General features: G+C 42.4%; 3 protein-coding genes across 11 annotated transcripts in view; 1 reads left to right on the top strand and 2 right to left on the bottom strand.

The window, feature by feature from the left end:
* Positions 1-8419, bottom strand: part of LOC114593364 (left-right determination factor 2) — a 9950-nt gene extending 1531 nt beyond the window's left edge. The window contains exons 1-5 of one of the 2 annotated variants that reach the window (XM_077925621.1): positions 8281-8419; positions 6388-6609; positions 4426-4669; positions 3527-3766; positions 1-2030 (exon numbers count right to left, since the gene is read on the bottom strand). The exon at positions 1-2030 is cut by the window's left edge and continues 1531 nt beyond it. In XM_077925621.1, the coding sequence (XP_077781747.1) occupies positions 1691-2030; positions 3527-3766; positions 4426-4669; positions 6388-6609; positions 8281-8287 (1053 nt within the window). In that variant the 5' untranslated portion in view covers positions 8288-8419 and the 3' untranslated portion in view covers positions 1-1690. Of the gene's footprint in view, positions 2031-3526; positions 3767-4425; positions 4670-6387; positions 7933-8280 lie in introns of those variants that run through there. The other variant, XM_028721719.2, reaches the window with a different exon arrangement.
* Positions 8420-14330: 5911 nt separating this feature from the next.
* Positions 14331-53223, top strand: TMEM63A (transmembrane protein 63A). 4 transcript variants are annotated; one of them, XM_028724517.2, is made up of 24 exons: positions 20385-20518; positions 21494-21564; positions 23053-23238; positions 24399-24478; positions 32364-32418; positions 32834-32871; positions 34408-34550; positions 36569-36620; positions 37224-37332; positions 37699-37769; positions 38694-38774; positions 39554-39677; positions 39868-40001; positions 40615-40752; positions 41302-41455; positions 41970-42076; positions 44249-44335; positions 45049-45108; positions 46782-46944; positions 47840-47945; positions 50048-50215; positions 51052-51167; positions 51614-51676; positions 52187-53223. In XM_028724517.2, the coding sequence occupies exons 3-24, from the start codon at positions 23062-23064 to the stop codon at positions 52346-52348; spliced, it is 2388 nt and encodes a 795-aa protein (XP_028580350.1). In that variant the 5' UTR covers positions 20385-20518; positions 21494-21564; positions 23053-23061; the 3' UTR covers positions 52349-53223. The 4 variants fall into 4 exon arrangements, with proteins under 4 accessions (XP_028580353.1, XP_028580350.1, XP_077781746.1 ...); XM_028724520.2 differs by lacking the exons at positions 20385-20518; positions 21494-21564 and adding an exon at positions 14331-14349; XM_077925620.1 differs by lacking the exon at positions 44249-44335.
* Positions 53224-60727: 7504 nt separating this feature from the next.
* The window catches only part of EPHX1 (epoxide hydrolase 1), a 20335-nt gene continuing 9824 nt past the window's right edge, over positions 60728-71238 (bottom strand). For all 5 annotated transcript variants that reach the window (XM_028724523.2, XM_028724521.2, XM_028724522.2 and 2 more), the window contains exons 3-9: positions 70013-70193; positions 68471-68698; positions 66974-67103; positions 66320-66534; positions 63884-63992; positions 62037-62162; positions 60728-61034 (exon numbers count right to left, since the gene is read on the bottom strand). In XM_028724523.2, coding sequence (XP_028580356.2) covers positions 60800-61034; positions 62037-62162; positions 63884-63992; positions 66320-66534; positions 66974-67103; positions 68471-68698; positions 70013-70193 — 1224 coding nt within the window. In that variant the 3' untranslated portion in view covers positions 60728-60799. The remainder of the gene's footprint in view (positions 61035-62036; positions 62163-63883; positions 63993-66319; positions 66535-66973; positions 67104-68470; positions 68699-70012; positions 70194-71238) is intronic.

Here is a 71238-nt window from a genome sequence, read left to right as displayed (position 1 = left end):
TCTGCCAACCTCAGTTCACTATCTATAGATGGCCACAATCCAGTCAAAACTGACCACTTTTAAAGACCCATTGATTTCAACTGGAGATATTTAACTACACACTGTACTCGCCCACTAAAATCAGTGCAGCTGGGAAATAATGGGTGTGATCCAGGAAAGGTGACACACTTTGAAAACTCTTTTGGTTTCAGTGGGCAAGTGGGCTAACACAGCTGTTTATTGCAGCAGCCCTGGCTACAAGCTCCCCAGGGAAATGGTGCCTCTGGGGCTGGCCAGGGGGTGCTGGCTGCTAGGAGCTGAGGTGGCTCAGAGGCTGGGGTGGCTGCGGCAGCTGCCTGGAGGACTCCCAAGGAGAGGCGAGAGGAGAGGAGGCTGAGGGAACATTGCAAAAGGGAGGGTGTTTGAAAAAGGGTGAGAGGCTTTCAGCTTGGCAGGCAAGGGTGACATAACTGGGCTCCTGAGCCCCACAGGGGTGCTGCAGAAAGAATGGTATTGGTCAAGGGAGCCATGCACTCAAAAAGCTTGAAAACCTCTACCCTCAATACATCCCTTTACTTTTTCTCCACAGGAGTGAATTGCAGCCATTCACTGCCATGGGAGAAAGTTACACTGCACACTGTCGCAAGTGAAAGTAAACCTGCCCTCCATCCCTGAGACCAAGGGCTTAGTCTTTACCCACAGGGATCCTGCAAGAGGTGCTGTAGGACTCTGCTTGGAGACACATACAATTCATCCCAAAGTGCTCCTTGTAGGATGCTGTCCTCTCATCATACAGATGCCTATCCCTTGTTTTGATGGGTGTTTTGTTAGTAAGAACAGAAGAAGAAGAAGAAGAGGAGGAGGAGTTTGGATTTGATATCCCGCTTTATCACTACCCGAAGGAGTCTCAAAGCGGCTAACATTCTCCTTTCCCTTCCTCCCCCACAACAAACACTCTGTGAGGTGAGTGGGGCTGAGAGACTTCAGAGAAGTGTGACTGGCCCAAGGTCACCCAGCAGCTGCATGTGGAGGAGCGGAGATGCGAACCCGGTTCACCAGATTAAGAGTCTACTCGCTCTTAACCACTACACCACATGACAGAAGAACTGTCATGAAGGACCAGTGAAAAATCCATCTACTCCAGCAATCTTTCTCTGGTGCTGACAGCTTTTAACAAACTGCTATCGCTCACTGAATTTGGGATTATATCCTACTTTGCTGCTCTGCCATGGAAAATGAAAGCCCAGCAACAAACAAACAAACTCTCAGTAAATAGAATATAAGAACCCAGTAAGACCAAAGGCCAATTTAGTCCCACATCCTGTTCTCACAGTGGTCAACCAGATACCTATGAGAAGCCCACAAGCAGGACTCTTCCCACTTGAGATTCCCAGCAACCTCTTGTACAAAGGCATCCTATCTGCAACAGTGGAGGTAGAGCACAGCCATCATGGCCATGAAAGGCAGATATACAAGTTATACGCTGCAAAATTCTATCCAGATTGGAAGAACCTGCATTTGCGACTACAAAATTGTATACCTATGACAGGAGAGGAACCAAATTATTGTTCAAATGTATGAAGAAGACCAGCAACCGAATTCAGTGTGCCACGGGTGATATGTGGTTAGAATTAGGAGAACTAAACAAGGAAAAGAGCACCCTGTAACAGGCTACCTCTTGCCTTTCTGCCATTCTGTGTTTGGTGTGTGGCTAGACGGCTGCTATATGGTCCATGATGCAGCCACATTTTTCTACAATCATATTAGGGAACTCTGCCACCTCAATTTCAGTGTAGTTTCCCTTCTTGACAAGATACATCATGGGGAGCGGAGAGCTCTCCACCACAGCACAGGTTCTCTCTCCGTAGCCGAAATGCCGCAGCAAGTTCTTGGGTTGCCGGCAGCCACCCACACAGTGGTAAGCCTGGTAGCCGGCCGGCTCAATAATCCAATACTGTGTCCAGGTCAGCTCTCGGAAATTGATGTAATGTTCCTGGCGACAGCAGGCAGTCTTCTCAGTCAGGGTTCCTCCTTCACAGTCTCCAGGTCCCCTGCCGAAAAGCAGATAGTTTTATGTCTGAGATGTGGAAAGACCTGAGCTAGAGACAATCTGGAGCTTACAAATGTTAGAACTGGCCCAAACATGCTTATTCTTCTAGTGTTTAAGTGTTGGTATGTATTTGATTGTCTACTACCCTTTTGAGGCACACGTGGTATCTTCCCACATGGCTTCATACATACGTATCTTCACAACAACTATGTGAAGTGGGTTAGAAGGGCAGAGAAATCCAATCACCTCTCCTTATGCCAAACGTGGGGAAGAAGGGTTGGGTTAGGTGGAGGGGACTCTTCTTCCAACTAAACCGACCTCCCACCGGCCAGTGCTGATGTTGTCAACTTTCCCCTTCTGCCCTCCAAATGTGTGGGTGGGCAGTAGGCCTAACCAGAGGGAGACAGTAGAAAGCCATGAAATTGAGTGTTCTGAGGGCAGAGAGGAGGCAGGGCTGAGCCATGAACTGGACTCACTGCTGTCACATAACAACATTAGACCCCACCGTCCTGTCCCTCACCTGCACCCCTTGGTTGCCCTGAGCAGCAGGGGCGTGAATGTCCTGCTACTCCACAAAGCCCTGATGCTGACGGTTTGGTTAGTACCCTAAGATGAGAGTGGGGAACCTGTGGCCGTCTGGATGTAGCCGGACTGCAACTCCCATCATCCTTAACCATACTAGCTGGGTCTGATGGGAGTTGGAGTCCAACAACAACTTGAGGGCCCCAGGTACCTCAACTCTGGACCAAAAGATGGCAACTGATCCAGACTCACCCAGTGGTCTCCAGGTGAGCAGGGATTTGAACCCTGGACTCCCTGGTCCACTCTATCCACTGCATCACACAGTTTAGCAATGGTAAAATCTATATTTCTCCCTAATAAAACATTGGGCACTGTTTTAATGAACCAAACATAATTTGTTTCACCTATTCTGTGTGTGTGTGTGTGTGTGTGTGTGTGTGTGTGAGAGAGAGAGAGAGAGAGAGAGAGAGAGAGAGAGAGATTCACTTGCAACACAATCCTAACCGTGTCTACTCCAAGGTAAGTCCTATTGAATTCAATGCAGCTTACTCCCAAATGGGTTAGGATTTTCTCTCTCTCATAATGGTTTGTGTAATTGTTTGTCTCCAGTATACTGCAAGAATGTAGCAGTAATCAGCAGCTTTTGGAAGAAATTAGTTGAATGTCAGGATTTATGTGTACCATGGTATAGATAGCTGTATATCCAATGCAACCATTGCATCTTTTAAAAGCAATGCGAGGTGGATGATATCTCAAGATCAGTTCCAAAAGTACACATTGTGAAACCCAATTCTCCCACTAAACACAGCAAGGAAAGTAAACATGCCTATTGTCATGCTATAGGACTGCAATACTGAGCAAAATCAACTGAGCTTACTTTTGAGAAAACATGGTTTGGATTGGGTTTAAGGGCTATCTAAACTGTGCCTGAGTTTGTCTCCCCGGTCACCAATATGATTAAAGTTTGAAACTTACCCATAGTCTTCCATGTTAAGGGTATAAAGCACCAACTCAGGCTTGCCCAGTGCTTTGTCTGAAGGATCCTGAGAAGTAAAGCGCACACTTTTGGCCATTTCAGAGGCATAGCTGCCTAATCTTTCTCCTTCAATCCAGATCTCCAGGAGCATCGGCCCCTGCATCTTGGTCTTTAGCCAAAAATGCACTGCCTGGGTGACATCGAAATTCCTCCAGCCAGACTCCATAAGTGGAACTAACCTAAATGGACAAAAATGGGTTAATAGTGGAGAGAGAACCTAGAATAAAAACACATATACGGGGAGATATCTACTAGCTTCTTTATTCCAGAATAACAGACTGAAATTGAAAGAAAAACACTGGAATGAGTGAGTATACAATATTAGTTTTCAAACAAGGAACCGAACTAATAGGACTTTTGCCTGATCTCAGAACCTATTCACATATTGCATTCTGCACTTGGGTGGAAAAGGCACCTCAGTTTAAAAGGCAAAATAAAATTCACTTAGGTTAGAAATGCTGTAAAAGCCTAGACTGCAGACTCTTGATCTGAACTTCTGCATAAAGGTTTCCCTTATAAGTAACAATTCTTTATACACCCCTCCCCCAGGGTGCATTAAGATGTATGCCTGACAATGAGGTAAACAGGTAAACCCTGCTTTTGTAATTGCAGAGCAACAGATTAGGCAGACAAGCTCTTCAAGAAAATAACAATTATGATGATCATCTTAATAAATGATCTGATCTGGGAAATACTGTAAGGAAATGAAGACATTTTGAAAACCATGCTTATATCTGAGAGAAGGCTTGCCCCCTCTGCCCTTGAAACAGCCCTGCTGAGTGTGGTTCTATTCAAGTGCACCTCTCCTGGGCCATTAGATTAGACTCCTCCTTCATACCTGGAATCAATCAAAGAGGTCCGGTTGGTGCCATTCTCTTGGGGCTGCACCCAGTACACGCTCACCCTGGCATTCATGACTGGCCGATGAGATGGCTTGATGGGCAGGTGTTTCCTCTCCAGGGGCTTTTTGAAAAGCTTCAGCTCAGCCATGGTGACTTCGCTGTTTGCTGGTATCCTGCCTTCCATGTCGAAGATAAGTTTTTGACGGGTGGTGTCTGAATAGAGAATGTCTCCAGGAATATCTGTTATGCATTTGGAAAAAACCGAAACACTTACATTCATCATTGTTTTCATCTGTCACTTAAAACAAAGACTTTCCTTTTATGTTACATCAGAATAGGGAGAGGAATCATCTGACCCGCCGGATATTATTGGACACCAATTCCTTTCAGCCCCAGCCAACTGGTCCAGTGGTCAGTCCAACAACATCCGACTGGTCACAAGTTCCTCATTCCTGTGACAGATCAATCATATCTTCTTCATGTGCACCCCAGTGGATAAAGAGAAAGACAGTTTAATAGGTTGTTTTTCCCAGTTTGGGACATTTTGTCTTTTGGTTCTGTATAAATGCAGGCTGTTATTTTAAAATAACAGAAAAAAAAGGTTTTAAATTATGCATCAGGAAAATCTTCTTAAGAATAGCTTAGCACTGGAAGGAGTTGTCTACAAAAGCTATGAAGTCACGTTGCAGTTACATTATTTACTGGACATCAGTTCTGAAGATATGGCAGATTGGTACTCAGTGCGAATCTACTCTCCACTGTTCCTCTGTTCCTCTGCAACTTCATCCCACACTGTTCCTCTCTCCCACCCTCTGGGTGATGGAAATATGCGCTAGTATGGACTGTGTCAACTACACAGCAAGAATCAGTGAGAAAGGCAACAGTTACCCCCCCCCCCAATTTTTTTACTCCAATTGCAATACTTTCTGCATTGCGAGCTTAGTACATAAAACACAAACAGAGATCATATAAAGGTGCCTCTGGTGCCTTTCTTCATTAAAAAAAGAGAGATAATTGTGCTAGATAATACACTAAGTAACTATGTGCTACACGGTCACTAGCATAGTGAGTTGAATTGTGTCACACACTCCCTTGGTTGTTGAGAAATAGTACAACTCACCGTGTGGATGGAACCCATAAATAAGAGGTTCCCTATGTACTTAGAGCCATCATGAGTTAATGGTTAAACCAGCTACCATACAGTATATAGTCATTTTTTCCACCTAATGACTATTTTAAACCTTCAGTCTCCCCCCGAATGTACATTGCTAAAGCAAGCATGTCTGGTCTGGTCAATGCCTGGATGGGTGTCATGTAGCCTGAAAGCTACATGTACAGTGCCTTCAGTTCCATCATGGAAGAAAGATGGAATATACATGTAAGAAATTAGATAAAGGAAGTACAGATACAGTAAGCAGGCTAAGGAGTGGGCAATCCTACACCCACTTCCCTTGCAAGCCTCATTGAACTCAGTATGGCTTATTTCTTCGTAGGTATGGATACGATTGCATTGTTACTTGAGAATATGTCCTTTTGACTCAGCAAATCTTAAGATTGTGCTGCCCTTCAGGAAAGGGATGCAAATTAATCCAGTGAATTTCTAATAGCAGATTAACTGTATGAATACCACTTGCAATATAATCCATAATAACATGAAGCATGAGAAACTTATTCAAGAGGTATACATTCCCTGAAATCAATCCTGTTTAATTGTTAAACAAGTCTATTGCACCACCTTATCACATTTAGGACAAATGTATTGTATATACAGAGAGACTTAAGCTGAAAAATTAATCTTTGGGTATAAATTTAGGTCTGCATTTCTGAGAGATACTGTTACAGTGATTTGCATAATAGTTATTACACAGCCTGAATCTATAAAATTCTAGACCTGATGCCGATTTCAGTTTAGGACTGACTTGCTTTTAGTTCCTTGTGACGATAACAGCAAAGTTTACCTGCGTTGCCAGGAATTCCTCGAAGGATTCCAGCCAGACTTGGCATCGCTCTCCGCTTCTCTCGGCGGCGCTTCAGCATAGACATGTATTTATTCCTTGTATTTTCCGGAATGACCAGATTTTCCACGTCTGTCCTCTGAAGAGCAGGGACCTCAGGAAGCCCTAATTTATCCAGCAATATCTGTTTGAGTCCTTTCTGGGTAAATCCATTCGCGGTGGCAGCTATGATGAGAGCACAGGTTACCAAGAATCTGAGATTCACAGCCATCCTTTGCCTAGCTATCGGTGGGGAGAAGAGCCCCTAAATCTCTCTCTCTCTTTCTCTCTCCTCAGCACAAGCTGTTCTTGGCGAAGAAGAGACAGCTCTGCAAGGTTTCAAGCTGCCTGAATGGGAAAGGGATCTAATGTGGTGGGTTTATATAGCAAGTCTGATCCCACTGGCATTACAAATTCCACAAGCGGAAGTGAGGCAGGGGGCTTGGAAGTGTTACATCCCCTTTGATACATCCAAGCTATAGTAACACCTTCCAGTGCATTTGAACTTAAAACAGAAATATTTAGAAGACTCTCTACACGTTCCCAAAGCTCTCTGTGGCCCCAAACAACTCAGGTTTCCTCCAGTCATTCTGTTGTTGTCTGCCGAATCTCCATGAAGGAAAAGACATGGCAACATTATGAAGTGCGCTGTGACACCTTTTTTGTGCAGTGAATACATAAACTGGGCAGGGCGGGAGGGTTGGGACTAATTCTCGGACCACTTAGCATTTGTAAATCACATCAATTACTGTTATTAATAAGATTAATATTAGGTCCTGCTTCATAATCCAGAAAACCTCATGCAAAGTCTTGTGGATATCAGTGGAGATATATGCCAGTGTTGAGAGCAACTAAACTGCCTTTCTGCCGGGTGCAGATCTGTGGTGTTCACATAGATAGCCAACGTGCTCAATGCTACATGGATCATACAGAATTCCTTAAATTTGATCATAAAGATGGAACACACTATAACTTGTAACATATTAATTCTCCTAACAATAGCTACATTTAAAAAAAAAGTCCAGAACAATCTCTCTAGTTCAAGTACTTTCTTTTGCCAAGTTAATGAATTACTACAGTTACACTGTTGTTGTTGTTGTTGCTGCTGCTGCTGCTGTTTAATAGTCATTAATCATAACACTTCAGTAGTTTATCTCCTTGAACCAGGCAAGGTTGAATGTTAGATTTCTGAAACATACAGGTTGGGCATTTAAGGCAGTATTCAACTACCACATTGTTTTTCAGGAGAAAAACCTGGTAAAATCCCATTACTGCAGTAACACCACTTATTACAGAAGACAACCATCTTTGAGAGGGAACAAAGCAACAATGAACTCCTTTCCTCGGGGGTTATTATCCTTCTAATATGGGGAACGTTTGCCTTGTTAATCTCTGTGACATTTCCATTCATAGCAAAAAAAGCATAGTTACTGAAAAATTAAGCACATATGGAGAGCTCTGCTTGATCATACTGTATATACACTATCATGCATGGGCGTTGCCAAGGGGGGGCAGCTGCCCCCCAATCAATAAAAATAAATAAAAATACACAGCAAACTGAGGTTCTGCCCCCGCAACAAAATGCCTGCCCCCCCCCGAAAAATCCTGGCTATGCCCATGCTATCATGTCCAACATCCTGTTCCCCACAATATTCAGCCAGTTGCTTATAGGAAGCCCACAAACAGAGCATAAGAGCAGCTGTTCTTCCTTCCTTAATAATAATACTTTTATTATTTATATGCTGCCCATCTGACTGGGTTGCCCCAGCCACTCTGTGCTCCACAGCAACTGGTATTCAGAGGCATGCTGCCTCTCATCCTGTAGATAGCAAATACAGGTTCACAGCTTAGCTTTACCTTCCATTAATTTGTCTAATCCCTTCTGGAATCACTTGGTGGCCATCGTGACATCTTGGGAAAGCAAATTCCATAACTATGCTCTGTATGTCGAAGTGCTTCAGTTTGTCCTGAATCTTCCACTACTCCGCTTCATTGGAAAATCCTAGTATTATGAAAGAGGAAGGCCAACTTATGTACTTTTTCCACACCAACCATGGTTTTGAAAACCCTCTATCATGTTTCCTCCTTATTTCACTTGTTGCTAAACTGAATACCTTTCCTCATAGTTGCTTCAGCTTCCTGTTTGTTATTATTATACTGTTCTCTCTTTCCTTATTATATCATTACATTATATAAGGTTACCAGATTTTTTTCAATGAATCAGGGGACACTTTTCAACTTCAATGGGAAATGGGGACGTCTAGTAACCTTACCTTACAACCCTGTGAACTAGGTTAGGCTAGACCAGTGTTTCCCAACCACTGTTCCGCGGCACACTAGTGTGCCACGAGATTTTGCCTGGTGTGCCGTGGGGAAAATTCGAAAGATTTTTTTTTTTTGTAAAAGTCAAATTAGGTCCTAATCTATCCCTCGAGCGCCTCTTGTCCGTTATTGTGACGCATGAAGCGTGTTCCCGCCCACTCCCCGCCCTCCCTTGCTTCTCTCTCTCTCTCTGTGGCGTTCTCCGCCGCTTCCTGCTGGGCATGCGCAGCTCGCCTCGCGCTTCCATTCCGGCCCCTCCTTCCCCCGACTACCCCGCCGCTCCGTTCCTTTCTCTTTCTCGCGTGTCAGAGAGCGGCGGCGCGAGCGCGGCGGTTCCCTCAGGGCTGACGGAGGGCTCGAGGAGGAGGAGGCAGGACGTGGAGGCGGAGAAAGCGGCGGCGGCCACCCCCCACCTCCGGCTCGAGGCCCACGTAGAAAGCTGAGGGGGAGAGATAGATAGAGGTGGGCGGCGGCGACGACGACCACGACCAACCGCCACAGTAGTTGTAGCGGTGGCGACGGCGAGCAGGGACTCCCGCTCTCTCTCCGTCGTGTGTCTCTCTCTCTCTCTCTCTCTCTCCCGGGCCCGTCCGTTGAGTCTCCCGCGCGCCTCGGCTACAAGATGAGCATCGAGATCCCGCCGGGTCTGACTGAGCTGCTGCAGGGCTACACGGTGGAGGTGCTGTGGCACCGGCCGCCGGACCTGCTGGCCTTCGCCGCCGAGTACTTCGCCAAGCCGCACTCTCCTTCCTGCCTCGCTTTGCTGCCTCCTCCCCCCCACCCCCAAAGCTTGGAGGTTCCCCGGTGCCGACCCGCAGGTTTGACCCCCTTCTCACACCTGTTCGCGCTCCTTGCACGGAATGGGGCGGATGGGGAGGAACAGGGCTCGCCGCTGCCTCCGCTCGCCCTCCCCCCCTCCGCCGGCGGTCCTGCGATTCTTGGCTTTTTGGCGGTTGGCACAGAAGGAAGGCAAGGGGGAGGGGAAAAAATTGAATCTTACACTTTCGTGCGTCCCTCCCGGCATGACGCTGCGCGCTGACGTCACGGGGCTGTAGTGGTGGTGTGCCTCGAGATTTTTTTCATGAAACAAGTGTGCCTTTGCCCAAAAAAGGTTGGGAAACACTGGGCTAGACCACAACAGTGTATATGTGAAGTTAGGTTCACCCCCTTCCCCGATGTGCAATACTTTACACTTGTTTACATTGAACTGAATTTGCCCTTTCATCTAGTTTGGAAAGATCCTTTCAGAGCTCTTTTCAATACCTTTTAACACTCTAAATAATATGGTGTTTTCTATAGATTTGGCTACTTCACTATTCTCCCCAAACTCCAGGTCATTTATGAACAAGTTAGAAAGTTTCAGTTCAAATAAGGATCCTTCGAGGGACTTCACTTCTTACATCCTTTCAATATGAGAACTGTCAATTTATTACTACTCTCTGCTTCCTGCTCTTTAGTCAGTTACTGACCCAAAATAATCTGTATTCTTATCCCATTATGTTTACTCAGGAGCATTTGAGCATCCAAGTGTACACTGTCAACCTGATCACCCCTATCCACACATGCTTGTTGACACTCTAAAAGGTTTTAGAGAGGCAGGACTTGCTTTTGCAGGCCATGCTGATTTTCTATCACCAACACTTGTTCTTCCACACTCTCATGTACCCTGCATCAAGTGTGCTCCCATCACTGGTTTGAGAAGCAGAGCACACACACTAGCCACAATCCTGTTGCTTCTTATGCAATACTCTGTCTTGATACATTTCTCCCGTACTGTTATGTGTAATGTGTTCACAGCATAAGTGTTTGATGCTTTTATACTCAGCAATGCTTTCTATGAAAAATAAATTTCAGTTCATTGGAATGGTAGGTTTTCAATGAGCTTTTAATAAAAAGGAATGTACAATTCCAAACAAATGTAATATATATTTTTTTAAAAAAAATACACCATAATTGTAAAACATCATTGGTCATGACCTACTGTAGTCCTAGAGAGATCCCTTACATGGCAATTGTGTACTCACAAGAATCCCCACCACCACCTGACCATAATTATCACCTGTTTGCAGGAGCTTTGCTAGAGTCTTAAAGGACTCAGAACACAGACTCACAAACTCATAAATGTAGACAGTGACTCTGGGCAAAATAAGATGGCAGGTGGCTTCAGTCACACCAGCACTGCATTTTGTAGCATGCCCAGCTGCCCTGTAAGCAAATAATTTAAGTTTTTAAAAGGGAGGGAAGGTGTCTTCCATGAGAGAATTTTGTACTGTGTGAAAGTAGCAGGATTTATTTGGATAGCCCAAACAGCATGATTGAAATGCAAACTTGAAATCTTTAACTGCACCTGTGTTAGACGTCTCAAACCCTGTGAAATAAACCCCCTGAGTATTATTTTCTTTTAACCAATCTAATGCAGGATGAAATACCCAATCCTTAGGCATGGATACAAAAAGACCTTCATAGCCCATTTTCCAGGGAAGAGATCATAAAGCATTTTTGTGTATTCTGAAGGAATAGAAACAGAGTTATCTAATACAGCTATCCACTTTTGGAATCAGGACTTACAAAGCAAGCATGAACTTTGACTATTGCTGTCACCACAGAAGTACTCTACCCAAAAGTGTGAACGAAGTTCTGAATCACCTGCTCATTATTTTCATGGATTTAAGCGGTATGTGTTAAGGTCTGTTAAGCATTAATGATAAATACCATCTTCTGGTGGTGTACTGCAGTGAGGGACCCTAGATTAGAAAGTGCTTTCTTTCATGTCTGATGTCCAGTCTAATAGAAAGAAAACCCTTTAATGCCAAATGTGTATTGGAAGCAGATTTATGAGCTCAACAGGTAACGTAAAATTATTAGGCAAACAGTTGAAGCTCAGTTAGAAAGAAAAAAATGTGGATTGAACTCTTTTTCACACAGTGGTGATTATCTCCTCCAATTGCTGGATTTACTATTCCCTTTTTGTCATGCAAACAAGAAAAGGCAGGCATTTTATAGGAGCTCCTTCTGTGTGATGTGTATTGGAATCTACATGGTGGATTTAAAATGTCAGACAAGGGATTTAAAGTGTCTGCAAAGAATGAAATATAAGAGACCAGCCAAAGACTACATGTAAAGTTTATAGTGGTCATTTCAGCAAATGTAAAACTAGTTTTTGCTATCTAACCATACCATAAGGATCACCTGCTTTGTTGCAGGTGTGTATTTGCATAATGACCACATTCTCTTTCATCAATAAATCCTATGTGTTAAGTGGGAAGTGTGATAGGCTCAAACCTAATTGTAAAGATAAGCATTTCAAACACATCTGCAAGAGAAAGTATGACAGCATATTTGCTAGAGGTGGCTAGTGCCTCAGTTTATTTAATCTGATGTTTATTCTTATGCTTTCCATAGTTGCCAATGGGCCATGTTACAAGATAGGCTATACCAAAGTTTACTGTATTTGCAGGAATGAGATGCAACCAAGCCAGACTTGCAGCAAAATGAATAATCCTTCAATACTGGAAAGCACAGACCACACCAAGCGAAGAAAACTGGATACAGGAACTCCTGCAACTACTATACAAGATTATATTCTATATACATAAAATCAAGCTTCTGGGAGATTGGAAGTGCATTTTTGGACCTCTTCACTGAGTAATACCCATAACTAGAAACAGTGGGAGGCAAAGGGCAGTGAGGGAAACCTGCCTGACTTAATGGATGTTAATCTAGGACTACGGCAGAGCATTGCTGACATTCATTCATCCTAACCTTTATCTAGGCATGCAAACCTGAATACTGTATAGCAGGCATAGGCAAACCTGGCTCCCCAGATGTTTTGGGACTATAACTCCCATGATCCCTAGCTAACAGGACCAGTGGTCAGCGATGGTGGGAATTGTAGTCCCAAAACATCTGGAGAGCTGTTTGCCTATGCCTGCTGTATAGCATGCTAGATAACTGAATGTCAGAGATGAAAATGCTGTATCCAGGCAACGCAAAGTGACTTAGAAAAGAAAGAGAAAAGAGGAAGCAAGAACGAGGTCAGGTGGAGGGAGACTAAGGGTCTGTACTGTTACATTACAGTGGTACCTCGGGTTAAGAACTTAATTCGTTCTGGAGGTCTGTTTTTAACCTGAAACTATTCTTAACCTGAGGTACCACTTTACCTAATGGGACCTCCTGCTGCTACTGCGCCGCTGCCACACGATTTCTGTTCTCATCCTGAAGCAAAGTTCTTAACCTGAGGTACTATTTCTGGGTTAGTGGAGTCTGTAACCTGAAGTGTCTGTAACCCGAGGTACCACTGTAAATAAACCACGGACTAAAAACAAACACTAACTATAGCATTTAAACTTTCAAGCTTCAAAAACCACTGTTTGAAGTTGGTTTGTTTTAAATGAGACACAGGTTGTCAGGCATGACAAAGCAAACCGCAGTAAGTACGTATGCAAAAACGGAAGAGAAAGTTTTTGAACTCTTCCTCACACCATGTAGGGAGAGGAGGGAGCACAGGAGTCTCAATGTGGTCTATGAGGCTGTTTTCCTCAAACCATGTCCACCTGTGCGACACCTGACATCATTAGGGGAGCTAGAGATGTGGCTGGATCAGTGGCCTGACTGAGCTCCCTGCAGGGAACTTGCCGACTTCCCAAACACCCAATAGTCAACTCTGAATACTGGAAAGGCCTGCTTTCCCCCATAGAAATTACTCTGATTGTCAAGATTCTGAAACCCTTCTCAGAGTTTTCTTGCTTGCAGAGGTTAGATGATGATTGGGGAGGTGGCCTTTTCACAGGAGGCATCATGTGTTTAGAATATCCTCCCTAGGCAGATCTGCAAGATAACATTATCATCTTACAGACAACAGGTTAAGATACTTTTTCTCTCTAAGGTTTTTATAATGGATGATCAGCAGTGGTTCTGCTCTTTTCATCCGATTTTTTAAAAATTTATTTTAAAACTGCTCTGCTCACCCTGGCAGCAACTTCTTTGGTGGTCTTAGGTGTATGTAGGTTTGATTCAACTGTATAATTTTTATTGTAAGCCACTTTGTTTTTATTTAAAATATTTATATGCTGCTTTTCTATTTAAAAATCCAAACATTTTCATAGAGAATCAAGGGAGGGTATTATTTGCTACAACCCGTAAATTTAAGAAGAATTTGCATTATTTGTCCTCAGGGATTATATTTCTCCAACATGGAAAGCACGTGTTCAATACATAAAATGTGGCACATTTCAAGTCACTGTTACTGCAGTCCGAGTTTTTTCTTCAAGTAGGCTATATGAGATGGTGCATGTTATTGTACGAGTTAGTGGACATTATACCCCATCCGACTGCACTCTGCAGCAGAAAATCATGGGTCGGTTTTAAATTATTTGCACTTAATTATGCTTTGAATTATATTGAATTATAGTGAATTATATTGCAGTGTGCCAGGGTTTTCTGCATAAAAGACCTTTCTATGGCACTTTTTAGAAAAGGGAACAAGGAGCACAACAGCTTAATTACTTTCCTCCAGCTAGCTATTGCTCACTTCCTCTTTCCTCAGAAGTTGAATTTTGTTTTGCTGGTTGGAGACAAGACGAAAGTTCAGCATACCAAGACCTGGTAAGCATTGCCTGCCTGACTTATGTATACAAACATAGTTTACCAGAGCAATGAAAAACAGCCAGATTATTGCATGTATATTGTTGGACTGCTTTTTATTATTGCTGTTTTATTATTGCTATTTTATGATTGTTAAATTACATCTTGTTCTATCAGTGATATATGCTTCCAGAGGTTGCATTCCTTTAACAGGGATCTATGTTATATGCCATTTTAAAACGGCATGTAACATAGCTGAAGATCTATACAATTAGAAAATGATGTAGAATGGTGCAATGAGAGAGGCTTGCTATGGATTTCAGCAGGTGGTGGATTACACCTATAATTCATTGGAATGCAAGTAGGTTTTCTGAATGCGACTAATTTGACTAAGCTCTTGGTTTCCTCTTACATCTTGTGGCTTCAATTTGCACAGGTTAATTATGCATTGCATAAGAAAAGTTCTTCCTATAATTAGAATTCTGTTGACTTTTAATTTCTCCATGTGTCTCTTGTTCCAACAAAGGAAAAAGTAAATGCTGCTCCATTCATTCCCACCCCTTTTAAAGGTCCTTCTGCAAATAACAGCAACTTCTACTAGGTGTTATTTGGATACATTAATAAAGACCTTCAAAGGCAGAGCCTGTCACAAACCTCATGCAAATAAAATACAGGGTGATTTGCATTTCTAAATTTCCTAGAAGGTGCTGGCTCCATCACCTCAGCCAAAATACATATTAAAGACCAATCTAAATAAGAATTGTGGAGAAAGTCTCCTGCTAAAGACCTGCGAGATGGTTAGTGCAAAGAGCTTTAATTCTCCAACTGTAAATTAGGAAAGAGGTGGCACTTTGCTAGATCTTGGCCAAAAAATTACAGAGACTGCTGTAACATTTCCATATATGGTATGAATAGTACATACGCTGACTGTTACACATTATTAACAATAATATCATTTGAGATTCTGGAACAGTTGCTTGAGTTAAGTGACAGAACCTTCCATACTCAGAGGATTTTAAAAAACATTTACACAAAGTATGTAGTACTTTGGTGTTCACAAAAAGTATAACTTCTGTTTCTCTCTCTTAGCATTTGTGTGGCAGGGCCTAAATATATACACAACTATCTTTCCTTTTACACTGGCTCAGTTCCTACATGAACTCTAGAACTCAAGATCCAGCAATAGTATGAAACTTCTGTGTGTGACATAATGAAAAAGTCTTAAAGGCTTTAAAAATGTCCAGGGGTCACAATAAAGCTCTTTGAGAAATTAACATATATTAACTTCCCATTTATTAAAGCTGGGGCTCACCCAGTGGGAATTGCTTTACTCAGGATTTTCCTGTACATGTTTGTTGTATTTATGACACATTATTCTTTAAAAAATGACTTTCCTATATTTTAAAAAAGTCATATTTAATACATATAGTTAAATCAGCTATGATAAAATTATAATAATTAAAAAGAAGGCAAAACTAAGTACAGGTGTGTGTATGCAGGTGGTAGCTTGAGGGTCATTATTTCTAGGAACCATCTCTTCAAGCCATTTAGGGCCAAACTATGTGAGATTACGGAGCTCTCACATGTTCAAAGGGATTTAACCTCTTTTACCTCTTCACTAAGATCTTACAATATGGAGATCACACATGTTCAAAGGGACTTTACCCCTCAAGCTCATATATACTCTTTTTAACCTGGGATGGGGAAGCTGTGCTTGACTACAACTCCCATAATATCTGAACATTAGCCTAGCTGGCTGGGACTGATGGGACATGGAATCCAAAGACATCTGAAGGGCCACAGCCAGTTGTCTTAAACAGACAATCTGAATTAAACACATTTTGAGCAATGACAATTTCCATTACCAGTTCCCAATAAAAAAATGACCTTGCAACACACTGTAAATGCATCCAAGAAAGCCATGCAGAGCTATCCTGTTGTTGCTTATACTTTCCCCGTGCTGCATTAATTTACAAAATACTAGTCACATGCTTAGTTGCAAGACAGAAGATTGATGAGATGTGACTGCTGTTTGATAAAGGATGACTCAACAAATATGTTACCCATGTGCTAGGAGAATGCACACTCTCTATATGTGATAAAGGCGGTGGCAAGGGCTCGGAGCATTGCAGAGAAAGAAAGAACTTCTAAGAATGCAGGACTGCTTGGTGGAAGCAGCAGCAGCAGCAGCAACCACCCTATAGAAATGAAGTATAAAGCAAATTCAGGGAGGCAAAGTAACCAACACAAAGATGTAACAATGAAAGAAACTAAAATTGTGCAGAGTCGGGTAAGAATGTGGGGTGGGGAAAGAGGGGATTCATGGGTGAGAATTTTTGTGCCAGCTCTTTCATTTTGTGCTTTCAGTTACTACAAATCTGGAATTATTTTATCATACTATTCTGAACTATAGCCAGCGCCATTCGGAACACGCCTGAATGAAGAGAATCCAAGAGACATTTTCTGCAGAGAGTATATGGGATTTTAGTGGAATTCTTCTGTGGTCTGGTTTGGTTCTGTTTTACTAATGTAGGGGTGTGGGGACTTGTGGGCCCCCAGATGTTGCTGAATCACATCTGCCATCACATTTCCCAATCAGCCATGCTAGATGAAGCCAATGGGAGTTGGAAGTTAAACCCCACCTGGTGGGCCACAGATTCCCCACTCCTGTGCTAAAGTCATTCCTTTGGGGGGATGGAAGCAGGCACCTCTCTATCTTATTAAAATAATGTAATCGTACATTTCCCTTTCACATCCCTTTGCTGCCTCTAGCTACACTGCATATGTCACACCAACAAGAGCTCCCTGCCTACCTCAAAGAGCAGCACTATCTTGTGTTCACCGCATTGGGTATGTTCTGTGAGATTATCAGTGGGAACTCATGCTGCCTTCCTAAAGTGCAAAGGAGGTGTGAATTAAATTACTGTCACTGCAGAGCTGTTAACAACACGAGCATCTGTACTATTAAAATTAGAACTGTACAAATGGAAGCTCACAACAAAATGCTCCCCTTCAAAGTTCTAAGCAGCTTGAAGAAGAAAAGAGTATTGTAGGGTTGTGTGTGGATCAGGTAGCTGGGGTCAGATAGCAGCAGAGGTTTCAGAATAGAGAGCATGTTTCCCTGTCGTGCACACATTAAACCTTTTAATGTTGCCATGTGATTAAAGAATTTGCATACAGGGTTGGCTTCCAGGCCTGAGCTGCTGTTGTTGGCATCTGTCTGTCTTGGGAGACAATGAAGTGTGCCTTGGGAGTAGAGTGAAACCGTTTGAGAGTTACAGCACCTGCTGTGGTTGTAGAGACTGATAAGGGAGAAGCTGCTGGGGCAGATGAAGGCATCCAATTGTGCTGCTGCAGGTGTACCATGGCGTTTCTTCTTTCTGCGCTCCTCCCAGCAGCGGTCATTCGTCCTCTGGCCATTGCTGTGGATGCATGACGTAACTGTCTCAGGCACTGCAAGGGATTCCCACACAGTGGGGTTAATGTTGCCAGTCACGTTTGCAGATGTCTTTATAAGAGAGTTGGTCTCACAACAGGCCTTGTGCTTGAAGCCAGCTCCCCAGAGAGCACGTCCTGGGGGATGCTGCCATCTTCATTTCTGTAAATATGACCAAGCCAGTGCAGGCGTCGCTGAGACAGGAGTGTGAATATGCTGGGAATGTGGGCTTGATCATATTCACATATTTGTTTGAGACTCTGTCCTGCCATGCAATGCCCAAAATCTTCCTGATGTAGTGCATGTGGAAGGCATTGAGATGTTGCTCCTGGTGAGTGTAATTTGCCCATGACTTACTACCATAAAGCAGTGTACTCAACATGCAAGCCTGGTAGACCTTTGTCTTGGTATTGGTAGATCTGGGCAAAAACATTTTGTACAGCATGTTTTGAATGTCAAGTTAATTCAAATGCTAAATAATAGTAGCAAAATCCAATAGATAATTATACAGGTGCCTTCTGAGCTGGCTCAAACTGGTCTGGGCTACAGCCTAATGTTCATGTAACAGGAAAGACTGGCTTGCATCTGCTCAGTATTACAGATGAGTGCAAAAATCTGATTTATACGGTACTTGTGTAATATTCTCACTTTATGTTATGAAGGTACATGTAAAGCATCAATGGTTTACCTCTAAGAAGCATAATGTGTGACGAAAACTTCAAAAGGATCTGGAAGTAAAGTGTCAAGAAAATGAATTAGATCTATTAATTAGGGTTTCAACAGGAAAGCATTTAACAGCTAATCTGGCCACAGTTCAACATTCACCACTCAGAAAAAACAAAATGCCTGTGTAGTGGAAATGTTGTGACCACAGGGAGCAGTTATGTAAGTGGTAACTCCTCGTACCACCTGCTGCCCAAAATGTTGAGGATATGTACACCCTACAGGGGCGCTGACCTACAGAGGAAAATCCTGCTGGGAAGGATAAATGGAAAGGTGAGATTTATCTGAAATTAGTATGTACGGGTGTCCAGTAATCTAAGCCACATATGAAGAAAGTCACACAAATGCACTTGCATATTTAGTTTCCTTCGGTGTTAAATAGCGGTTCAGGGGATATGTGGTATCTTCAAAATAAAATTGTTAGAAGGATTTAAGAGAATCTTGACCCATGTCACAGACACTACGTTTTCATTTATTCCCAGAAATGAAAAGTGCTTGCTAACTAGTGAGCAAATGTGGCTTTTGCCACCAGAAAAACAGTGCCAAACAAAAGCAATTCTGTTCACAAATCGAGGAACAGATGGGCTTACAGTGATTAGTTGTAACCTTGTGTTTGTGCTGTGGGGTGCAGCAGGGCGCTATTCTGTCTCCAATGCTATTTAACATCTATGTGATGCTGTTGGGAGCTATCATTAGGGGATTTGGAGTGAGGTGTCATCACTATGCTGATGACATTCAGCTCTATTTCTCTGTAACATCTGACTCAGGAGAGGCTGTGCAAGACCTGGATCAGCGCATAGGTGGGCTGGATGAGGACCCATAAACTAAGCTTGAAACTTGGCAAGACTCAGACAAAGAACATTTACCAGGTCTCAGAGACCGACCAGTTACTTGCTCTGAATCAACTTGTACTCCCTCTAAAGTTTTACTAGCATTAGCTAGTAAGAAACACAGCTGATGAGACAATTTTTTAGTTTGTCTTGAATTTTCCAGCATTCAGCTTCCTTGAATGGTCCTGAGTTTTAGGATCATGGGAGAGGGGAAAAAACTTCCTCTTATACAATTATGCATGTTGTGGAGAAAATGGATATCTCTCTTCCCACCTTAATCAAAATACACCACAATCCTAACCATGTTTACTCAGAAGTAAGCCATACTGAATTAAGTGGGTATTATATCCAGATAAATGAAGTTAGGAGTGCTTTTGAGCATGTGTAGGTTGTTTCCCCCACACCACTAGGTAGAACCACCAAATCCAATTCCAATGAATTTGAAGGGATGTGACCTTAAATAAAGTCACAGAGCTTCTCCTTTCAGGTAGGTAGGCGTGTTGGTCTGACGCAGTCAAAATTATATATATTGTCCAGGAGCACCTTAGAGACCAACCAAGTTTGTTCTTGGTATAAGCTTTCGTGCACATGCACATTTAGGTATCTGAAGAAGTGTGCAAGCACACAAAAGCTTATACCAAGAACAAACTTAGTTGGTCTCTAAGGTGCTACTGGACAATTTTTTATTTTTATTTATATATTTCGAGAGCTTCTCCCGTTAGAATACACAACCTGTGAAGGGGCCACGAAATACTCGCATCTTCGTACAGCCTGCAAACGGCAGCAGGCAGACCTATACTTGAAAACGAGGCTTGCGTGTGTGTTACCAGTTACCAGCGAAGCAGCAGCTGCCTTGTTTCCTCCCGCCGCACCTGCGAAGATTTTACAAACGCAACGACCCTGACAGCCTCGTTGTCACCTTACAGAAAGCGGGCGGAAGCACGTCGGCGCGCGGCCTGCCGGTGGTGCCCAAGGGCGTGTCCGCCAGGGAAGGCCGTTCTCCCGAGGCCACAACAAGGCTCGTCGCAGGTGGAGGGAGAAGACTCACACCGAGGAGCGGTGGGCCGGGCCGGGCAGGGCCTGGTCCACATAACGGGGGCGCATGCGCGGCTCGGGCAAGTCATCTGTTGCATTCGCGACGGGGGCGGGGCGGGGTCACCTGCGCCCTGGTCGTTCCCACTTAGCAGAGCTGGTGGCTCAGGTAACGGAGGACGAGGCCATTTCTGGCCAAGGGGTTGTGCGCGGCGGTAACCGGGCGGGCTTTCCTCCTCGAATTAAAGCAGAGGCGCCACCCGTGGCCAGGAGGTGGGGGTGGGGTGGGGGTCCTTTGCCCCTGGCCAGCAGGGAGAGCAGCAGCTCCTCTTCGGCTGCTTCCCAGCCACTTCCTGCTCTTTTAAAGTGTGTGTGAGTTGTGCCTAAGGTGTGTGTTTTTTGTGTGTGTGTCCCCGGCACCCACCTAAGCCTCCCTCCCGGCTCCTCTTCCCGGCCCCTGCGACTTCAGGCAAGTCCCCTCCGTCCTCTCTTCACCTGCCTTCCATTTTCTCTTTATTAAGTGGAGGCGACTTCCCTGGTCAATTGTGCGTCTCTGAAACAACTTACTTGCACTCTTTCGCCACCTCTAGTTCTAATCTCGAATGGGCCCGTTATTTTATGGCCACGTTTTGTTTTACAACTGTTTTTTTAATGGCTCCAGAGGCCCCGAGTCTATAACAGCTGTATGAGTTGGCAGAAATCCAGCCGCTTTCCTGGTGCGGGGGGTGGTGGGGAGAAGCTGCCCAGTTAAATTTCAGCAGGTTCTGTGGGTGCTAAAGCGCAGGCCCCCTGCCAGGGGGAAGGGGAGGGTGGCAGCCCTAAACTTCTGGGGACGAGGGAGGGGCAATTTTAGACCCTTCATCCCTACTTATCGTATGGTAGACGCCCACATTTTCTTAATATATCAGAAGTTAAGTTGGGCTGTGATCTAATTTCTGAGGCTCTCCCAAGCACCTGCAGTGGGCAGGCTATTGCTGGTTGACATTTGTTAATAAATAAAATACCTTATTCTTCTGTTGAGGAAAGTTTGGGCAGGCTTGATAATTGCTGAGATGATGTGTAATTATCAACCGCCTAGTGATAGATCTGGGATGGCTCTCTTCTGCCCTCTGCAGGTTGCAGGTTGAAATTATTTTTGTTGCAGGCAAATCAGAATTTCAGAAACAGAAGGGCATTCATTGTCCTGTGTTACCTCTCTTGTGGAGCTGTGATTTGGTGGGTAAAATAAGTGCTGCTTTCTGGTTCATTCCCTTGAAATTAAATTAATATGTAGGATGACAAGACGCGAACAAGCTTCATCTCTAAACCAGTGTTGCCCAAACTTGGGTCTCCAGCTGGTTTTGGACTACAACTCCCATCATCCCTAGCTGCCAGGACAAGTAGTCAGGGATGATGGGTACTGTAGCCCAAAAACTGCTGGAGACCCAAGTTTGGGAGGCATTGATCTAAACAGATAATCCACCCATCAACTTGCCTTTTAACCATGAACTGCATCTGTTTTAGAATGAGGTCTAACGTCATAGAATTTTGTAAAGAACATATTGGATGTCTTCATTTGGATGGTTTCTTGTGTACACTGTAAAATTACAGCTGTGAAAACTTAAAGTTCCTTCATAAGAATGTAAAATCTGATTTTACATCAGATATTGCTTTGCCACTTGCTGTGAGCTCTTAAATAATTTTCTCTTTGCATTCATCTTTAGATGATTTGCCTGTACATGTACAACTTCATGATGGCTGGTTGTCACCTACAATTTAAAAGACTATTCAGTTGTTTATAGCAGCTGGATGGGGCTGAACCAGTTAAAGCATGAAATTATGAATATGTCTAAAACAGTTTAAGGTATTGGATAGCTTTGATACTTGGCTTTGCCCTGCAAAACCTCTGGAACAGGTCTTCCCTTTTGGGGCTGATTGGCAGTTTTGAGAGTGTGCCATGGGCATCACCCCACCTGCTTGTCACAGTCCTCTAGGTCACTGCTTCACCCCATCAATTGAAGCATAAACACTGGGACGCTTTGCTTTCCCATGTGGTTTGGATCAAGGTTGGCTCCGGTTGAATTAAAACTTACTGTCTTGAAATTACAAGATTTTTTACATGCAGTCCTCCAGAACTACTATAAAATTAATACTTGTGTTGATCAACTACATTCCACAGTAAAAATCTGGTGCCTGCCAGTGCCAACCACAAAAGCATACTTGAGGGCCTTTATTATTTTTACATAGTATGTGGACACAGAGGTGACCTATTATTTGGCGGTGGTGAATTTCAGTCTCTGTTTCTCTCCACCCCTCTGTGATATATATGAATGAGAGAGAATGATAGGGGAGATTCTATGGGGGCATTTTTTGTGTCATAGCTGAGCTAGAAAATGACAGATCTGTGGTGTTTACAGTTCCATCCTGCTGCAGGCTTTTCCCAATTCAATCCTTTCATACTAATTCCTTCATGACTTGGGCCTTGATGGTATAGAACATAGAGGTAGGACTATTGTGACAAAGTACATACTGGCAATAAAAGCTTATGTTTTGATTGTTCCATGGAACTGTTCCAAAGCTATTTAAGTAATGGGGAATAGTTGTTGTTATTAATATAGATTTTGCTTCAGCCATTCTTTTCTGATTTTCGTTGCTCTATATATTATCTATATATATAATGCTTTCCTGCCTGTTGTAACTTGCCCTATAATTTTGTTTTCTAAGTGAAACAACATGATTCCATTCTTTGGAGATTTGTGGCTGGCTCACTCATGGAATGGGACTAAAACAGATTACCGTGGTGGCAATGGATCCTACTGCTACAGCAGAGCACGGGGAAGTACTGTGCTTCAAGGTGTAAGCTTTGGTGGAGTCCCTATTGTCCTTCTGCTCGATGTTACTTGCTTTTTGGTAAGTTAATTTTAGAAGTCTCAGTTTTGGCAGATAACTTCCTCTTATACAATCTCCAAGTTCCCAAAGCAAGGTCTGAGAAAGGGCCTAGTGGGGCAATGGCTCAAGAAGTATGGTCAGTGTGCCACGTCAATTGAGCATGTGTGTTAAGACAAGTCCCAGAATCCTCTGCAAAAAAGAGAAGCTCTATGGCGGATATGTAGAAAGTGTTCCCTGTAAATAAGCTGGACTTATTGTCCAACCCAATAGGGCTTGTGTTCTTAAGGGTGAATCATAATGTAATTTAAAGGTAAAGGGACCCCTGACCATTAGGTCCAGTTGTGGACGACTCTGGGGTTGTGACGCTCATCTTGCTTTATTGGTTGAGGGAGCTGGCGTACAGCTTCTGGGTCATATGGCCAGCATGACTACGCCACTTTTGGCGAACCAGAGCAGCGCACGGAAACGCCATTTACCTTCCTGCCGGAGCGGTACTATTTATCTACTTGCACTTTGACGTGCTTTCAAACTGCTAGGTTGGCAGGAGCAGGGACCGAGCAACGGGAGCTCACCCCTTCGCAGGGATTCGAACCACCAACCTTCTGATTGGCAAGCCCTAGGCTCTGTGTTTTAACCCACAGCGCCACCCGCGTCATGTAATTTACCTTGCTGAAATAGATGCATCCTTTGTCTTGCACAAATGTTTTATTTCCCTTCAGACAGACTGTGCTGCATGGTCTGGCTTGTCCTGACCAAAGAAATATATATGGAGGGGATGCAAAATAAGTGTGTGGTCATCTTTGGATAATAGGATTTGCAGCACTTTCCTTTTTTTTAAAGTCTCTTTAACATGGGAGCATGTGGTAGTTGCCAAACTATATTTCAGAGTACCATGTTAGAATTACCGTAACATGGGTTTGTTTGAATTCTTTCTTGTGAAGCTTAAGACAAGTATTTTGCACCCTTCACAGCACGTTTTATTCTTTTTGCTCTAAAAAAGGCCCTGTCCAATACTAGCCATAATCTACTTTCTGGTGTTACAACAATAAAAATCCAAAGTTTTTGTCAAGTATGAAAAATTTGGTCCTGGCGCTCTTATGGCGCTGTCATATCTGAAGCCAGCTTAACATGAAATAACGAAACCTTATGCCTTTGAATGAATGTTACTTCTTTTCTTTTAGATTTTATTGTTGGTATTTTCTTTTATAAGAAAAAGATTCTGGGATTATGGTCGTATTGCCCTGGTATCGGAAGCATTGAGGTAAATGTTTATTTATTTATATAATGCATTTGCTTATTACATTTATATTCTTCTCCAAGGAACTTGAGGTGGTGAACATACTTCTCCCCTCCCCCACTTTATCTTTGCATCAACCCTGTGAGGCAGGTTAGGCTGAGAGGCAGTGACTGGCCCAAGGTCACCCAGTGAACTTCATGGCCAAGTGGGGATTTGAACCCCAGCCTCTCAGGTCCTAGTCCCAACACTCTAACCGCTACAGCACTTGCTCTCAAGATGTAGAAAACATAAGTGTCAAAATGTTACATTGGCCCCCACAGAACATTGGTAGATACAGAGGGCATAGTGCCATGCTGTTGGTATCCAACAAAAGAGTAGCTATGTTAGTGCAAGGACTTCTGGCTGTTCAATGCAACTTATCATTTCCCTTCTCTCGCCATGTGCCCCTGCCCCCCAAAGCAGACTTGTAGGGAGTGTGTGAGCAGAGAAACTTACTGCCCCATGTAACACTTTGATATACATTGGTACCTCAGATTATCATGGAACTTTGAAGTGTCAGGCATAGCCCTATTGGCTTTAGCCCAAACGTAGCAGAGTTTTCCTGCACAGCGAAGAAGCTAGTTGCGGCAGTAATGACAAGTCAGCTAGACTCAGAATAACTATTTACAGGATTTATTAAAAGGAGAAAATAAAACCAGCAGCAGAGTTTCTGCATACAAAACAAAGCAAAAATAAATCCTCTCTTTCTCTCTCTCTCTCTCATAACCATACACAGCACTTCTACTCCTAACAACACCTCACTTCAAACTGAGCTAGCAATCCCTTGATAACAGAGCAGAGTGCTGGTCGTTAACCAATCAGAGTGAGTAGTTTCTAGGTCAAGCAGACCTGGGCTTTCTGCCAAGAGTAAATTGACACCAGCCTGAGTTAATTGTGTGAAGCTAGAATCTGCAAGTTTCCCACGAGAACCAATTAACAGAAACTGAACACCCCCTCACAGATTCTGCTGAACAATTAACACCAAATACACCTATGTAGGAGATCATTTTTCCAGCAAACCTAAACCCTTGCACATTCGCTTGTTCTTTATCTTTGCCAATGGTTTAGTTAACACATCTGCTACATTTTCTTCACTTGATACATAAGTACATGTGATTACATTGTCTTGTACACAGCAACGTACATTTTGGTATTTTACAGAGATATGTTTGGAACGCGATTTGAAACCCTCTGTTTTACTTAAGGTTATACAAGCTTGATTATCAATGTAAACTTGTACTGGTTCTCCACAATTTACATTTAAATCTGCTAACAAATGCTTGAAATAAATCACCTCGTTGCACAATTCACTCAATGCGGCGTACTCTGATTCCGTTGATGACACACTTACAATGTCTTGCTTGCGAGACCGCCAGCTGATTAAAGCTCCACCGACCATTATGACTAGTCCTGTGACAGATTTTCTATCCGGCAAATTTCCCCAGTCACTATCACAGAAGCAACTCAACATTTCATCCTCTGAAGAATTTAATTGTAACATATAGCCAATTGTCTGTTTGAGATACCTCAGAACTTGTTTTACCCCTTTCCAGGCATTTAGTGTGGGTTTTGAGACCAATCTACTTAATATGCCTACTGCGTAGCTAATATCAGGTCTGGACCACTGTGCTAGATACAATAAACTTCCAATTACAGAATGATATACATCAGGATGTTCAAATTCAGGACTCTCATCTACATGAAGTGTTTTTATGAAACCTGGATCCATAGGCACCACTGCCCCTTTGCAATCCTGCATCCTGTATGAAGTCAGTAGTTGTTTAACTTTGTTCTGCTGACTAATTAGGCAGCTGCCATCTTGGGCCCAGCACACTTCCAACCCTAGATATGTCCTAACCGGGCCTAAGTCTTTCACTTTGAACTTACTGGACAATTGCTTGGCAAACCTTTTAGTTTGTTTATCTGTTTTGCAGGCATACAAAACATCATCTACATAAATCAGACAAAACTCTTGATCACTGCCTGTACCACGTACATAAACACAATTGTCAGCTGTACTCTGCTTGAAACCAAATGACACTAAGGCCTCATGGAAACATTTGTTCCAAGATCTTGCAGCCTGTTTGAGACCATATAGAGCTTTGTTTAATTTTAACACTCTATTGGAACCTGTCTCATAACCAGGCGGTTCGGCTAGATACAGGTCTTCTGATATTGATGCATGTAAATATGCAGTCTGGATATCAAAATGGTTTAACAGGAGTTTTCTCTTTGCTCCAAGCGTTAAAATCAGCCTTACACTGTCCCCCTTAGCAGTAGGGGAAAAAGTCTCGTCATAATCTTTTCCAGGCCTCTGAGAGTATCCTTGAGCCACTAAACGAGCTTTGTATTTGTACTCTCCTGTCACCAGAGGTTTAAGTTTGTACACCCACCTGCAGCCTACAATCTTTGCCCCCTCAGGCGCTGCTACTGGTGTAAAAACCTTGTGCTCATTCAGAGAGGACATCTCTTCCTCCATTGCCTGTTTCCAGCGCTCTGCCTCCTCTTTTGGTAACTTTAACACCTCCTGAAAACTCTTGGGTTCTGCACTTACACTAAACACATTTGCAGTATCTGGAGAAAAACGCACCGGAGGCACTCCTTTGTTTTGTCTTTTAGATCTTCTGGGAGAAAATTTTTCTTCTGACCCACTTTCCTCCTCAGAACTACAACCTCTCTTTTGTTGCTTAGCAACTGGTCTTTGGCTAACTCCACTTTCTTGAGAGCTCTTATCTGAACTTTCCTCCCCCTCAGACTCTGATTCTCTGTGTCTATCTTCAGAGTCATGAAGCTCCTGGGAAGGTTCAAACCAAACCTCAGTATTGGCATGTAGTCTCTCCCAGCCACTATGTTCACAAAAACTGGCATTCCTGGAGATCACAATGCCATTTGTCCCTTCAGCAAAACGGAAACCTTTTCCCAGCTCCTGGTAACCCACAAACACTAACTGTTTGGTCTTAGGATCTCCCTTCTTTCTCATTTGTTTCGGAATTAATACCCAGGCTTTTGATCCAAACACATGCAAATGGTCAATTTTGGGTTTTTTCTGAAACAATTTAAAGTACGGAGTTGTACCTATTGTTTGATGAAAGAGCCTATTTTGGAGATAACACGCGGTGAGCATGCTCTCCCCCCAATAAGACATGGGCAAATCAGCATCATCAAGCATGGCAAACATCATATCTTGTAAAGATCTGTTTTTCCGCTCTGCAACGCCATTCTCCTCTGGGGAAAAAACGTTTGTTTTTCTATGCCCAATGCCACGCTTTTGTAACCAATCTTTAAAGGCATTTGACATAAATTCACCACCTCTGTCCGTCTGAATCCTTTTAAGTTTAATGGACAGAAATCTTTCCACAGATGCCACCCAGCCTTTAAACTTAGTGAACACGTCACCCTTATTTTTCATGGGAAAAACCCAAGAATAACGTGTGGCGTCATCCACAATTGTTAATGAAAAGCGCGATCCACCCCTGCTTACAGCAAATGGACCAATTACGTCCATGTGAACCAGCTGTAGTGGTGACTCACTAACTCTGTCACTTCTGGGGTAAGAGACTCTGTGGGTTTTAACCTTTTTACAAATGTTACAATCAAGGTACTTGTTACAACTCTTTAAATTACCCCCATCAGCCAATTCAGACATTTTTAGTACACTTTTCCAGCAAGCATGCCCCATTTTCCTATGCAATAAGTGCACACAGTTGTCATGTATAGCTTTGTTATTCACTGCAGGCTGAGATTTACTGACTACTGCTGCAACTTGAGATCCTGCTTTAAGCCAAAACAAGCCTCCCTCTGACTTAGCAGTGCCTAAAATCTCACCAGCCTTCTTAATAATGCAACTGTCTCCTTCAAAATACACTTTAAACCCAGCTTTTAGCAAACAATCTACAGACATCAGATTGCTCCTTAAAGACGGCACACAAAGTACATTTTGCAGGCATTCACGAAGACAAGGAACAAAAACTGCACCCCCCGAAATCACTTCGGAAGTACTTCCGTCTGCTAGAGCCACCTGGCTGCGCTGTGCTGAGTTCTTGGAAACAAACAATTCATCTGAATTTACGATGTGGCGAGATGCTCCCGAATCGACCACCCAGACCGCTTGTTTCTCATCAGCAATCTTGACCGCGCCGGTCACCAGCTGAGCCGACTGTTTTCGTTTGAAGAATTTCTTTTTTCGCTGCTGCTGCTGCTGATCTCGTCTCTGCTCCTGCACCGGCAACTGAGACTTGACCAACTCCGGACATTGTCGTTTTAGATGCGCTGAAGACCCACATCGGAAACAACGCCTAACAGCAAACGCTGACTTCTCACCGGTACGCTGCTTTTGCTTCACCTCTGGCACGGCATGAGAACTCCTTCCAAACCGCCCGCCTGTAGAAGCCTCTGCAGCCAACGACCTTTCTTGCCTCTTCTGCCATTCTTCAATCAAACGCCCAGTAACGTAACTGACTGATAAATCACGCTCCTGCATGCCTTCTAGAGACAAAACTAAATTATCCCAGCTTTCCGGGAGAGAACTCAAAATAATAGCCACCTTCCCCTGCTGGTCTAACGCAGTTTCTTTCCTGTAGCGCAGCAAACTTTAACTGTAAACTGTGTAGGTGTTCCTGCATTGTAACCCCAGGCTGTAACATTGCCTTGTACAATGCCTTGCGAATGAACAGCTTGGAAACCGCTGTCTCACGCACATGGAGTTCTTTAAGTGCTTGCCACACACCTCTAGCTGTCTTGATTCCCCTCACATACGGCAACTGGGAATCTTCCAGCCCCAAGACAATTGTGGCCCTTGCTCTTTGGTCTTTATCGAGGTCTTCATCATCAGGCTTCGCAGGAAACTTACTCACCACTTGCCAGAGACGATCCCTCTGCAGCACTGCCTGCATGCGTTCCGACCACAGCAAGTAATTGGAGTCATTCAGACGCTCAAAAGCCATCTGAACTGGTTGTGAGGCCATCTTGAGAGCGATGTCCCTGGAACCCGGAACCAGCTACTCACGACCACCGAGAGAGAAAACAGGAACCACAGCACCCAGCACTCACACGCTGCAGCTGTTGTCCTTGTGTCCGCTGCGTCACCAGCTCACCACAGTCAGGAACCAGCCAGAGTCCATCTGCTGCACCAGCAGGAACAACAACTTCTGGAACTACTGGAACCAACGCCGTTGATGCTGACACCACCGCAACTCAGGCTGGCAGCACAATGCCCATAACCTCATGGAACTTTGAAGTGTCAGGCATAGCCCTATTGGCTTTAGCCCAAACGTAGCAGAGTTTTCCTGCACAGCGAAGAAGCTAGTTGCGGCAGTAATGACAAGTCAGCTAGACTCAGAATAACTATTTACAGGATTTATTAAAAGGAGAAAATAAAACCAGCAGCAGAGTTTCTGCATACAAAACAAAGCAAAAATAAATCCTCTCTTTCTCTCTCTCTCTCTCATAACCATACACAGCACTTCTACTCCTAACAACACGTCACTTCAAACTGAGCTAGCAATCCCTTGATAACAGAGCAGAGTGCTGGTCGTTAACCAATCAGAGTGAGTAGTTTCTAGGTCAAGCAGACCTGGGCTTTCTGCCAAGAGTAAATTGACACCAGCCTGAGTTAATTGTGTGAAGCTAGAATCTGCAAGTTTCCCACGAGAACCAATTAACAGAAACTGAACAGATTAAGTACTTAGGTCCGTTCTTAACCTGAAACTGTTCTTAACCTGAAACACCACTTTGGCTAATGGGGCCTCCTGCTGCCGCCGCGCCACCGGAGCGCGATTTCTGTTCTCATCCTGAAGCAAAGTTCTTAACCCGAGGTACTATTTCTGGGTTAGTGGAGTCTGTAACCTGAAGCGTGTGTAACCCAAGATACCACCGTAATAGGCATTGTCATAGACCACAAACACCAACAGTTCTATGGATTACAAAGAGGAGGAACTGTGACACTAAATACATTGTTAGGAATTGCTTCAGTAGTGGGGTTTTTTTTAATAATAAAAAAGTGCAGCATGTGTGTGTGGCGGGTGTGTGTGTGTGTGTGTATGTGCATGTCTGTGGTTCCCATGAAAATTACCTGATCATGCATGCTATTGATTAAAAAAGAAAAGCCCATTGTCAACGATGAGTTTAGAGCATTGCACCTAGTTTAGCCCTGGAGTACATTTTTTTTTAATTTGTGAAACCACTGTTTCGTTCAAAACTTCTCTTGAGCAAAACAGCTGTATAAGACTAGATCCTTAGGAAGAATCGGCGAGTGCAGAGCATGTTTGTTTCTTGCAGTGGCTGAAACAATGCTTACCTCCAAGCGCCCATTTTCAGTTGCTGCATGCTGAGGTCAGGATTTGCAGAAAACAAAACAGCACTTTAATTTTAATATGAAGGTTTTGCAAAGGCTGCTCTTGCTCAAAACCTCTGTAGCAAAACTTGAAGGGGAACAAACAGCTACAATGTGTAAACGTGAATTGGGAGTGAAGGAAGAGAGAAATGTGAAGACAGGTGGTGAAGAGTTAACCTAAGGACACGGAAGAAGGAAAGAATCATACTTCCTGAAACTTACCAGAATGTTGTCAGTTTCATATTTGAAGGGCGAGGGGAGAAGTCTTTGTGTAGCTTCCTCCAAGGCTGCGTTGCATCATGGGTTATTTAGAAAGCTATACCCTCTGCTGAAATAGGGGAACATGCCAGCAAGGGAAAGAAGAACAGCAAGCAGACTTCCTTGACCAGCTTTCTGGTGACAGATCCAAAAGGGATATTCATGTTGCCCATTGTGGAATCTCACAACATTTGCTGCTGTGCACTTCCATGGTTGTTTTTATTAAGGGTGCACACGTTGGTAAAGAAATACCTGCATGAATTCCCAGTTGGAAAAAATGGAAATGGAGGGTAGGTGTTATGGTTCCAAGGGGTTGCTCGAGAGCAAGCAGGCAAATGCCTCCCTGCTCGGCTGTGAAGCCTTGCTTTTGATGCCAAAATAAACTTTATCTGTCCAGAGCGCCACTCTCCCGTGGCTGGCTCATTCACTAGCAGAATCCGTGAGTGGGTGGTCCTTAAACCTTCCCCAGCAAAGTAGTTTCTTGACGCCCAGTCTGTGCCTCCCCTCTCGGCGCAAAAGCTTACTGCGCAAGAAGGGCGTGGGTAACGGAGGACCTCTCTCCTCCCCGCTTTGCCTAGGCAAGGTGTCCTGGCACTGCCTCGCCTCCTCCGAGCCCTGAAGCTCCTCTCCACTAGAGGTGTGGTTACTCTCCTCCGCTGAGGAGGAGCTGCTTCCCACAATCTTTGGGGGCTCTCTGTAATCCATCCGGGTTTTCCTCTCTCCCCCCTAAGCCGATGGCAGTTCCCTGACAGTAGGTATGTAATTCCTGAGCGGTGGGGACATGCACACACCACATGAATACTTCTCACGGACCTCTCATTAGTTTGGATGGGATCCATTGGTTTAGTAGTTAAGAGGCAGGAAATGTAAACCACTTATTTGGGAACATCCTTGCACCAATGGGCTTTTGGAAATACTGGATCTGAGCTATGTATTGTGTCACTGTGTCTAGAAATGAAGAGACGGTCCTCTTAGTCATAGAATGAGATCTAGAAAAATATTGCTTTGAGGTCTTTTTTCAGGAGCAAAGGAGCATATATTGATATGAGAGTTAATAATTTCTACAGAACGGATTCTACAGAACTCCCCCCTCCCAATTGTCTAAAATGTTATTCATGTTTTCACTATAGTATGCTTTCCTCCTAACTATTTGTTTCTTTTCCCTTTGGAGTATTTCTGTTAGCTGCTTTATTTGAGCTTCTTTTAAATATGATTTTGAATTTTAGCAACTGTTGTTAAGTCTAGTATTCTAATTTTGCGGTCTTCCTTTGTGTATTCTAGTGATACCACTGTATCTGGTGATTTAGCCAATCCTGATGATTTGGACCCCGATGAAGTCAGTAGTATTTTGCATTAAGTATTTTGCATTTTCTTATTTCTCCACCCCACCCCCCAAAAAGCCTTCCAATTACTTTGGGTATTCTCTGAAACATTGTGTCCTGATATCATTAGGAGGCTTAGGACCAACCCAAAGTGTTTTTCCCCTGTAAAATAAATTACAAATATAAATTTATAATTTGATCATTCTGCCTCCTACCCAAGCAGGAGAATCGGAGAGCTTTTGGGTGCAGGAGTTGTTTCTGCTCATGCAAAGGGGATAGCTTCTAATTACTCCCAGTTTCCTGTTCCAATTTGCAGCCTCTTGCACAGAATCGCATGCCATTTTGGATAGCCCCACAACCCCAAGAGCAGCTTTTCAGGGAACATGTGGATCCCACTCATTCAAAAAAGAATATTTCTGTTTCTTCTAGGGTTTTTGTTCTTGGATGATATCTGCCTTTCGAATGAGGTGAGTATGCAAAGTAGGAGAGATCTGAGTGCTCTTTATGCTATACATTGCTTAATAACAGTTTCTTAGCAATTTTGGAAACAGGGGGCTGTACATTTTTAATGTTCTATGCTTTATCATTGCAGCAATTGGATTTTGGTTAGCCGCCTTGAGAATTATAAATTATAAGGTGGAATAGAAAGCTTTTATATTTAATGCAAGAAGGGACAGCACTATGGTTAAAATGGTTAGAAAAACAGTTAGTAAGCCCCACAGCTTTGAAATAAGATTTGAATTGTGTTATATAAAGGCATTTATAAATTTAATGTGGGTTTTTTAAAACTCTCTAATTCGTATCCCAGTATGTGTGATTTCTTTTTTTCTTTTTCTTTTAAAAAAAGGCTAATCCATTATTATATGAAGCAAGCCTACACACTTCTTTGATCTTTTACCATCTTAACAGCTGGATAGACTGGCTGTGATGACACAAGTCCCCAAATAAAAATTCACTAGGGAAGGATCATTAGATCTTGCTGTTGACTCATTTATATGAGCTTGCCAAGAAAACCATGATTCTAAATTTGAGTTTTTAAGATGTTCTCAAAAGTAGGAAGTGCAAGCTTCCTTAGGGACTCCACTTTCGGTTTCCCACCTCTGCAATTTATCTCATTTCAGGAAACTTTTTTCCAGTTATAATGAATAGTAGTGTACTTCTGCTTCTCACTAAAATGGTTTTCAGGATCACAGATCTTACCTACAGCTCTGTGCTTTGCAGTAAATACTGTCATGCTTAAGGGTTAGATTTAATGTTGTGACAGAACTGCCAACCTTATGATGACAATTAAGAAAATACCCTGCTATAATAGTTGATTTCTGATTTTAAAATTTTATATGGTTTTTATGTATATTGTAAACCTCTTTGTTTTCTAAAAAATAAATAAACAAATGAAATTATGTATCTCTGAAATAAGAGGAAATAATTTTCAGGTTGGTATATTGAAATTGTGCAATGCTGTCTAGCTCAGTAGTTTTTGATGTCAGCATTGCTGGGTTCTACAGTAAGGAAAGCTGTCCTGCCCCATTACAAAAACATTGAATTTATTTACTTTTATTGTGTTTACTGTGTCTTTCTGCACCTGCAGGATATTGTCTTTAGTGTGATAATTCTGTTCAAAAGTTTAGCTGTATTTCAAATTGGCATTTGCTTTTGGTTGTGCAAATAATGCCTCCATAATCCAATTTTTAAAAAGTTTTTCATTTTGTATAAAATTGAATAAGGAGAAAGCACTCACATTCTGTAAATTGTAGACAGTGGGCCAAATGCCAGTTGTTCTTTCCATGTGGATGTGCTTTTGTTTGAACCCGTTCAGCATCTTTTTACTGCCTAGCCTCTTTTGCTTCTGTATCCATGTGACCTTTTATGATACCACCATATTGTACAACACAGAGTATTTTCAGTCTGCAGCTGCAATGCAATCCTTAGTCAGCCTTCTTCTTAAGCATACGCCCACCTTTGTAAAACTTGGCAACTGACCTGTTCTGTTATTTGTGGTGCAGCGATGAAGAGATTCGTGTAAAATGTGGGGAGGATGCCATTACCTATCTCGCCTTTCAGCGCCATCTCATCTGCCTGCTGATTGTAGTCAGCATGCTGTCTTTGTGCATCATACTTCCTGTCAATTTATCAGGCGACTTACTTGGTGAGAACCTTTTATGACTTGGTGTTTTGTGTCACTTTTAATGCCTTGATGAGCAGGGTTCACTTACTCTTATGTAGGTGGGATATATCATAGTTATTTCATTTTCTACAGAAAACCTTTGGGCATCTGGTAAAACCTCTGTTGTGGCCTTGACAATAAATTACTGCTTCTATATTGGAGTAGCACATCTGTGTTGATGATAGCCTATTACTACTCCATGGAGAGTATAAACATATGCATCGGTATTCAGTAACTAGACTAAGGTTTTTTTGCCAAGTATATTAGATTCTCACAATGTGCCTAGATTAGCTGGTGTAGGTAGTTTTCCTTCTGAACCAACAGCTCCGGCTTGGAACACATCCTAGGCTGTTTTAGCCATTCAGTTTACAGTTGTGGACACTGAAAATATAAGAATTCCATGTCTCAGCATACCAATGATAATGGCTATGAACAGAGCTAAACAGTCTTTTATCCCAGGATGACACAAAAAGGGAGTCAACAACTCCTAATAAGCCTGAGGCCTCTTTCCATCACTTTTTAAGCTAGCCTGTGTTTACATGACCAAGGCGGTTTGAAAAGTTAAGGGGTGATTAAGTTGGCAAAAAGACTACATAAGAAGAGGATTGTATAATGCATTCTACATTCAATGGAACTGAAAGTGGTATGCTCAAAATCTGTCTCTTTTTACATGCAATGCTTAAGGCGCTGGAGCTTGTAGGTAAGAAATCAATAAAACTAAGAAGGCATGTTTTTTAAAAAAAATATATATATAAATATATATATTATAATAATCAATATCTCTAGCCAGAGTTTGCGCTTTCTCTGTCTTTTAAAGGAACCCAGAAGCTCATTTTTAGCATTTATTCTTACTGAGATAATATCAAAGGAATCAGGATGTTTATACCAAATGGTTAAAAATACAGTGGTGCCCCGCAAGACGAAATTAATTCGTTCCGCAAGTTTTGCCGTCTAGCGAATTTTTCGTCTTGCGAATTATTATTTAGACAAAGGAAACAAAGTCGCGAGACGTTTTCGTCTTGCAAAGCAAGCCCATAGGGAAATTCGTCTTGCGAGGCAACTCGAAAACGGAAAAACCTTTCGTCTAGCGAGTTTTTTGTCTTGCGAGGCATTCGTCTTGCGAGGTACCACTGTAATATCCAAGTGGTGGGCCTATGCTATTCCACAGTGGCAAAGAAATTAGAACCCCCTACCTACTCCTCAAACAGCAGAAGGGAGTGGTGGCGGCTTGCTCCTTCTGCCTCTTTCCTTTATATTTCCGGGGGGGGGGGGAGAAGAGTGTTTTCTTCCTTCCTTTGTGATTTTTAGGCTCCAAAAGGTGCTACATAACTGTTGCTAACCTAATGGGCCTGGGATAGGTTCCTCTGTGGAATCTGGCAGAGGGACCCAACTGGTGCAAGCCTGCTTGTTTGGAGTTTGTCTGGGGTGGGAAGGTATTAGCAGTGGGAGAATGGCCGTGTGTCCAGCCCTTCCAAGGAAAGGGTGAGCACAGAGATGGAGGATACGTAATGACGTCAATGGATTTTAAGGTGGAGGAGAGTGAGTAACAGGTTATCTACTTCTTTCCTCGCTAACTCAATGAGTCCTTCAACTTGGCCTGACTTGTAGTGCATGTGTGCTGATATTGCATGCCAGATTCCCAGTGACTTGATCTTTGAGCACATGTGATAGCTACTGCAATGTTTTGGAATATGAGGCTCGGGGCCATTTCTGCCCCATTCCTCCATTATTTTGTACAGCTGGAAGGTAAAAAACTCGAGTCTTGCTTACTTATCCTTGACTGTAGCATCCCTGGTGTGTATACTGATGACATGTTCTATACTAATAATGATTTTTATTTGTATTACAAACTGCTTTGAGATTTATAAATGAAAGCAGTATATAAGGGTAGAACTGTTATAATAAATCAGTGGTGGTAATATAGTGATTCAAGAGCATTTTGTTCTTTTTAAAAGAATTAATTCAAAGTGTGTATACTGCGCTGTTGTCCTGTTTTTCAGATAAAGACCCTTACAGCTTTGGCAGAACTACTATTGCAAACCTAAGAGCAGGGTATGTAACTATTGAGATGTTAACATCATATATGTATATTGTGTATGTACTGTAGTATTTACCTGAGTCTCACATTCCTTGATTTTACCACTTGGGGACCTCCCCCCTGCCATATAAGTAAAAAGCAAGTATTGTATGTAAAGCAGGCATGGCAGAACAAGATATATGGAAAGTGTACTGCATTTTACTTATCCCTGGTTTGATTTGGAATAGACTTGGGTTGCTATTGGAAGTACTGTGGGGTCTAAATGCTTCTTGCTTTGCCCTCAAAGTTAAGGGCCCTTCAGGTTGACCTGTTTATTGCGCTTTCATCCTGAAACATGCTTGCACAAAGCTTACATGGATTTTGGGTTGTAGGTAATCTTTCTTGAGCATTCTCAACATACATTTTTAATATATTTAATATACATACAAAATATACATTTTTAAAAAGACACGTGTCCTGTATGGTTTAAGGGGAGGTTGTAAAAGGTAACATAGTCAGTCTTATGATTGCTATCCTGCCTTGCTGACCACTAAACAGTCATAAATTGAATAGTAGCTTAGGCAAATGTTATACTCCAGTCATTTCACTTCTAATACATCAAAACTTGTGTTCCACAGGAACAGTCTTTTCTGGCTGCACACTATTTTTGCTGTTGTGTACATGATTTTGACCGTTGTCTTTATGAGACATCACACTCAAGCCATCAAATATGAAGAAGAAAGCATAGTAAGTTTCTATATTCTTAAAAATGTGTGTTGCTACTTCTCCTAGTGTAAGCTAACCTAAAACCAGAAAAACTACCCCTTGACAAATCATGTATGCACATTTCTGATTTGCTGGGTTGTGGGACAAGTCTGCAAAACAGAACACACACAAAACCAAGAAATTTGGTGGAGCTTGTATTCCGTTCTGTTACAGCCGGGGGCGGAAAGTGTTTTTTTGTGAACGGGGGGAGGTCAGACTTGTAATCCTTGTTTTTTCCCTCCTCTTCAAATACACACAGTCCAACTTGAAATATATAACAATGTGTCTCTTTTCTAGCTTCTTCCCTAGTTCAGAGTCTCTGAGAAACTAATAATTTCTGTTCTGTAGGTAAAACGCACATTGTTCATAACTCATCTTCCCAAAAATGCCAAAGCAACAACCATAGAAAATCACTTTAAGTAAGTAAAAAAGAGAGAGAGGGAGGGAGGCTGAATTTCTATTTGAGCTTATTTTTCTTTGTTTAAAGGGTCCTTGTAGTTTTAAGCTCCCTTAACGAAATACATAACTAAGTTATTGTTTAATTTTACCTACACACTATTATTAAAAATTGATTAGCAAAGCCTGTCTAAATGTAGGTCTTGAATTTAGTGTCTACCCTAGCTGTGTTGTGTGTAGTGAGAGCCAAGGATTGATAAGCCACTAGACTTCCTTCTTAAGGAGAGACCTTGTCCATATTAGCTGGCACCAGGGGTTAGTCCTATCTACCCACCCACTACAAGAAGAACTGTAAAAAACAAAAACAAAAACGGGGAGGCTAGCTGGAATGGTACAGAAGAGCAAGGGGCACTGTATCTTGACAACTTTGTAAACTTGTGCCAACAATTAATTTTAAATTGGCATAAGAGGGGGTCGATAGAGCAGTCAGAGGAGAGCTTTCCAGCACTTGGCTAACTGCTTTGTATGGAATTTGTGCTCCCTTCCCATGTCACCAGAATGTGGGTAGCCTTCATTATTCTTCATTATTCCTTCATTATTCCAAAGCCCAGAACTTTGGAAAGTGTAGTTTTCAAGGCTGCAGTATCATTACCAGGGAATTTGGTAGGCCATTTCTGGCACCTGGCAGTAGCTATTGCAACAGTATTCTAGGGGTCCTGTACCTTCTAGGCTGTGATAGGAGTGTCCTCCTTCTGGCACCTGCCACCAAATCAGTTTTTAAAGAGTATTGAGGACAGCAAGTCTGTGCTTCAGACGACTTTGAGCCCCAATCACAATAGCCTTGTGTTAAAATGTCTAAATTTATATTCTGAGCCTACTTATTTTAAAACGCAGTGTTTGTCACCATCTTACTACAGTTTGGAATTATCTGTTTCAACCTTTTGCAGTGAAGCGTATCCAACCTGCGCTGTACAAGAGGTCCAGCTATGTTATAATGTGGCCAAACTCACCTCTCTCTACACAGAAAGGTACCTGCATGAAAAATGTCCTGGTGAAACTGCATTCACTTCATTTTAAAATACGTTAATAGCAAGATGATCTGGTGCTAGAGATGATCACCAGTACCAGGCTGCTGGTATTATCTTTGCTGTTGTTAAGAATATTTCAGCCTTGCAGAATCAATCATGAGATACTATTAAGTTTTGCATACAGAAACAATATATTAGCAAGAGAAAGTTATAGTTTTCTATACAGAGGTACAGAGTGACTTTTACCACATGTAGCCATAATGTCCCTACAGTGTGTAACAGCCCTGTAGCTTTTCTTAACTCCAGTTCAGTTTGTGGTTCCTGAAATTGCAAAGCAGTATGTTGGGGTTTGGTGATTGAGGATATCCAGGTTCAAATCTCTTACGAGGTGAAGAAGCTCAGCGTATGATCTGGGGCCAATTGCTGTCTCTCAACTTTAGTCTATCCTAGAGGAATATCGTGAGGGTAAAATAAGAGAGCCTCATGGATGACTCCTTGGGGAAGGGTAGGACAAAAACATAATATATACAGAAATATAGAGTATAGAAATATATATTTCCACATTATAGGAACACTATCGGTCTACATAGTGCATACCTGCAAGATTTGGCATTCATAAGCTGATACAAGTTTTAGATCTTTAGTACACATGTTGCATTATATGTATGTATTTGGGCTGTTCTGTAACTTACTTATAAAAATGTGTTTCTAAGATGGGCACATAGTTTTGGGGAATTAATCTGTTTTTGCATCATGAAACCTTATGTGTTTGTGCCCAGAAAAAAGGCAGAGAAACATGTGGCTTATTATACACAAGCGTTTCAGAAGAGTGGTAAACGATGTCTCATTCACACAAAATGGTTTGGCCAGTTCTGCTGTTGTGATGTCAGAGGTTGCAAAAAGGTAAAGAGCCTGTTTTATTACTTGTCTTAAAACTGTGTGGAAGATAAAATGCTTTGTAGTTTTTGTATATGATGTCTGCTTAAAATAGGAAAAGCTTAATATATGAAAAGTGAAAACAGTACTACTTCCAGATCTGAACTGTTAAGAACTATTCAACACTCTTTTTGTAACAGAATCTTCCTTTCAACAGGAGGATGCTATAGATTACTACACCAAGGTTAGCAATAAATATTTGAGCGAATATTTGAAAGAGGAAAAGCAAATTTATGAGAAGCCACTGGGAATGGCTTTTGTAACATTTGAGGAGAAAGGCATGGCAACACAGTAAGTGTTTTGTTCTTTTAATTCAATATGGTCATCAAAGCGGAATTATTTACACTAAATGAAACACAAACCAATCCCAGTTCACCCCACCCCCTGCCCAAAACCATGCATGCATCTGTTTAAATACCACAGGAAGTCAGCAGATGGAACTCAGAGTACATTGCCTTTTCAGCTCATCTGAGGTTTTTCACCCATTCCTCTCCTCACATTTAACTAATTTTAGCTGGCAATTGACTTTTGTCTTAATCAAATAATGAACCTCTTCTGTTTGAACTGCATTTATCCGAAAGACCTAAGGATTCAAATTCCAGAAGAGTTCCTGTATTAATTTTTTGGCAGTGAAAACCACAACAAGGTTGTTAATGATATTTAAAGTACTTGCAGCCTGAATGGCCTACTCAGAGTTAGATTACTTTTATATGTTATAACTTGTGTCTGCATACACAGTTTTAATCTAAGAAACAATATTGATTGTTACCCTCTGGTGGCTGTGTGACATTGAAAGGTTACGCAGGGGTTGCTTTGATCATGCATAGTAACTTTCCTAGCAGTTTCTCTGTACATTATCAAGTAATTCCAAGTATGAATGCTGAAATATTTTATTTTATTGCAGTATTCTTAAAGATTTCAATGCCTGTAAATGTCAAGGCTTTAGGTGTGTTGCAGAACCTCAGCCGTCAGCCTACAGCAAGGAACTCTCTGTTTCAAAGTGGAATGTTGCATATGCTACTTATCCAGAGGATATCTGTTGGTAACTTTATTATTTTTATTTATATTATTTATTAGATTTATATACTGCCCTTCATCATAAGATCTCAGGGCAGATCACAGAATAAAATACAGGATAAAAACAAGTACAGTGGTACCTCGGGTTACATACGCTTCAGGTTGCATACGCTTCAGGTTACAGACTCCGCTAACCCAGAAATAGTACCTTGGGTTAAGAACTTTGCTTCAGGATGAGAACAGAAATCGTGCTCTGGCGGCACGGCAGCAGCAGGAGGCCCCATTAGCTAAAGTGGTGCTTCAGGTTAAGAACGGACCTCCGGAATGAATTAAGTACTTAACTCGAGGTACCACTGTAAATAATTTAACAAAACAGCAAAAGAATAACCGCCCTTCTCACAGTCATGTTTAAAAGGGATAAGGCATCACCCTACCTGTTATTTCCTACTTCAAATCATGCCTCTTTCTTCCCTGCCCCATGCTTTGTACTTGTTTAAGCAACAGGCACATCTGTTAATACCATTATTGCAAAGTATAGAATACTTGCTGATCTGCTGTGTCTTCTCACTTGCAGGGAAAAGCTCTCAGTTCAAGGGGCGAAGTGGTGGTTTCTTTGGCTTAGCATCAACTTGTTCCTGTTTATTGTGCTCTTTTTCTTGACAACCCCTTCCATCATTATCTCGACAATGGACAAGTTTAATGTAACCAAGCCTATTCACTATCTTAATGTGAGTAGCCCATTACATTCCGGTTTCATTCTCTGTTAATGCCCTCATGGGAAAACTTGGAAAGTGTAGATGAGCTGGAAATGGTACAGTCCTATGTAACACCTCCCACAAAGATTTTTTTAGAGGGTTTTGCCCAGAAATTGTAATTATGCAAACACTCTCTTTCTTCTTAATCTTTCGTCAAAGTCTGTGTAACTCAGGCTTCCTCAGCCTTGGCCCTCCAGATGTTTTTGGCCTACAACTCCCATGATCCCTAGCTAGCAGTACCAGTGGTCAGGGATGCTGGGAATTGTAGTCTCAAAACATCTGGAGGGCCGAGGTTGAGGAAGCCCGGTGTAACTGGCCAAATCCTAGTCACCACCTCTGTATTCTTCCCACAGACTAAGCCATATTCGGTTAGTTGGATACCTTTCTTAAAAGCTAATATAACAGATATTCTTTCAGCTCAGTTGTTTTCAAGGTGACTAAATAGAAATGGGCTTCATTGCTTTCTCTTTCCTCTCCATCCTCACAGAACCCTGTTGTGAGCCAGTTCTTCCCAACACTCATTCTGTGGTCCTTTTCAGCTTTGCTGCCAACAATAGTATTGTACTCAACGTTTCTTGAATCGCACTGGACAACGTAAGAATATATGTTCCTTTTTTGTTAGTTAAAGACCTCAAAATTCTGTGGAAGGAAGGGTATACATACTTTAAAGAAAGTAGAACTGCAAAAACTAGCAGCTTCCATTCCTCCCAAGTAAACACTGATTTTTAATGTAAACATGCCATAAGGCAAAGGTGAAGTTAGATATTAATCATAGAGTTGGAAGCATAGCTGTCAACTTACAGATTTGAAAATAAGGGACCAGCAGCCAAAATAAGGGACCTGCAGCCTCACCTGTTCCAGGCACTCCAGTCTTCCTGTCCTCCTGCAGTCTGGTCAAACTCATGCTGGTAGCTTCGAGAACACTGTCCAACCAACTTTGTAACCAGAGGTTCAACTGAATAGAATCTGAATCACATGCACCACAAGCCCTATGCAGCCTCAACTTAAGATGGCTCCCCGGCCTGGCTTTGCACTGCAAAGTTTGCAGCAGCACGTGCAACAAAATGGCGTCCAGCATTCAAAAACCCCCTCAGCTTGCATTAACTAGCCACACACAAGGCATGCAAGCTCCACCCCCCAGTCGTTCTTAGACTTCTTATTGGGTGAGCAACACAGCCAAGCAACACAGTTGGAGCCTCCCTCCTCCCTGGCAGGCAGGGAGGGAGGGAGAGGAGCTGCTTCCTTTGAAATTTAAGGGACATCATTTACGGGACATTTAAGGGACATCTATCAATAAGGGACAGCCGCGGGACATGGCGCTGAAATAAGGGACACTTGACAGCTATGGTTGGAAGGGACCATGAGGGTCATGCCATATTATAACAAGAGCCACTCTCTTTTCGCTAGGTGAGTTAACTAATACAATCTATCATGTTGTTTTTATTTGTTTTGCTAAAGTTTCTAATCAGGTGGAGTGTTTGATTTATGGGAGTGTGCACTGAAAGACTGAATGTTTTTAAGGTAGACCTGTTGTGACTATGGATTGCTTATGACAAGGATAGGAAACATCCAGATTTTGTTGGACTCCAATCAGGTCGAAGGTTAGGAATGATGACAGTTGTCACCCAACAACATCTGGAGGACCACAGATTCTCAATCCCTAGCCTACGGCATTTATTATGTGTCTGTCTTCCAATATTTTAAAAAAAGAAGTTTACCCTTTATCAGACAATCCCAGCTTAGTTAAATCATTACATTTCCAGGGAGTTGAAAACACAGCACTGAACATCAGTAATTAAAAACACCCATAGAGCCTCTCTTGGCTATCAGTTGCTGGGCAGCTATAATCCCATACACACATGGGCAAACAGATAAACGTTTGGGGCCAAAATGCCACCAGCTTTATTTCTAGAAGAAGAACATTCCACAATCAAGGCACCACCCCCAAGAAGGCCCTATCTTATGCACTGTATTTCACCTGGTAGTAAGACAATGAGAAAGCCTACCACGTAGTTTGAAGGGCCAAAGCAGGCTGATTCAGGGGTGGTTTTTCCTTCAGATACCTGTACATATAAGACAATACAAGCACCAGAATACCCAGCCCAGTAGAATATAGGCAACCAATGTAGATCTTTCAAGTTTTGCATTATATTATCTTGGTAGACACTCCAGTCAGTGTTCTTGTCAGCTGCATTCTGCACTAATTGTAGCTTAATTAAAGGAATAACATAAAAAATAGCCGCCCCCCCGCAAGACACATTTAAAAGGCCATACATTGTTTAATCAGCCGAAGGCACCAAAAGCTATGTAATGAGGGCGTCAGGCGAGCCTCCTTGGGAGAGCATTCCACAAATGGGAGGCCACCACAGAAAAGGCCCATTCTCGTGTTGCCGCCCTCCGGACCTCTCGTGGAAGGGACAGCTCAAGAAGGGCATAAGATGATTATCACAAAGTCTGGGTCAGTTCATATGGGGAGATGTGGTAATTAAGGCATTGTGGTTCTGAGCCGTTTAAAGCTTTATAGGTCAAAACCAGCACTTTGAATTGGGCTCGGAAACTAATTGGCAGTCAGTGCAGTCGGGCAAAATAGTAAAATTTCATTTTTTGTTGCCTGTAAGAACTGGAAAGGTAGAAGAAGGGAAAGACCCATGTTTTATAACATAAGTATGTTTCATATGATTGATATTTTCTTTTTTTTATAGGTCATATGATTGATATTTTCTTTTTTTTATAGGTCATATGATTGATATTTTCTTTTTTTTATAGGTCTGGTGAAAACAGAATAATGATGCATAAGGTCTACACTTTTTTAATCTTCATGGTGCTAATTTTGCCTTCACTTGGTTTGACCAGGTAAAAACCCAGGGCTGTAGCTAGGGGTTGGCGAGGAAGGCCCCTGCCAGGGGCACAGGCGGAGGGGAGGAGGTCCCTTTACCTTTACCTAGTGTGCAATGACACCAAAATCCCATTAAAATAAAAGGGATGTAAGGACACAGTTCATTACTTTTTTCCTCATTGATTTCAGTGGGACTTAAAGGCCAAAGCAGAGGTGGCACAGAAAGTCTTGGGTTGTTCTTTTTATTTTCTAACTTAAAAAGCAACTGTGAGGAGAGGTGATGGTCTTTTATGTGCTGCTGAGATGTGTTAACCGTTTCCCCAAAGTTTAACCACCTTTCTTCCTGACAGTATTCAGGCATCTGTTCTCCCCCTCCCTCAAATGAGGCAATTTCAAGGGGTTTAGGGAAATGGTATCTGCAGAAAGAGCTGAACACCCCTTTCCTCATCATCCATACCCCAATCAAAATTGGAGGCCTCACAGCAGCTGCTTTTAAGTTTGGTTAATTGTGTTTTAATTAAGAAGTTGGGGTAGATCCTTACACAGATCTCCCAAGTCACATCTGTTTTGACCTTTAGCCATATATAACTTCCTCTGTTTTGTAGGGAATTGTTCAAAACAAAAGGGTAACTAAAACTCTTAAATAACAATGATGTGCTTAGAACGACCATTTTGTTCATGTGTTGTCTGTAGTGAATTATGGAGACTAATGCTAGCATATTTCTTCCAGTCTCGATGTCTTCTTTCGTTGGGTGTTTGACCGCGCATCTGAATCTAGATTTAGATTAGAGTAAGTAGTTAAGATCCTTTTTCTACCTGCCCAGGGGCTTGTATGTCATCTAGATACTGTGAACAACCCTACATCTGTCTAGAATATTCAACCATTTGCTTAACCTGCAAAAATAAATTACTCTGGGAGCCCAGAAAACATTATTGCATTTTGTCTTAACAACATTGTCCATAAAGGAGTGACTACAGAATCTACTGGTTGATGCTTACCTTTTCCTTAAACACAAATCTTGAACTTTGACCTAATAGATTCAACTTAACAACATCTAGAGTCTAAGTTAAGCATGCAGCATATTTGGTACCTTCAGTGTCTCTTTTGCTTCCTGTACAGTTACATCCAACATTTTATAATAAATGCAACGCATATAATATTGAGGCATGGAAAGATAAACAGTTGTTTCATTTGAAAGACTTTTATAGAAGTGGTAAATCTCCTTTCTGAAGAAGAGATTAAAGAGAGTCTAGATGATGCTTCCCTAGCTTGGCTGTTATGGAGCCAATTATCGTTATTTATGTGTATTATCACTGAAAGTCACAGGAAGATTCATATTTAAATATATGGAAGTTAAACGCAACATCTTTTACTTTCTGTTGAAGTAGTCATTGTATATGGAATATAAATTATTACTCATTGCTATTATACAAGCCACAGTCTAGAATATGCTATGGCAGGTGGACAAGCATGCATTCAATAAAATTAAACCAAATTTAACTATTTTCAATTAAGTAATTATTTTCAAAATAAGCAAATTATCAAGGAAAATGCAAAAAAGGCAGCTAGAGCAATTTGAAAGTATGGTGCTTAGAAGCTGAGTGCCTGTCATACATAAAATTCTAGTAGACAAAGGTTACAGGTGTATTCCTGATTTCAAAAATGTGTGGGAATAGAAATGTGATATTCAAATAGAAGTCACAACCTCGGAATAAACACACATTCTTATATCAGCACAAGCTGGAGAGCTGGGTTTAAAAATAATAATCATAAATGTTATCTCATAAACTTTCTCTTAACAGTTCTGAAGCGTTTCCTTTGGGTTGGAGGGGTGCCAGGTGGTTGGCAACTACTGCCACTTGCACTGTAAATCCCCTAAGTTAAAAAAAACCATCTTGCTTAATTACTAAACAGCAGGTTACTCCGTCACCACATTTGGCCCTCTGAGTTTGCTGCATCACAAATAATTATTAGTTCATCACCCAGTTGCTACTAGAACTGCTATTGCAATTTAAAATGGACAATCTGGAATTCTGGTTTCAGAAAGTTTGGCAAACAACATTGTTGGAGAAATTAATGCAGAAATTGAAAATAGTTAAATGTGGTTTAATTTTATTGAATACGCAATCAATTGTGAGCACGCTGCCATAGCATATTCTAGATAGAAGCAGTACCTCCTCTATTACTCCTGCATTTCTTCAATATTAGCTAAGTCTTTTCCTTTCTTTTATTCAAACACAGTTTTGCCTTGTTATTTGCCTCTTTCTTTCCATTTACCTACCTTTTCCAACTTAGTTTACCTCCCAGAGATCAGGCATACTGGGACATATAATGAGATCTAGTAGAGTTCTCCCCAGAGCAGGCAGGGGTAGGGGATGTTAATTGGTGACCAGGTGAGGTTTTTCACCTTCTTCTTCTTCATCACTCACTTGTGTTTCTTCTTCTTCTAAAACTTCGTGCAGGTGTGTCTTTTTGCCTGACCAAGGAGCCTTCTTTGTGAACTATGTGATTGCATCGGCTTTCATTGGCACTGGAATGGAGCTGTTGCGTTTGCCAGGACTCCTGGTATACACTGCTCGCATGTTTATGGCCAAATCCAGTTCTGAGAGAAAACATGTTAAGCAGGTATGAAACCTAGACCTATTGCACAAAGAATTTTATATTCCTGTCAACCATACACAGCAATATTTTGCATCTCTGTTCATATGGGCTTCCGGCATTCATCCCTGGACTCTGGTCGTCCTGATAATTTCAATCTTGTTGGTGATTCCCCAGCTTTCTGGTTAATCTCTGTAGCACAACACTCACTCAGTGTATATCAGCTCAAACACAGCAGCTTCCCTCCCCCCCCCATTTTTCTTTTAGGAAGCATAGAAAATCTTTCCATCTAAGGACCCCAACATTTGAAAGTATTTACAGATCTGGCTTTTTGTTTAACTTCGTAACATGATTCAGTTCTCCTGAGTAAAGTGGCGCTCTCTCAATTGTCGCAACAAATTTCTGGCGATGCAACTGATATCAGTACTCATGCCCCCAAAGGTTGCTGATGCATGTCTGCTAAAGTGTGGCGTGCACCACTTTTAAAATAACTGGTGTATGGAGAGAATAAAGGTAAAGGTAAAGGTACCCCTGCCCGTACGGGCCAGTCTTGACAGACTCTAGGGTTGTGCGCCCATCTCACTTAAGAGGCCAGGGGCCAGCGTTGTCCGGAGACACTTCCGGGTCACGTGGCCAGCGTGACATCGCTGCTCTGGCTAGCCAGAGCCGCACACGGAAACGCCGTTTACCTTCCCGCTAGAAAGCGGTCCCTATTTATCTACTTGCACTGCTAGGTTGGCAGGCGCTGGGACTGAGCAGCGGGAGCGCAGCCCGCTGCGGGGATTCGAACCGCCGACCATGCAATCGGCAAGTCCTAGGCGCTGAGGCTTTTACCCACAGCGCCACCCACGTCCCATGGAGAGAATAAGAGGCAGAATATTGTCCCTGCAACACTTAATGCAAATGTTTTATTTCCTTGTAGCACCAAGCATTTCAGTTTGCGTTTGGAGCAATGTATGCGTGGACACTCTGTGTGTTCACCGTCATCATGGCCTACAGCATCACCTGCCCCCTTATTGTCCCATTTGGTAAGTTGGCCAGTGTGCTGGAATTGCAATAGGACAAACAGGAGGGCTTGGTGGCTTGAATGTAGTATTGAGAGTGATAAATATATGTGTTATACTAGTTTCTGTGCCGGCTGACTTGTCACACAGGGTAAGAAAAGAGCACGACAACTTAAATCATTTTGCTGCTCTCAATGGGAACTTAGTGTAGTGCTGGTTAATCGAAATACATGTTCCGCATGCTTTTTAGGTTTGCCTCTATATTATTCTTAGTTCCCATTTATATACTTTTTGTTGTATTCATTAGTATAGCATAGTATTTTTTTATCTGAAAGGGGTTACGCATTGTAGGAAGTGCAACATGAGAAACATTAAAAGGTCAGCGTAGACCAATAAGAAGACTAGGCTATGGATTTTGCGGTCTTGAGGATGAAAAAGGGAGCTGCTAGCTCATGAAACAACCTATGAGGACATAGCTCTCAGGTGTAGCTCATACTTCCCATATATTGCAAGTGTCCTAAAACATAAGATACTTTAAAACAGCACAGAATAATCACAAGAATACCTGGCTCATCTAAAAAGGAAAGTAAACAGCTGAATAGGCCTGTCAGCATAAAGTCTTCAAGATACATCCAGAGCTTAACAGCATTGATGCCCGCTGGACAAATATTCCATAGCACAGGGCTGGCAAATTATGGTACACCTGGTATAAAAATGTTTAACATTCTTATTTACAGTAGTGCCTAGTTTTATTACCTTTGTTTTCTGGAATGTATTTTTTTTATTCCTACAAAAATCATTCTAGATACTAAACAAAATGTGGATTCTACTAAATGTAATCTTTCATGCCAGGGATCCCAAATACATCGGTGGGTTTTTTAAAGCAGAAAACAAACAAACAACACCAGTTGAATATAGCAACATACTTGGAAAGATGTACAGTGGTACCTCAGGTTAAGTACTTAATTCGTTCCGGAGGTCTGTTCTTAACCTGAAACTGTTCTTAATCTGAAGCACCACTTTAGCTAATGGGGCCTCCTGCTGCCGCCGCACCGCCGAGGCACAATTTCTGTTCTCATCCTGAAGCAAAGTTCTTAACCCAAGGTACTATTTCTGGGTTAGCAGAATCTGTAACCTGAAGCGTATGTAACCTGAAGCGTATGTAACCTGAGGTACCACTGTATCTGATCTTTGTTTCAGTTTGATACAACGAACAGGCACCATTTTTGCCAACTGAATTTTGGTTAGAAATTGTGTGCTTTATTTTTCTGTAGAATCTGGTTTCCCAGAAACAAGCATTGGTTTTTATGTTTCAATTATTACATATTTAACAACCTTATAGAAGCTATGTGCTTGTCTTCTAATAACAGTTAGGTTACAGTCCTGCTTATCTGGAAATCAAGTCTCATTGAACTTCTGAGGAGACAAGCATGGCATTTCTCTTCTTCTGAATGGAGATCCTGTTCTTTATACCACCAAAAGTGTGGTGGTTGTGTTTTTCCTTTGCAATTATTAAACAAATAAAATTATTAACTAAACAAAACCATAGTGAATTCCTCAAACACATGGTAACAGAATGCTGATAGTTCTTCACAGCTGAACAAACACGTTACTAGTGTGCATCACAAAATAAACATGAAAAAAGCAGAATGTTGGATGGGATTTAAAACAACAGAACTTTGCTAGTTCACACAATTTAAAGCAGAGACGTCTCGGTGGAAAGAGCACATGCTAGAGCCTTTCCTCATACCATATAATGGCACCCCACAAGAGGAAATGAAGCATTTGTATAACCTTATAAAACTGAAGCTGCTAATTTATTCAAAGTCAGTAATAATAAATAATAATAATAAATTTTATTCATATCCCGCCCTCCCCAGCCGAAGCCGGGCTCAGGGCGGCTAACAACACTAAAACAGTGCAACATTATAAAAACAAGAGTCTGGTATTTTATATGCTGTTTACCTTTTGATTCCTGGCAATCACTGAGTCTGCAGCCACAAGAACATTTTGGTGCCTTGGCTTGTATAGAACAAAGGGGACAGTTAGCATCTTCATGGTTCTGTGGTGAGAAATGGCAGCAGAAAAAACATTTTTGTAACTCTGGCATTATTTCCTATTTTCAGGATTAATTTATTTGCTCCTAAAGCATACCGTTGACCGCCACAATCTCTACTTTGCATACCTTCCTGCAAAGCTAGAGAAACGAATCCATTCTGCGGCTGTGACTCAAGCCCTTGCAGCTCCAATTCTCTGCCTGTTTTGGCTGTATTTCTTCTCCTTTTTGAGGCTAGGTAAGTATGTGTGGCGTGCAAATGGTCAGACATCTGAGAGGCTTATGTAGCAGGCAAGTAGTAATTTTTGTTGTTGAAAATGGATATCTCTGCGCTGTGTGAGTGGGAGCAAAGGGCAAAGATATAGCTGAAGTGTAGGGCTGCCAATTCGGGGAACAGCTAATGGTGCAGTCCCAAACACTGAGACATAGGCAGGTCTTCTAGCGCAGGGGTAGCCAGCAAGGTGCCCCCCCCCATGATGCTGGACTATTAACGCTCAGCGTTCCTAGCCAAGTTGCCTGGGAGTGTTGGAAGTCAGTCCATCGAGCAAGGCCGGCCTGCCCATGAGGCAGACTGAAGCGGGTGCCTCAGGTAGCAAAATCCCAAGGGGTGGCATCCCCACAGGTGCCTCATCCACCCCTTGCCATCACTGCCGGAGAACCCAAGAAGTGGCAGCGACTTCTGGCGAGATCTTCTGGAGATCTTGCTGCTACTACTGCTTATAATGCGGGGGGGGGGGGGCATACTGTGTCAGGGAGAAGTGGCTGCAGCTTCTGGGTTTTGGCAAGATATGGCCGGAAACCATAGCCATTTCAGCCTGGTAAACAAGGCTTCAGTGTGATAGGGGGCTGGTACCTTGGTATTTCAACTCAAGCGGTGAAACAGGACAGTCGCCCTCGCCACACGGCAGAACCCTGTTCTAATTTAAAAGGCAGAAGAATAGTTTTAAAATGATACGGTACATTCCCATATTTCAAGATTTGCGTGTGTTGCTTGTGTGTGTGGCTGCTGAGATTTCCCCACCTTCTTATCTCATTCCCTATTTTATTTCATATTTTGTAAACATTTCTCCTTAGGTTTTAGAGCACCTACAACTTTATTTACATTCCTAGTTGTAGCCATAGCAATTTGTGTTTGCATCGGCTATACCTGCTTTGGCTGCTTCAAGTACCTCAGCCCTCTGAATTATAAGGTAAATCACTCTTATTGTATCTGGGAGTTGCCAATCATTTCTGCTTCACTTAATTTGGCACTTAACACTAAATCCAAAGCCAGTTGAGCTACTTTATTCATTTATTTGGTGGTTTTTGTATGCCACACACTGTCAAATATGATTACAGGGTGGGTTACAATCAAATATAACACATTTTAAACAATAAACCGTTAAAGCAATTACATCAGTAAAGCTAAGTTCTGACTAATTAATAGCTTACCCTAGCTGTAAATATTTAAGTGTTATGTTAAAAAAGGAGGGAGTTCTTCCTGTATAGCTATGTACTTGCTTCTTCGTGTTAAATGATAGAACTGGGAGTACTGGCAAACAGGAGCAATAGAGTTAAATATTATGTTTTACACAAGACTGGGCATATTTTCACAAATTTTAATATTTGTTTGTCTCTTCTCTATTGATACTTGCAGACAGAGAAAAAAGATGAAATGGGGACTGATGCTATTTCAGTAACAACAACTCGAAAATCTGCTGTAAGCATTTATCAGAAAACAATTATTAATTCTTCTCGGCAAAGCAAGTTTCTTGCCTGGAAAGGATTTGTTTGTATCAGCAAGTTCTGTGGTGACAAAACACTTGCTTTGGTTGCCTTCAGGCCTAGCTGACCTAAAGTTCTTCTGTTGACAAAATATATTCTTGCATAGGTTTTAGGTGCAACAAAGACATATTTAGAAAACACATTCTCTACAAAGTAATAGTGTTCAGATATGGCAGTCTTATTTTGTTTGAACCAAATATTCCAAGTTTTGTCCTTAATCATGGGGGGAAAGATTTTTGTAGAATCATGAAATGCTGTTTCTCCTACTAAACACTCATTTCTGGTTTAAGAATCCAGAGAGGAACAAAACAACATTCAGCCTCCATGCAGAAGATAGGTGGGAAAAAGAAGAATAGGGGATGAGATAAAAATATTTGATCCATTTTGAAATTATCATATCTTGCCTCTTTAAATTATTCAAGATTCCAATTTTCTGCCGTTCCAGATGTTTGTACCCCATGTTCTACTGCGTTCTCCTAATGAAAGGTCAGCTATGGATAATTTGGATCACCAGAACTATGGCACCATGGGAAAAACGTCTGTAAAAAGGGACGCTGTCATTCATGTCTCTTACCCTGAGGAACCCACTTTCTTTGGAGAGATGTAAACATGTGTGTCTCCTCGTCAGGGACTAACATAAGGTGGCGCCCTTGGACCTCCGGATTTCACAAAATATTCTGTATCGCACAGTCTATTTCTTCCAAAGGGAGCACCGATCTAGGTTTCATTTGCAGTGCTGATTTTACAAAGTTGCCACTTTGGGTTTGGTCATTTTTATAGGTCGTTGCACAGATTGTGGTACATTTATACTGAACAACAATGCTCAGAGGAATTATTTAGGGTTTACTTGTTTGCCTTTATGGAAAGATGTGACTGTATGGACAAATGCTAGATCACTGGGACCAAAAGAGTTGTCAAACGTGGCACCTACCTTTTGGGGTTTGGGTTTCATTTTTTGGTTTTTAAAATTATGCCTCCTGAATTTTAACCATTCTGTTAAACACTTTTGGCTTAGGTCCAAAGGGCACTCCTATTTTGATACCAAAAAAAGCCAAGCAAATGTGATCTGGGGAGCCCTCTGGTCTTCTTCCAATGCTCCAGTTGGCTGAGGTGCTGCTTCTCTTAAAAAAAGACAGACTATTTTTCTGCAAATACAGTACAGAGATATGATGTTCCAAAACTATAGGAGATGACAGATTGTATTTATATGAGAACTTTTAAGTAGGGGCTAAATTTGTTATCTGGTCACTATTTTAAGGGCTTCTTACAAGGGAAGTTTATGAGCCAAACAATAAAGGATATGAACATTTTATCACTTTTAATCTCTCTGCTTTATCAAACAAAGATCTGCTTTAAGTGTCAAGATTACCATAAGTATGTAAGACATTTTTTTAAATTATGAAGTAGGTATAAATGTTTACCAAAGGCTATGTTAAAGGATAATTAAGCAATCACATTCAATAAAACACAAATTCAGATACATTTTGGTGACTTAAGTGTATTGATTATCACAAAACTTTATGAAATGTTCAGACCTACAGTGTTGGCATAAGAATGCGCACATTTTGTGCCCTAAAATTATGCAAATTAAGCATGTTTTCTTTGCTAGCCTGCCAATATATTTTACTTTTGCTAGCCATGGGGAAGGGTATAGGGCTATGCAGTACACGGAAACCCACTCCCTAGCTAGTGGAAAATCTGCTAACTCTTGTGTCGTGTTTATGGGCTTCCAAATACATTTGTGGTTCAAAACTAGGTGCTGGATAATAGGCCTCTGAAGAACTGACACGTAAGCAGAGTAAATAAAAAGTAGTAAAATGAATTGGATTAGTAAGTCCATTACATGAATGTAAGCAGCTATTTGGTTCCCAGAGTTCACATTATAGTCTCCATTTGCATTTAACTCTTCTATTTTATTGCTTGCTCAGAAGCATGTGTGATTATTTTTGCTAGTTCTTATCCACAATAGTATAATTTTATATTACTTGAGGTCTTCAAAGTATTGTTGTGTTTGTGCTTTCAACATAGAACTACCAGCAACCTACTCCCACTTTCCTACGTTGATACTAACTTTTCAAAAAGGTACCATATTCTTGCTGTATCCTGGATCTTGTCCAGAACCTCATATTCAACATAATTGACTCTTTGTAATCAAGAAGGACTTACTCAGTTTTGACTTGCTTGAACTGTTTTACAAGTCGTGATCTTGTTCTGAATTTTAAAACTGTATGGCCTGCAACAGTTGCAGTTGTTAGTTTTGGAAATTACTTACCCAGAGTCTGCATTTTGTAGAGTTTGTAACAGCTGCAAGGGACTGCTTTGGATAGTTTGTGGCCAGCTGAGCAGGGGCAGTATTTCAACTCTGAATGCAGCTGTTCAGTAGGACGCCAATAGTGAATAAGCAGAGAAAGGCAACTGGGCTGAAAGCTGCTGCCTACGGTTGTTGATACATAAAAGTCTTCACCCTTGCACGTTTATTCTTAAGTTATTGCAACTATGTCTCCTAGCAGTTGCATGGTGCGATATCACGCCAGTCTGCATATAGTGCAAAGTGCTAGGATGGCAGCTGGAGCAAATGTGCTGTTCCCCTCTTCCTGACTGCCGAGCCTGGCATTCTGGCATATTTGGTCATCTTTCTCCTTGCAGCCTGCAAGCAGCTGTCCCTTGGGTAGCACTTAAATCAGAGCCAGCTGTCTGTCTTCTGCCTACATAAATGTTTTAATTTTGAACCCTTACGAAGGAATGCGGTAGGGATGGGAAGCTGGAGTTGTCTCGAAATGTGCCAGATTTTCCCCTATTCCACTAATCTTCATCCCTAACCTGTTCTAGTATATAATGGACTCTGGGAATTTTGGGCATTGCAGTTCTGTACGCCAATGCTCTCTCTAACAGAATTCTCCACACCTGCACCAGACTACAATTGCTAGGATATTTTGAGGGAGACCTTAAGAGGAGCCTGCTAGATCAGACTAAAGGCCCATCTTAGCCCAGCTTCCTGCTCTCACAGTGGCCAACCAGCAGCCTACGAGAAGCCTGCAGGCAGGACCTGAGCACAACAGCACTCTCTTCCCACTGTTACTCAGAGGCATACTGATTTAGAGGGTGGAGGTAGAATGTAATCATGACATTCTACCTCCACCCTCTACAGGTGTGTGTCAACATATATTGTAGCGCAGGGGTGGACAATCTGCAGATCAGGGGGTTCCTGTGACCCTCTTAATTTCTTGCAGATGGAAAAGAGGTAGCATAACGAATGAAGGGTCTCTCTGTATGTGTGTGTGCCTAACCACTTTTGGGTCATCTTCATCAACGTGCAGTCCTCCAACAGATTACCCCTACGAAATGTGGACATCAACCCACCCATGATGTAGATTGTATGCATGGAATGGATGTCTAACTATTCTGTGAGGTCTGTTTTGGAGGGTATCATGTCGCCCTCCTCTGTTTACATTATAGGGTATGGATTACAGTATACATGCCTGTTGACAGCTGGCAATGCTCATCTTGAACCACTGCTTTGGGATGTGGCACAAAGTATTACCTGGATCAAACTTCTAACCCTTCCTCCTTGGAAAAGCAGACCCTTGGAGGGTTTTGGGGGTTTGTTTGTTTTTCTACAATCAAGCGGTATATAAATGTTGCGAAATAAATAAATAGCCACATGTTAATCTGAAATCCCCCATCAGTTTCAATCATATAATTGGTCTTAAAGTGATGAATCAGAACCCACTCGCAGCCTGATCTAAGATGGGTCACAACAGCATCAGCACCATGGTAAGTATGCAATTAAAAAAAAGGGCCCCCCCAAATTCCTGTTTGGGTTAAAGGCTGAAGACTGCTGAATTTATATGAAACTACATAAGCCAGTTTTAATAGCATTGGTATGGTGGGCAGGGTGGGAAAGAGAACCAGGAAAAATACTCTTCTGTCATCCTCCCCCCTTAATGTGTAACAGAAGTGCGGGGAATGTATTTGTAGAGAAAACAATCAGAACAATGTGAACATGTTATTAAATCACTTTTGCAGCAACTCAGGGGACAGAGTGGCCTATGGACCCCTATCCATTAGCTGGAAGGTGAAAGGTTAATGTCAGTATATAGAGCAACTGCTGCAGTAAGGCCTGCTACAGACCAGGAGAGAAATATAGCTGGACTTGACTGGAGAGCAGACTGAGCCGCAGGGTACGCGCAAGAGAGCAGAGTGCATCCCTGGTAAGCCAAAGTTACTTTGGCACGTGAGACAGAAAATCAGCACGTTTATTAAATGGTCACAGATGAGGCCAAAAATTAATACACCAACATTATACAATTCCTAATACATGTGTAGCTAAAACTGATGATGGTTATATAAAGTAAGGACACAAGCAAACCATGCTGACAGTAAAAAATAGAGTAATAATATATTACATATCTGTCAGTTTGCTGTGGACACTCAGAATCTGGGACCTCAGGGCCACGCAAGACAATACATCTGAAGCTGTGCCTTTAGGGGGCAAGGGGCCTGATCCAAATTGAGATCATAGTGTGGGGCAAAGGGTGGAAGCCTCCTACACTGAGCCAAAGGACCCCACACTGGCAATTTGAGTGTTTAAAAGCTGCGTGTAAGAATACAGGCACACAGCTAGTAATGTGTCACATAGTGTTGCTCTCACTCTGGTGTGGTGGACATTTTTGTCATGAGTGCTACGTGTGTCTGTCTCTAGACAAATTAATTTGAAAAGAAAAAGGAGCACCAGTGTATAGTCACAAGTTTTCCTTATAGCTACAGTGCTATGCACTTTTTTTGTTGCAGCAAGCCTGATCTCTGAGACAGTGATAACATGGTTGTGCAAATATGTGAACAGGAAAGGAACGCAGTGTCCTTGTAGCACAGGCAGCATTTAAATGGGAAGGTCAATATTCTAAAATGGGGAATCTACCACTGACCTCTTTTGGAGAGAGCAGCCCTTTGCAAGGGGATGGAATGTTAATGAGGAGCTGGCGGCTAAGCCTGAACATACAGGCTAATGGATGCAGCTCTCAAATGGATAGAGAGAGTTGGCTCTAATTAGGTATGAAAAGGTTAGGGGGGAGGAACCCTCAGTGATTAATAGGAGCAGGAGACAATATGTACATATTTTAGGTGAGCTCCTCGCTTCATATCTCCGTTTTGGTTCCGCTGCTTTAAAAGGGCACCGTTTTCAGAAGATGGCAGTTTGGATGTTTTCTGAAAATTCGGCTCTATTAAAAAAGGAGCTCATCAACTTGTAGTTGCCTAATCATCTTCTTCTCAAAGCCATGGCTTTAATAAAACTGGAGTATGCCTGTTATTCATCTGTGCAACTGTGGGTCTTTTAAGTAGAACAAAAGCCCTGTTCAGAGTAGAATGAAAAACCGGCTCAGGCTGGAAAGCTTTGAAAACAATAAAGATTTATTTTGACCTTGCACTAACCTGTGCGTGAGCATGGCTAAGAGTGTCGAAAGCCACTGAGATACCAAGCAGAAGGAACGGGGTTGCATTCCCCAGGTCCTCCTTTCTATAAGTGTAATCCATCAGGGTAAGAAGCTGGGTCCTGAACCCAGACTGGAATGGATCCAGATAACTTTTCATCCAGAAATGCCTGCAGTTCTGCCATGACCTGCTAAGTCATCATCCCCTAAAAGGCGGGTATTTGTGGTTACAATCCATTGGGTCCAGAGCCAGCTTTCTCAGTAGCAGCAGCACCACACAATGAATTGTTCACCATGCCCAGGACTTACCTGGGCAGCTCCAACCTCCCACCCCCTGCTCAGAAATGATGGGCCAGACAATCGCAGCAGGTCTCTTGCCTCCAGAGGCTTCCCCTGCTCCCAGAAGTGTGAAACTAAATTCCGCCGGGTCAGTTCCCATCTCTCCTGCCCATCTGGGATTCATTACTACAGTCCGGTGGGTGGTCAACATGAGCAGCTGAAGACTAACAATGGCAGGTCCGAAAGATAGAAATAAAGACCTTTTCATTATCTCCTCCTTCCAGACTCCTTGGTGCTGAGTCAAGAGGGCCCTGCAACAATGATGAACAACTGAAGGCGAGAGGTGGGAGAGGGTGCTGAATTCTGGCATTGCACGGGGCACCCCTGAAATTTTAAAGCCCAAAGTCTGTCACTGCTCCAGCAGTAAATAAGCAAATAAGCATAAAACATTGCAAGGTGTCTTTCAAATGCTAGCTGTTACTCCTCTCCATTTGTCAGCAGTTCAAGTGATGATCCCTACTGCCAAACCTTTGGATGTCAAATAGAAATGTGGAGTAGCAACACACCTGGAGAATATTTACCATCAACATTTGCACAGGGCCATTTTGGAACTGGAAATAAATTCCAGCTCTTCGAAACCCTGAGAAACTGGAGGAAAACGTGGCATCTTACGACGTATTTCCCAAATTCTCATATTTAGGTTGGGCTGTTTAGTTTGGGATAGCTCAGGTGGTAAGGGCACAAGACTCTTAATCTCAGGGTCATGGGTTAGAGCCCCTTGGGTGAAAGATTCCTAAATTACATGGGGTTGGACCAGATGACCCATATGGTCCCTTCCAACTCTATAAGTCTGTAATTTGGTCTCTTGAACTGTGACAAGTGCACAAAGCTGCTGAAATGGCCTGAAAGAGATAAATTCTAGGTAAGGAACTTCTTGGCTTGCCTGTAGGACAGAACATGAATAATACCATTTTGACATCTACTTCCCACGTGGCGGTTGCTCTGTGTGTGTGTGTGCTTTAGTTGTCTCCAGTTACACAGCATAGCAGCTGCCAAGGCATCTGAAGTCTTTATATGCAAAGGCAGCTTTCTTGGTAGTATTTATTCTCGCCTTCCAAGACTCCCTCCCTCCCTCCCCATCAAAGATGGTTAGCACAAGAGCACAGTGGTGTGTGCAGTAGCTTTCCCGCAATCCCCTTTCCCTGGGCCGGGCCCCTGAAATGGGGCTGCTGCAGGAGGCAAGACGCAAAATATTTCTGCACTTCAGAGTGGAAAACAGGGTCTGGCAAACATCACTTAGTGAACTTCCTTCCCACTTATTTTGTCTGTATCGTGACAGATCAGTCTACCGGGGAACATTAATTTAAATTACTGTACAGCTATGTTCCCTCGCTGTAACAGATGCTGGTGTGCACAAGGAGCATTCTGGCGGGTGACTTCATGCCCTGAAATAGGAGACCACACGTGGGGGATGAAGACGCGGGAGGACAAATGAATGTCACTCAGAAAGCCAAGGAAAGGAACAAAAAGGTGCAGATAAATAATGCAGGCAGAGCAGCCTGTGGCCACCAGAGCCGGTTGCTTCAGCAATTTCTAAGCTAAGTGTTAGGAACCTAGGAAGCGGCCTCCTAGCAAGTCAGGCCACTGGTCCATCTAGCTCAGCACTACCTACAATGCCCGGTAGGATGTCTCCTACCAGGGTTTCAGGCAAGGGTCATTCCCAATCCTAGCTGGAGGTGCTGGGAATTGAGCATGGGACAATAACATGCAAGGTAAGTGCTTAATCACTGAGCTATGGCCCTTCCTCATTGAGGTGGAAGACGAACTGGCCTTGAGGTATAAACTAGACATAGGAAGCGGCCTTACATGTAGGGCCGAGGGGGAAATGCGATTCCGTTTGCATTTAAAGGTGAACCTGCTTAAATTTGCACTTTCTGAAACAGTACATGAACACAGCCACCTCTAGAAATTCAAAATTATCCAGTCAAGAAACGTGCACAAAAATGCATGCCCTGGGATAAAATGCACATAAAAAGGCATATATTAGTGAAAAATACATACATACAATTAGAGAAAATTTGGGCAGACTGCTCTGCAAAAATGTGTATGTGGGGCAAAACAGCATACAAACGTGTATATTAGGAGAAATTCGTGCTAAAATGCTGATTCATTTCTATGAGGACTTAAAAAGAAAATACAAAATGGTCTGGAAATATGGGGAAGTGAATTTAAGATTGGATAATAAAACAGAACCTGAAATTGACAGATTCACCCAACAGTTTACCAGCTTCTCTGCAATAACATAATGGGGGACTCTGTCAAAAGGCTCACTGAAATCAAGATACACATCCACAACATTCATTTGACCCACCAAGCTTGTAACTATATATATAAAAGATATTATATTCGTCTGGAATTACTTGCTTTTGAGAAACCTATGCGGGGTCTTAGTACTCACAGAATCCTTTTCTAAGTGGGTGCAGACTGACTGTTAATAATAATAATAATAATAATAATAATAATAATAATAATAATAATAATAATAATAAATAATTTTTATTTATACCCCGCCCTCCCCAGCCAAGGCCGGGCTCAGAGCGGCTTACAAGCAGTAATAAAAACAAGTTGAATGATTACAACTTAAAAACAAAATTAAAATACAACATTAAAATATTGAGACATTAAAATATTAAAATGTAGCCTCATCGCAGGAGGAGAAGGAAAAGAAAAAAGAAAGAGAGGGAGGGAGGGAATCAAATTGGCTCCAAGCCAAAGGCCAGGCGGAACAACTCTGTCCTGCGGAAAGAAATCAGATCCTGCAGGGCCCTGGTCTCATGAGGCAGAGCGTTCCACCAGGCCGGAGCCAGAGTTGAAAAGGCCCTGGCTCTGGTTGAAGCTAATCTAACTTCTAGGACCTTTCCTGGTATCGATGTCAAGTCGACTGGTTGGGAGTTACCTGGTTCTTCTTTTTTCCCATTTTTGAAGTTGGAGACAACATTTGCCCATCTCCAGTTTGCAAGGACCTCACTTGTTCTCCAGGAATTCTCAAAGATTATAGAAATTGTCGTGTGCATGGATGGTGATATAGCAATAGTAACCATTAGAATGAAAGTCATCCTAATTCACTGTTCACTCTTCTGGGCACTACACTATATAAACTCATCACAAGGTCAGCTTGAATGTGCCTCAATTCAATTTTTATCTAGCCACATGGGAAGAGAAACAGTGCTACAAAAAAAGAAAAACACCCCAGGAACTTAAGCAAAAGCTACCCTAAATGCAAAGCATTTTTATCATTTTTAATCTCAGTTACTTCTTAAGTGTGGGGGGAGGATTCCCTACAGTGGTGATTACAACAGCCCATAACCCAACTTCTTGGCAAAGTTGCCCTTTTCTACTTTCCCCACAAACTGCAAAATATCTGCTGCAAGGAGCTCTGGTTCCTCAAAAGCCGCAAAATGTCCACCTCTGGCCATGTAGCTGAAGGAAACAATGTTCGCATACTTCTGTTGAAGCCATGACTGGGGCATATGCATGACCTCATGTGGAAATGAAGCAATTCCTGTAGGGACTTGCACAGAGAGCCTGCAAGAGAACCAAGAGGGAAAACATGTCACTCTGTTCCTTGCAGTGAAGGGACCTCTTCAAACAGGACTCCAAACCACAGGGAAAACAGGGAAAAGGAAGGTCGAGGGCACAATTTAATGCATGTCTACTCAGAAGTAAGCCCCACTGAGCTCAACAGGTTCTGCACCCAGGTCAACAGGTTCTGTACCCAGGTAGATATGCTGTGGCAGGGCAAGCTGTGCTTTTGCTCCAGAAATATAGCAGTGGAAGAAACTGGCAGAGATGCTGTTGATCCTGAGTCAGTGGAAGACTTTGTGCAACATAGGCTTAGCATCCATTCTGAGGCTTTGTGAAATGCCTTGTACTAGCACATATCTTAAGCTCCTGTGCTAGCAGACCTTGCGCCAGAAGCATATGTAAAAGGCAAGACAGAACTCAGTCATACAGTTGGAACTAACTCTGGGATGGGAAACGGGGAGGTGAAGGTCTGGAGAGGACCCACAAATTATATTTCTCTGCCCTAAGCATCCCCATCACATTTGCCAGTGGGCCTTTGTTGCCTTCCTAAATTCCCAACAAAGCAGATTGCTGCAGCTTGCCCAGAACGAGAGGCGCAGGGAGCCTGGCACAGGGCGTGGCGGCAGAAGCACTGGTTTTGCTCTGCTGCCACGTGCAACCGCACACTGAGCTCCCTATGCAAGTGAAATGACTGAGCTTGCCTGAGAAAAGTACAAGGACATAGCTTCATGAACCTCCTTGGCCCTGCTGCAAATCCACATGAGTCTGCAAATGCATTTAGGACATTTGTATATTATTATTATTGCTGACACTGAAATGTCTGGATGTGGATTTCACAAGTCACCAGGAATACCTTTGTGCACACTTTCTGTCTAAACTTGGCACATGTATGGTATCTGAGTAAATATGAAAAACTGGGAAAGGACACAGGGCAACTATATGTGTGTGTGCGCGCGTGTGGTATGAAAAGAGCTCTCTAAAATAGGCAGAGGAATCTCTTACTTCTCATGCTTCTGGGTGCCAATTCCTTTCCCAATATTCTCTTTGTAAAAACGCATTGAGGACACTATGCACCCAGATACCCAGTAGATCATGATGTTTGTGAGAAGATCATCCAGTGTGAACTTCCTGAAAAATACAATCCAGAAACAGCCACATCAAAACTCGTCAGCTATGTTCCATCACCAACATCTGCAGCCTTTTTCATCCTTAGCCTAAGCTGGCACATTGTTACCAAAATCTGGAGCCGTTAAATATTAAGGTCATTATTATTTTATTCTTTAGATTTCACGTCCTTTCCCTCTCAAGTGCTCTGTGCAGGTTACAACTCCCAAGACTACAACTCCCATCAGTCTTAGCCGGCATGGTTGGGAAATGCTGATGTAAGATCTCTGTCAACACATCAACATTTGGTTCAGAAATGTTATCTCCAGCTATTTCCTAAATTTAGCTTGAGTCTCTGGGATATTGATGGAATACATTCTTCCTTCCATTTATCCTGACTCTCTCTATTTTTCCTTGTTGCTTTTTTTTTTTTAAAGGAGGCAACAAAATGATAATCTAGTAAATCAAGCCCTTTCTTTGTTGACTCTGTGGGAACAGGGACAGAATATGGACAGCAAACCCCTCAAGCACTTCACATTTATATAATATACCCATTTATAGAATTGCTTAAAAAAGAAAGAAAGGCGGCGGCTCAGTTATTTTGCTAAAACCCTGTTATAAATGAGTTAAAGCACACAGATCCACTCCCTTTCAACAGAACTTATTGTAAGGGAAGTTCCCAGAGGATTATGTCCAATTTAGATAATTCACTGCTAGGGCCGCAACATGTTCAGCTGTCCAGGCAGTCAGGAGATGTGAAGCTGACTGTGGCATAAGAGAAGCCTGTAGAGCAGCTAATTTGCAGGCCATAGGACTTTGTTATAAAGACTAAGTTAAGGCTTCTTTCCTCTCAGAAAGGGGTCTAAGCCATTTTTAACCTGCAGGACTCCACCACAAAACAACCCCAAGTTAGATTGTGGAGCAAGCCGGTGTTCTCCTTGCAAATTCTTGTTCGGCATAGGAAGGCTGCCACCTTCACAAATGTTTCTCCTGTCCAAAGGGGTGTGTTTGCACAATACTCATACATGCATGGTGACACTAGATGTCAGCAAGGACATGCAAGAACATGTGCTCTTCTTTTGAGTTTTCTGACTGAGCTGCGTTTCAAACCTTCAAAGCAGGTGAAGAACTGGGCACTACAAGCTAACTTCAAAATCATCTGCAGCATTTGATTTCTTAAATTCAGCAACACTGCAGTCCAGCGCCTCCCTGCTCAGTCAGATTTAACTGCAAACCAAGTTGCGCTGGCATTAAGCCGCTCTGAATGTGCACTACAAAGGCACAACATAAACACTTAAAATGAATAGACTGTGGAAAGTTGTGTTACATTTGGTTCTCTGAGCCTGCCAACACGACTGAAAGCAAACATGGCTGGACTGAGACAGGATGGGGCAGCAGAACAGGGAGAAGTGTTGCTTCCAGGTTCACAGTGCTGCTGTATATGAAGCTGAGGATCTCACGGAGGAGGTGGAAGGAAGGAAAACAGTGGACAGTCCAAACATAAGAAGGATGTAGATAGACGAGGGGAGTATGGGGGCTACAGGGGAAGATGTTTATACCTCTCTACTCCCATGATGATTCAGCCCTCTGGTTGGAAAGAAGACCAAGAAGAGTGTCAGCTAAGCATTCAACACAAGAGGCGATTGTGACACTAATCTGAGAATAGTGTAGATAGGTAAACAAGCATCAAAGGTAAATAGGCATCTGTAAACCTAGAGAGAGGGGCAGGGAGAAATGACACCCACTTTTCTAGTCCTCCATCTTCTAGATCTCGAAAGGCATGATTGGTCCATGTAGAAAACTTCTCCAAGATGTATGCAGCCAAGCCCACAGGAGAGTCATTCAAGCCACAGCCTAAACAAGAATGAAAACCAAGGGTTCGCTTTCATCCAACATATTTTCAGCTAGCTTCTCTCCCCCCCCCCACCCCCTGGCCCCAAATAAACACAAGACTCCAGCTGTCTGAAGCAGCTGCTGATTGACAAGACACTAAATAAAGAGACACTTGGCAAGTTGATCTGTAGGATGAATTATGTACCAACAGTATTAACAGCCTTACAGAATAAACAAACATGCTGAAACAGCTTTGAGGATTTTGTTTTTTAAAGTTATAAGGGGAAACTGAAGCTTAAACCAGCAGTGGGATAAAGCTTTGGTAACAGAGAAGGACTGGTCCTTAGTGGTAGAGCATTTGCTATGAATGCCGGAAGTCTAAGGGTCAATCCCCAACCTTTTTGAGGTTGGACTGGGACAGACATCCGTCTGAAATCCTGGAGAGCCACTGCCAGTCAGTGTAGACACTTCTGAGCTAGATGGACCAGTGACATGACGCAAGGTAAAGAGGGTACCTATGTTCCTATGGAGGTCAGACAAAGCCAGAATCTTTCCTTACGTTGCCTGCCTCTCTCATTGGTGATAGCAGCTCTGCTTCCCTGAAAGGCAGAACTGCTTCCACAGGTGGGAGAGCAGCACAGTGGAGCCTGACCATTATCCCACCATGCTAGCTCTGATTTGTCCTGCTGTGGATTACCCATGAAAGAATCCTGCTAAAATGCTCAACCCGACACAGCTTTCCAATACAGTCAGTGGTGTGACCAGGGCAAATGCAGACATCATTTGTGAAAAGAATCAGCTTTGCAAACCCTAATATCCCGTAGAAACCAATGGCACTTTCAAAACTGTTGCTGATAAAGGCTGTGCAGGTGTTTCCTGCATCAGCTTGTTTAAAACTAGCTTTGATAGGAGACCCTTTAAATCCAAATATAAAGTCCACCGTGGAGTTCCCCAACAAATAAATAAATCTCTCTTCTTTTTGGATGGTGCCATTTTGGGCACATTTACCGTAGACACTTTGGGCAGTCTGAGTCTTTAAACACCTTCATTGCACCTACTGTATCAAGACACCTGTGTGTCATCTCTGTTGTCACCTGTTAATATTATTACCATTAAATTATATATTAAATTTGTGTACCACCCTTCATCCGAAGATCACAGGGCAGTTCAGAACATATCTACACTGACATCATATGGCAATCTTTTGCCACTGCAGAACATGGAGTCCTTTACGAAGCTCTCTGTAGAGCCTCTTATTACCATGCCACTGATGCCTTCCGCCTATACTCTTAGCATTAAAAGTAGGCAGCACTTTTGGGCGCATTCACTAGACTGGGTGGTGGCGGCAGTGGGAGAGAAACCAACCGCAGGCTTAATCTAGCCCCTGTTGACATTATCAGCTTTTAATCAAGGTGTGCTCCCTCACTCACTCCAGTCTATCCTTCACTCAGGCAAGCAAGAGTCATTATCAGGAGTTGCAGGACACATTTGAGCCAGGCAAAAATGATCAAGGAAGATAAGAAGCAAGGAGGGGAAGGGGGTGTGACCTCGGGGTTTGGCCTGGGAGAGTCCTTAGGGCCAGAGAGAGAGGCCTGGTGCTTGCAAAAGACCCGTGGGTCTGGGGTTCTCCACCTTTGCTATATACAGAAACAAACAACATATGTACAGACTAGATTTAATCATTTTTTGAGTCCTCTTGAACTAGATCAGTATATGCCATTTCTGCAGCAATGCAGTAATACACTATGCCAATTAGGGAAATTATTTCAGTCTAGTGCTATTGTCACTCAGCCCTATAATTTAATCTGCATATACCTGAACGCATGATCCATTTTTTCTTAATTCATTTTTCCAATCAGGTTATAAAAAAGATAATTTTAAACAGAGGCACTTAAAAGTCTGGAGACCTAATCACAACAATACAGTCAAGCTAATTCACTTGCGTATCTAGGTGAAAACCCATTAATCAAATTTGACTGTTTTCTCCCAGGCATTGTCAGCTCATCCAAAAGCTCCATGTATAAAGAGGCAACATTTAAATTGAGTAAAATGTGCCAATGGTTCAGTGTAAGCTAACTAGTCCTCCAGAACAGCTCAACCCAGAGCCAGAGGAGATCAAAGTGTGGGATATTTGTAAATGAATAAATAAAACATTATAAAAGCACCGTTAAGCCTCCAAAAGCAAGTCTGACCCTGGCAGTGCTGCTCTTGGAACTTCTCACCGCTTGGGAAAGTGGGTAGCATGGAACAGTACAACTCTGAACACAAAAGTTTATTAACTGATCAAAGATAAATTGACTAATTGGAAGGACAAGCAAGTTGTTTTTTTTTAAAAAAAAGCCTTTTACCAGCAGTGTCAGGCTTCGTAGAATGTAGGTGAAAGTAGCCACCTTCCCCTAGGATCCTGTAGAGCACTTTTGTCTTAAAAGGAAACATCCGCTGGACATCCACATCCTCAAAACCAAAGAGTCCTGGGAAATACCGTCCCAAGGTAATTGAAAGAAGTTGCTTGAAATGCAGGGTAGTCACTGTTGCCATGTTTAAGTGAACACCTTTCACGTGGCTAAAATAATTTACAAAAGTTAGATAAGTCATCCACAAAAATATTTCTTTTTAACTCCATAGATTTATGACTTACCTGGAGTTTAGATGGCACTGTTGCTGTTTTGAACAAACATATAGGCCAAGCCCACTGGAGAAGAAACAAGCAGCTCCCATTAGGAAGCCAGAATCTTGGGAGTCTCAGGACACACTCAGGACTCTAAGTTTGGGGAAGTAGTTGTGCAATCTCAGCATGTTTGGTTCCTACAGTCTAGCTGGCAGGGTGCTCGAGTCACAGGGCTTCCTCTCCCCCTGGGGTATGTTGCTGATGGGGGAACATCATATGCCAAATGATTTAATCTAAATCAGGATGGAGATGCCCCATTTTCATAAGTAGCCAATATGCTGCTTAAATAACAAATCTGTTTTGCATTTCGCCTGTCAAGAAGGTGAACACTCACCTTGGAGCTATCTGAGCCAGATTGGTACTGATCAACGAGCCCCAATCCCCTCCTTGGGTATAAAATTCCTGGAAGCCCAGCCTGAGCATCAGCTTATAGAAGACACGGGCAGCACACACAGAATCAAAGCCTATAGAGAGGGGAGGAAAGTTATCAAGTAGGACTGCTTTCCGCCTCATCCCAAGTGCAAACACGATCTGTGCAATACTAATTTCTAGCTAGATTTAAGGCTGCCACAGGAATTTTCCCCCCAGTCACACTGAGCATTTATTTACTACATCAAGTAAAAGAGCAGAGACAATGCAACCTTCTGATCCACACCTTGCCAGAAAAGCAATAGCCTTTACACTCAGTTTGCACAACTCATCATGAGTTTCTGGAGTGAAGTGTGCAGTTTGGTCCTCTGTCAGAGTTCTTTCCCTACTCCTGTGTTATTCCCCCTTTAAGCGGAGATGCCAAGGACCAAATGTGGGACCTTCTCCAGGAAAATCACTGTGACACGCACACTCTCAGTCTAACCTTCATCACAGAACTATGATGCGGACAAAAAATAGCAGCCCTACTGCCCTGAGCCTGGAAAAACAGCAGGATACAAAGGGGAGATGAAGCACAACTTGTGCACAGAAGCCTCTCCCTGCAATGTCGCCACCCCACTCCATGCTGAGCAATGGTAAAACAAGGGTCCCAGTTGTGCAGAGGCTTCTGATCACCTTCAGTTGAATGCAGTGAGAGGACCCTTTCTGAATGTTTGCACTGAACAAGAAAAGGGCAGCAGGAGGAGGGCAGGGCATTGTGGGTGGGACCAGGATGCACTGCCCAGCTACACATCTAGACTGGATGCCTGGATGGGGTTAGGGTGCCAAAGCGCAAATAAAGCTACCTTATGTGTACAGCTTTAGTATTTGTAACTCCCTGTCCCTAGCAAGCACATTTGAGTGTTTCAGGTATATTTGCATAGACAGACATCTACTGCTCTATTTGAAACAACACAGGTACAGAATGGAGGTCAAAACAATCTTGGGAATGGCTATGGCTCCATTGTAGAGCACCGGTGTGTGCAGGTAGAGCTGGGAGAAATTCCTATGTGAAATCCTAGAGAGCCACTGCCAGCCAGTATAGACCAGTGGTCACCAGCATGGTGCTCACTGGCGCCCATGAACCTAGAGAGGTCTGCCCTGCCACCTAAGGTAACTATGAAATACCTTCCCTGCCCCTGAAGAAGCTAGGATTGAAAGAAGCATTCTGTCATAGACGACAGGACAGACTATGCTGTGCACTTGGTTGCAGTGTGTGAGTGTGTATGTGAGTGTGTGTTTTAAGCACAGCAGTTCCTGCTGTTAATAAATGTGCCCCAAAATGTTGGCAACCCCTGTCACAATCAATCCTGAGCTTGATGGTCTGACTCAGTACAAAGCAGCTTCCTCTGTTCCTATGAATTAACAAAGATAAGTGCTGTACACGTACCACTTCCAGATCCTTCAAAATAATGCAACGTACCTTGCTTGTGAGGTGCCTCGGAGAAGCCGTAGCCAGGGATGGAAGGGCAGATTATTTCGAAAACACGCTTGCCACTCAGGCCATGGCTCCCTGGATCCATCAGGAGGGGGATTATTTTGTAAAATTCATAGACTGAGCCAGGCCAGCCATGGACCATTAATAACGGCTTTGCAGACTGGCCTTCAGGCACATGGGAAGGTTTTACATGAAGAAAATGGACATCGATTCCTATGGAAAATATACATACACATAAAAACTTTAGAATATTTATTAATACAGATTAGGTGGGCATAAACATATACTAGATATAGCATTAGTTACTAGCATAACATTATTAAATGCTTTTGTGAATGAGATTTGCTACAGGGAGGGTGCTCTGGAGAGTGATGGTTTGCTGCCTTGTGATTTTCTGTTTAGTAGGAAGGCAGTCTTAAGTGTGCTCACCGAGTTGGTCCTTTGAAATTCCAGGGACCAACACATATGCCAATTTCCTCATCTGATCACTGAATCACATGTCAATAAAAGAGAGACTTTGGTTTTATAACCCAGTAACTTGTGTGCGCTGCTTCCTAGCATAACTGGGAACCTAGGTTCAAAAAACAGTTACGAGCTCTTTGACTCAGTTGCTAGATGCCAAATTGATAAGCTGGAAGTAGATGTAGTAGTAAGCATCACTAGCTTCACTTTAAAAAAACAACACCCCACACGTAGCCTAAGTCAGGGGTTGCTAACAAGGCAGCTGCAAGTATACAGGTGCCCATTCTACTGTAGCTAATAAAAAAGGTTGTGATGTGTGCTTGGTTGTGGTTGGGGAGGGAGGGCTGGTATCCATGACAGTTTCTCTAGTTTGCTAGTGTGCCTATGGGCCCCAAATGGTTGCCAACTCCTGGCATAAATCTATCCAAGATTACCAGAGAGACTACCTCTGTCACATTAGGACTTGGAGCATACAACTGGCCACTGCTGGATCAGGCATAATACAAGAGGCTGCTGCAAAAAGAGACTCCCCTACGTTCAGCAGCTCAAGTTGTGAATGGACTGGAGATCTACAATCACAGCAGCAGGTTGAAGATGTCCAGTGCTGCAACCCTGCACTGCTTCCACTCCGATGCTGCTGTACTTTTAGTGTAGGGAAGACTGATATCTTCTATCTAGAGAAGACCCATTTGAATTTCAGACTTGAAAGGTGCTAGCACTGAAAAAACAAATGTTATTCTCTGTGGATCCTAGAATCCAAAGACCTCAAAGCCAAATTGGGAAATCTAATTTTATTTATTTAATTATAGGATTTCTTCCCTGCCCTTCACCATAAGATCCCAGGGTGTGTTACAACAATGTAGTAAATAAAATTTAAAGTCACATGACTTTAAATTTTATTTACTATATTGTTGTAAATATATAAAAAGTACAGAATAAGAAAACAATACAGCCAAAGCAATCTTACTTTAACAAACTCATGGATAAGCAAACTGATTTCATGCTGAAAACCCATGCAACACAAGGAAAGCTCAAAGACTGATCAGAGCACTATTGGCTACAAACCTTCAATCTTTGTTTTGAACTGTGGGAATTTGTTGAGAACTTCCACTTGCTTCTTCCAGTTGAACTCATTCCTCCAATAAGCGACAACCTTCCTAAGATAATTTGAATTAAACCCATATCGAAAGCGACTATCCTCTAATGGCTCGGCAAACCTCACCTCATCAAGTCTTCTATGTAAGTACTAGACCCCACAAATGTGTGGGAGGGAAAAAGAAGAATGAGGAAATGAAAAGAAGAAGAACTGAAAACTCACATGAGAGTTATATGCAAAAATTTAAATACTTTTTTCTCTCAAATCCTCCCTTTTCTTGCTGTGACTGGTGTCTTTCTGGTAGTTTTAACTTGGTATAACACAGATTTGTGTGAAATCTATACGAGACCTTTCTATGCAATAATTCTGTGGTGTGGGATGGACATCCATTTCACACTTGTTCTGCACCACCCACATGTGCAATTCTGGTTGTGCTTCTATTGAGAATACTGAACTTTTATTCTACTTCCACTGCAAAAACAACTCTTCTGACAATACATTAAGTTCTTTTGTGAATGCTCCACAGAATGTAGGTGTCATGAACCTCAACTGGTTATTTCACATGACATTTAAAGAGAGAGAGATAAAGAGAGAGGCTGTACGCTCTCGCTGCGCTGTTTGTAACACAGGAATACTCTTCTGCTAAAAGAGGGGAAGTCACAAACATTAACTTCCCACCAACACTCATGTTGCCCTATTGTGTGAACCCTTTTATCTAACCTTTCTTTCCCCCATTCATTGGAGGCAATGCATTTCCCACTCTCCTGATAGGCTATATAGTAGCTTTATGTGGGTTTGTGCAAGTATGGCACAAAGAGAGAGAAAGCGAAAGAAATTTGGGGCACGATTTGACCGATCACGCAGCAGTGCTCTTAGAACCAGCTGGTTCCATTTGCCTGAAACAAACAAGAGAAAGTCACAGCCATTAGGATGAAGCTGGACTTTAAAAATCAAAGGCTCTCTCCCCTGAGAACTGAGGACAGGGCCAACACAGCAGCAGATGTTAAAGACAGCTAAAATTAGATTCCGCTCAGTGTGCATTGTACCCTTCTGAATTTCATTGTTTTAAAGCTATTATCAGTGATGTGTGATACAGAAAATAGCCCAGGTTGGGTTGATTAACGCAAACAGACAACTACAACACGTTATTGTATTGTTCTCTGTTAATAGCACAGGCAACGGTAGGGTCATATCC

The sequence above is a fragment of the Podarcis muralis genome, chromosome 3 (assembly GCF_964188315.1).
Source record: "Podarcis muralis chromosome 3, rPodMur119.hap1.1, whole genome shotgun sequence".
Lineage (NCBI taxonomy): Eukaryota > Metazoa > Chordata > Lepidosauria > Squamata > Lacertidae > Podarcis > Podarcis muralis.
The sequence above is the reverse complement of the archived record's forward strand: the minus strand, read 5'-3'. Positions and strand labels throughout refer to the sequence as shown.

Bases quoted from the DNA above. Each gene is read 5' to 3' on its own strand.
- TMEM63A (XM_028724520.2), top strand. From the start codon at position 23,062: ATGATTCCATTCTTTGGAGATTTGTGGCTGGCTCACTCATGGAATGGG. The intron at 36,621-37,223 runs GTATGTAACTAT...TGTGTTCCACAG, and splicing joins ATTGCAAACCTAAGAGCAGG to GAACAGTCTTTTCTGGCTGC. The intron at 46,945-47,839 runs GTATGAAACCTA...ATTTCCTTGTAG, and splicing joins AGAGAAAACATGTTAAGCAG to CACCAAGCATTTCAGTTTGC.